Source organism: Camelina sativa, chromosome 13 (assembly GCF_030686135.1).
Source record: "Camelina sativa cultivar CO46 ecotype springtype chromosome 13, ASM3068613v1".
Taxonomy (NCBI): domain Eukaryota; kingdom Viridiplantae; phylum Streptophyta; class Magnoliopsida; order Brassicales; family Brassicaceae; genus Camelina; species Camelina sativa.
Genome location: NC_141892.1, coordinates 13,386,858 through 13,447,955, shown reverse-complemented (window position 1 = coordinate 13,447,955; position 61,098 = coordinate 13,386,858). Strand labels below are relative to the sequence as shown.

At 36.3% G+C, this 61,098-nt stretch overlaps 9 protein-coding genes, 1 long non-coding RNA gene and 3 other non-coding genes across 14 annotated transcripts; 9 read left to right on the top strand and 4 right to left on the bottom strand.

Annotated features, from left to right (window-relative positions):
• Positions 1-2,254: 2,254 nt before the first annotated feature.
• Positions 2,255-3,544, bottom strand: LOC104736744 (small ribosomal subunit protein eS21y). Its single transcript, XM_010456793.3, has 4 exons — positions 3,465-3,544; positions 2,979-3,071; positions 2,728-2,860; positions 2,255-2,446 (listed from the first exon to the last, which is right to left on the bottom strand). The coding sequence occupies exons 2-4, from the start codon at positions 3,026-3,028 to the stop codon at positions 2,381-2,383; spliced, it is 249 nt and encodes an 82-aa protein (XP_010455095.1). The 5' UTR covers positions 3,029-3,071; positions 3,465-3,544; the 3' UTR covers positions 2,255-2,380.
• Positions 3,545-4,789: 1,245 nt separating this feature from the next.
• LOC104736743 (uncharacterized) lies at positions 4,790-6,627 on the top strand. The gene is made up of 3 exons (XR_759625.2): positions 4,790-4,928; positions 5,046-5,262; positions 5,599-6,627. It is a non-coding gene; the product is annotated as an uncharacterized LOC104736743 (long non-coding RNA).
• An 11,279-nt stretch (positions 6,628-17,906) lies between these two features.
• Positions 17,907-18,013, top strand: LOC147929509 (small nucleolar RNA R71). Its single transcript, XR_015579062.1, has one exon. It is a non-coding gene; the product is annotated as a small nucleolar RNA R71 (small nucleolar RNA).
• Positions 18,014-25,310: 7,297 nt separating this feature from the next.
• On the top strand, positions 25,311-27,638 carry LOC104736742 (uncharacterized). The gene is made up of 7 exons (XM_010456791.3): positions 25,311-25,916; positions 25,997-26,074; positions 26,162-26,304; positions 26,601-26,671; positions 26,784-26,879; positions 27,082-27,174; positions 27,326-27,638. Exons 1-7 carry the CDS (start codon positions 25,473-25,475, stop codon positions 27,409-27,411), a joined length of 1,011 nt encoding a protein of 336 aa, XP_010455093.2. The 5' UTR covers positions 25,311-25,472; the 3' UTR covers positions 27,412-27,638.
• An 80-nt stretch (positions 27,639-27,718) lies between these two features.
• TRNAE-UUC (transfer RNA glutamic acid (anticodon UUC)) lies at positions 27,719-27,790 on the bottom strand. The gene has a single exon. It is a non-coding gene; the product is annotated as a tRNA-Glu (tRNA).
• A 94-nt stretch (positions 27,791-27,884) lies between these two features.
• LOC104736741 (sm-like protein LSM4) lies at positions 27,885-30,096 on the top strand. The gene is made up of 8 exons (XM_010456790.3): positions 27,885-28,094; positions 28,205-28,246; positions 28,355-28,396; positions 28,575-28,673; positions 28,801-28,878; positions 29,269-29,305; positions 29,571-29,678; positions 29,801-30,096. Exons 2-8 carry the CDS (start codon positions 28,244-28,246, stop codon positions 29,821-29,823), a joined length of 390 nt encoding a protein of 129 aa, XP_010455092.1. The 5' UTR covers positions 27,885-28,094; positions 28,205-28,243; the 3' UTR covers positions 29,824-30,096.
• On the top strand, positions 28,958-29,095 carry LOC147929508 (small nucleolar RNA snoR127). The gene has a single exon (XR_015579098.1). It is a non-coding gene; the product is annotated as a small nucleolar RNA snoR127 (small nucleolar RNA).
• Positions 30,097-30,666: 570 nt separating the features above from the next.
• LOC104736739 (large ribosomal subunit protein uL6z/uL6y) lies at positions 30,667-31,934 on the bottom strand. Its single transcript, XM_010456789.3, has 3 exons — positions 31,424-31,934; positions 31,202-31,324; positions 30,667-30,912 (listed from the first exon to the last, which is right to left on the bottom strand). Exons 1-3 carry the CDS (start codon positions 31,796-31,798, stop codon positions 30,826-30,828), a joined length of 585 nt encoding a protein of 194 aa, XP_010455091.1. The 5' UTR covers positions 31,799-31,934; the 3' UTR covers positions 30,667-30,825.
• Positions 31,935-31,993: 59 nt separating this feature from the next.
• LOC104736738 (uncharacterized) lies at positions 31,994-34,854 on the top strand. 2 transcript variants are annotated; one of them, XM_010456787.3, is made up of 13 exons: positions 31,994-32,219; positions 32,302-32,439; positions 32,537-32,618; positions 32,698-32,774; positions 32,859-32,980; positions 33,074-33,191; positions 33,286-33,402; positions 33,615-33,706; positions 33,795-33,861; positions 33,961-34,042; positions 34,130-34,221; positions 34,324-34,467; positions 34,563-34,854. In XM_010456787.3, exons 1-13 carry the CDS (start codon positions 32,073-32,075, stop codon positions 34,707-34,709), a joined length of 1,425 nt encoding a protein of 474 aa, XP_010455089.1. In that variant the 5' UTR covers positions 31,994-32,072; the 3' UTR covers positions 34,710-34,854. The 2 variants fall into 2 exon arrangements, with proteins under 2 accessions (XP_010455089.1, XP_010455090.1); XM_010456788.3 differs by having other exon boundaries at positions 32,033-32,219; positions 32,698-32,793; positions 32,887-32,980.
• Positions 34,855-34,908: 54 nt separating this feature from the next.
• On the top strand, positions 34,909-38,395 carry LOC104736737 (replication factor C subunit 3). Its single transcript, XM_010456786.3, has 11 exons — positions 34,909-35,189; positions 35,284-35,394; positions 35,629-35,661; positions 35,930-36,098; positions 36,591-36,772; positions 37,227-37,363; positions 37,468-37,566; positions 37,652-37,721; positions 37,807-37,881; positions 38,006-38,051; positions 38,164-38,395. The coding sequence occupies exons 1-11, from the start codon at positions 35,106-35,108 to the stop codon at positions 38,220-38,222; spliced, it is 1,065 nt and encodes a 354-aa protein (XP_010455088.2). The 5' UTR covers positions 34,909-35,105; the 3' UTR covers positions 38,223-38,395.
• A 2,338-nt stretch (positions 38,396-40,733) lies between these two features.
• LOC104736736 (defensin-like protein 24) lies at positions 40,734-41,262 on the bottom strand. Its single transcript, XM_019234491.2, has 2 exons — positions 41,123-41,262; positions 40,734-41,042 (listed from the first exon to the last, which is right to left on the bottom strand). The coding sequence occupies exons 1-2, from the start codon at positions 41,178-41,180 to the stop codon at positions 40,837-40,839; spliced, it is 264 nt and encodes an 87-aa protein (XP_019090036.1). The 5' UTR covers positions 41,181-41,262; the 3' UTR covers positions 40,734-40,836.
• A 6,624-nt stretch (positions 41,263-47,886) lies between these two features.
• On the top strand, positions 47,887-52,071 carry LOC109128357 (FBD-associated F-box protein At5g27750-like). The gene is made up of 3 exons (XM_087482859.1): positions 47,887-48,807; positions 48,918-49,058; positions 51,778-52,071. Exons 1-3 carry the CDS (start codon positions 47,887-47,889, stop codon positions 52,069-52,071), a joined length of 1,356 nt encoding a protein of 451 aa, XP_087338985.1.
• Positions 52,072-53,503: 1,432 nt separating this feature from the next.
• Positions 53,504-54,217, top strand: LOC147929507 (uncharacterized protein At4g02000-like). Its single transcript, XM_087480638.1, has one exon. The coding sequence runs from the start codon at positions 53,504-53,506 to the stop codon at positions 54,215-54,217; it is 714 nt and encodes a 237-aa protein (XP_087336764.1).
• Positions 54,218-61,098: the final 6,881 nt, after the last annotated feature.

The window sequence follows — 61,098 nt, the reverse complement described above, 5'->3', positions numbered from 1 at the left end:
ATCCATCGTGCTGGTATGATCGATTGCAAACCCATGGCCACACCGGTAGACCTACAATCCAAGCTCTCGATCGATGATGGCGAACTCATTGACAATCCAATGTACTATCGCAGTCTTGCAGGTGCTCTACAATATTTAACATTAACGCGTCCAGATATCTCATACGCTGTTCATCAAGTATGCCTCTATATGCACCGCCCTCGACTACCTCATCTTCATGCTCTCAAACGCATTATCCGATACTTGCAAGTCACCATCGACTACGGCATTCAAATGACCAGAGGGCAGATTGACACTCTCACAGCCTACTCCGATGCCGACTGGGCCGGTTGTCCTGATACTCGAAGGTCCACCTCGGGTTATTGTGTTTATCTTGGTCCCAACCTCATCTCCTGGTCCGCAAAACGTCAACCAACACCGTCGCGATCCAGCACAAAGGCTGAATACAAAGGTGTTGCTAACACCATCGCTGAGCTCACATGGATACGAAATTTTTTGCTTGAGATACATCGCCCCATCAAATCTGCGTCCATCGTTTATTGTGACAATGTCAGCTCCGTCTATCTCTCCACAAATCCAGTTCAACATCAAAGAACTAAACACATAGAGCTGGACATTCATTTCGTACGAGATAAAGTGGCCATTGGCGAGGTCCATGTTCTACATGTACCAACATCACTTCAGTATGCTGATATCTTCACAAAGGGACTCCCCACTTCTATTCATCAAGAGTTTCGATCCAGTCTCACCGTTCGCAAATCCAACGATGTGACTGCGGGGGGCTGTTAGGAATGATATATTCACTTCCATATGTAGATTGTCTTGTCAATATTCGATTGTATATAATCTCGTTAATTTAGGAGACTTCCCTAATGTGTGGAACCTCCATTGTTATATGTATCGATGTAATTCATTCTGAATAATCAAGGAATCATAAACACTTTCATTTCGTATATTCGGTAGAATGAAATTTTACATATTAAAAACACATATATATTTCGTATTTAACTAAATATATTCTTGTAAAATAAATAAGAAAATGTACATTAATGGAAAATAAAACTTTTCATGGACATAAAATCTGGATGATTTAATATTCCAGAACCAAAGTCATCACTAATGCAAAAAAAAAAAAAAAATCAATTATTAAAAATGACATATTTTGTAAGAAAATTAATGTATAGAGACGTCTAGTAACAGTAAATTAAGATTCTACAAAACTTGTAGTCTTTTTTTTTTTTTTGGGAAAGACAAATTTGTAGAAAACATACGGTATTTTTCTGTATAAATTTTTGTCACATGGTGAAGTGAGGTACTAGTTTGGAATATCATATTTTGGGTGCAAAATTTAGAATAAAATTGAGGAGAATAATTGGACTTGGGAGAGGAATAAATCTTTAAATGAAAAAGAGAGATTTTTAAGCTGAAAAGGAATAAGAATAAACGATAAAGCAAGACAAAAATTTGTGGGTTATGAGATGCTTTCAAGCAGAATTCAGAAAGCATATTTGATGACAAAGAATATGTAAATATAGTGTCCCTTAGGAGTCGAATTGTTATATTGGTCTTACATGTTTTAGTTTAACACACAACTGTTGTACGTGCTTTTGTCCTAATAATAAACAATTAAACAACTGACATTTGAAATTAAAATCGTTACTTATATATAACACAGACGTAATTAAAACATTTTCAGTGATTCCTTAGTTCTTTAATAATGATTCTAGAACCGACCGAAGAGAATCTGATTCTAGTTATTAAAACCAAATTCACGATAAGTCGATAACGCATTTAGAAGAGCAGAAAAAGCTATGACAATAAGTCATCTCTTATTTTGTTTTATGCCCAAGACTGCATATAAGGATGGAAACAAATGGTGACTACGAGCGACGGCATAAATACAAACTAGATTTAACTAAGAGAGCAATCCTTAGTGTGTGTATAATAATAGAAATGGTAAAGATGAAAAGGAAGTCGGATATATTTTTAAAATGAGACAGAAGCCTTCTACGAAGAGTATAAGAGCAGATCAATGGCTACTTGTGAATTTCGAATTTGGGTCCAATCAAATCTAATCCAAGTACCAAATTAATTAATTCTATGACAAGGATCTAATGATATGGCCTACGACGTTTATAGTGTATTCAATCTATTTACTGTTCGAATGATAAGGAGGCCACGAAATCCAAAGCTTTGGAATGATCTTAAGGGTCGAGAAACAGGAGATGCTCTATCGTACGTACTGGAGGAAAAATAGAAGAACACAATGGTGCACAAAAAGCAATAAGTTCCAAGACTCAAGTCAAAACCATTACTTCAGTATGAGAGATAATCTTTCAGAAAACAAAAATGACAAGAAAGAAAAGACAGCTTAAAGCTCTTAGTTTTGTTTGGCTTCGACCTTCTTCTTCTGCCACAGCCTGTCAACACCACTGTCTGCATCTCCCTGCAATCAAAATACACCGTTAATTAAATTAACAGTCTCGAGAGAAAGAAAGATTAGCTATAATTACAGTGTTTGTTTAGGAGGAGGGGTATGTTCTATCTCAATCTCCTAAAGGTAATCCTAAAGCTAGCAAACCGAAAAGATACAATTTAACAAGGGTTGTTCAAATCTTCTAATGTATAAACAAAGTATTCATGAACAGGAAGCAGGAGGCCAAGCATTGACGAATTAAGAACACAAGAATACATAGTCTATATAGGTAAAAGTGTGTTGTCACAAACCTGGGCACGGACGAAACCGCAGAGAGCAAAGGTGGTGAATTGTCCAGTGTACACGCCATCAGCATCTAAATGACCAATGTTGAGCTGCACAGAGGCATGATCCTTGGATGTGATCAACCGGTTAGTAGCAGAGCTGTATAAGTCAATCAAACACACAGAAACCAAACGTTCTTAGTTTTTTGAGCTCGATGAGAGAGTCTACGAATCAACCAATAACATAGACGAAAACAGAAGAAGAAATGCTCAATTACCATTTCCTAGGAACGTAAAGCTCTGTGGCTTGACCCTCTTCGTTTTGCATCTTGAAGATTAGCTTGAAGATTAGACGAATCTAAATCCAAAGACTACAAAACACAACATCTTATGTTAGGCTACTAGTCTATCTAAGGGATTCAAAACCACAACGATCCATCATTTCAAAGAAGTTACACTTAGAGATACAGAATAAGAGCAACCAAACCCAAAAACAATGAACATATTTATAGCACTCTAGATCTCTAGGGTTTACCAAAACCACAGATTCACTATCATGACCCTTCATGGTTCTACCCCTAATCATCAGCGAAACTATACATCGGCTAAATACATGTAAAATGTATAAATATTGGGTACGAAAACTAGGAATCGAACAGTTTTCACAACGATGGTTTCTTTACACATAATCAGATGGTAAAAACGATAATACAATGGCAAAGACACAGTGGAAGGAGATGATGGAGCGAGAGAGAGTAGTTTACCTCAGAGGAGGAGAAGCGAAAAGCAAGTACGGCAACGGGAGAGAAACGATGGAGGAGACATAGCGTTTATACTTAGGGTTAAAAAAAAAACACCCTAAGTTTTTCTTATGGGCTTAAGAGGCCCATCTTGCTAGCTTCCTTACAATGGCCCATTATGATTTAATTAGCTTCTTCTAGTTTTGTTTCGACTTCCGAGGTTGTGTACATGTAATTTGTAGCTTTTCTAAGTATCTTCTTCTAATTATTGTCAAAAAAAAATAAAAATAAAATTAGCTTCTTAGTTTTCCATTTCATCTCCGCATTTGTATCGTCAAATAACAATTCACTAGGATCGGACCTGCGCTACAGCGCGAAGGAATATTCACGGATACATGTAATCCATACATCCATAACAGGTTAGAATATGTTAAATTCTCATTTCAATATAGTGGAGTACGGTGAATTATAGATTTTAAGTTTTTTTTACAATGCATTTGCATAGAACGATAGAAGGAACAAAGTAAATGGTAATAGAATGAGTTTTAATATAATAAAATAAAATAAAAAATACAGGAAAAGTTTATTAGAAAGTATGATATTGTTGAGCTAAATTTTCTACATGCTCTGACCGGTTGGAAAATTGCATGCATATTCTGACATGTTGCAAAATTATTTATTTTAAAACAATTACCCTTTCCACAATATTTACAATAAGAGGTTGGGTAAAAGTTTTAGACGGGATATATGTATTGCTTGTTTGAATATTTAATTTTTATAAAAATATAGGAAATAATCCGCATGAAAAAATCTCTAAATTATGGTTAGATTTTTAATTAAAAATTGGAAATATTTTATAATAATTTATGTTACTGGTCCAACTAAATCAAATATACTCAAAATTTGTAAGAGTAATTTCACATTTTTTTGTATGATTCCAAAACACCTATTTAAATAGCATTCCATGTAATATTTCCCAATTAATATTATAAGGTTTCCTTTGAATGGAATTTGTTTTTTTTTTTCTTTTTTTTCTCTGAAATCTGAATATCATTTGATTATACTAAATCAAATGAAGTAAAAAGGAATGGTGGCTCAAAAGTATATACTAAATCCAATCAAAAGTATATTTATTGGCATTACAATTATATAAATATATATACAATCAAACAAATTAAAGAGGAATGTGTTATGAAAATAAATGATGGTCGTGGGTTCAATAATCAAACACGAATGAGAGAACCCAATAATTATGAATAAAAACTCTCGCAATTTTACAGGTCCACAAAGCCCAAAAATATTTTTATTTCAATTTCTCCAATAAAATAAAATAGAAAGGGAAAGTGACCGACAATAAGCAACCAATTTAAAAAATAATAATTTTACCCTTCTTGATGTGCAAATTTCTCAATCATCAGAGAGATCATGAAATCAAAGCGAACCCAATACAACAAAAATTCGTTGATTGAACTGTTTTTCTTTACAAAGGTAAGCTATTCCTATTCATTATCTTTTTCTACACAAGTTTCCAAAATCAACAAAATCTGAGAAAATTTACATTCGAAAAATCTCTCACTCTTCAATGGATCAATGACTTCTCTTTAGGTTAGTTTCGAGCTGCTCCAGATTTCGTTTAGGAGCCACCATTTCCATCAGATCCAGATTCCGTTTATGAAAGACAGCTGAGGAGAATATGGATTCAGCGCTCGTCGGTTCACATCCATATTTACTTATCATTGTCGGCTGAGAAGAATATTAGATCATTCTACAAGTGAATCAATACTTTTGGAAATCTCGAGTTATCCACTGATGAGAAAGAAAGGTAATGCATGTCCAAATATTAAAAGTAAAAAGGTGTATGAGACAAAATAAAACAATTTGAATAGGTCATATACTGATTGAAATTTTGTAAATTCATGATTAGAACATATGGATTAGTTTACATGTCCTGAAAAACAAATGTTAATAACATCATATTTGATAGAAAAAATTATTGTAAACAAATATCGTGTCTATTAATTTTCTATTCATAACAAAATAAGAACCGAACATCATTTTCTATTTGTACCTTGTCATGTGAAGCGTATCAGTGGATTTGCATAATTGTTTTACACTATTGGTTCTTTTTTGTTAAAAAAGAAACAAAGTTTTGTCGCAGGTCAGTGGATTTTTACATGGTACAATTGAGGAAATGTTGAGCAAAGACATACAATAAGCGTGCATTGTAACCGTGAGTTTTCCCATTGCCTTTGTCAATGCAAAATTCTCAACGACCAGGTACGTTCATTCTCTATAACTTAGGTAGTTGTTATTTCTTAACTGTCACATGAATAAGAGTTCCCTAAACACATATTGATAATCAGTTTTAAACTTCATTGTAATATATAAACTGAAATCCTATAAAATGAATATTTCAATGATCTCACCAGAGTAATTGGTGTACTGTTTCCAAGAATGAACGATTTTGACTTGAAGGAAACAATGAACGATTTTGACTTGAATCATCAAGATCGATGCTAAGTCTGTGATTGGAAAAATGGCCGCCATTTGTAAAGAATAATGAGAAAAATGAAGCAAATAAATTGTAGAAGTTATGATGAATTCAGCCTAGATGACTGACATATTTATTGGTAGACGTAGATTTGTCACTCGATTAGGTTAGTTTTAGGGTATATTCTCTTTTAATTATGAAATATATGGGATTTGTTAGTTTTGGATAGTATAATTAATGAGTATTTTGATTGGAAATCAATTATGTGACTCAAATTACGTTGCTTAAATTTAGGATCATTTTGGTAATCAACATATTTGTTAGCGATTGATATCTTTGTGATTGTTCGATTTTCCTAAATATTTTAATTGATTCACGGAGAAGTTTGGTTTGATATGATAAAGGGAATATTTGTGATCGAGAATCACGATGAAGTCGAGATTGGAAATAACGTGGAAGGATGTTTTATTTTTGGGGGAAGTTATAGACCTTTACATTTATTTACATTTATTTATGGAGTTATTTCTTTTTTTGTTTTGGGTTTAATACTCGATGACCCATTTACTTTACTTCGGGTTATTCTCACCCATATCCGATTGTTTTAATTTCAGGTAATTTTTTTAAATGACCCAACCCAAAAATAATTTTGTACTTCTTTTTTACTAATATAGAGATTTTTCTTTGTATACAGAAAAAGTAAAATTAACATGTCTAAGACTATCTATAATGGTTACCCATTTATAACATCCACTTATTTCCTTTCAACATTCCACATGATAATTTATCTTTTCCACATCATTGTTCAATATTTATATAATTTTTACCATCGACAATAGTTTTATTTAATAAAATTACAATACCTTATCTCATCATTTTTTCTATATCCAAATCAAATGAAAGTAGTATTTATTTATAAAAAATGAAAAACTATAAATTTTGATATATTTATTTGTAAATAATATAAAATAATTGAAGTATATCATTGAGATTAAAAAAAATATAGAAATCAAAGTCACCAATCAAAATACAACATTTGTCACATTTATTTTCTCCTTTCTACTTTCACCGAAGTTGATATTTATCAACACAAAATTTGCCACCTAATTTACTTTTCGATTACAAGAAACCATTGTAGTGTAAATATTTTTTTCAACAGTTGTAAAATAGTTTACAACAAACAAATTGTTGTAACTAGTCTAAGTAAATATAATTCAACTTTTACATTCTAGAAATCTATCTTCCACATTGAACAAAATAAAAAATTGCTGAAACTGGATATATAGATGCTTATTAACCTCAAAGCCCGTACGTGCAGTTGGGTTTCGACGTTCCAAATTGTTTGAGGAGACAGACAAAGTCAAAGTTCTGGCTAGAGGACCATATTGTTCTTCTAGTTACAGTAAATTGAAATTGAGATGTTCTTTTGACAAAGCTGATACAGTTTAATGCTTTATGCCACTGTCTTAAAAGGTGGAAAAATACAATTCTCCATATCTTTGGTAATCTTATTTGTTTTGCCTTAGTCAAAATTTGTGTCGGTAAAAGTTTGTATCTATGGCAGTTTTAACAAGACCAATAAAAGAAAAAGATATTTGCATTTTCTGGTTAAATTTTTTGAACTATCATTTATATATTACACTCATTTAATATTTATGATGTACACCAAATCAAATGCATAGAAACCACCAACCTATGACCTTAATTATATTAGAAAGTATATATGGTACATTTTAATTAAAATTGTTTATAACGGTTTAATTGCAATGAATGGAACTTGAACTGATCAGAAAACTAGTAACTATAATTGTTGTTCTTACGTAATTGCTGAATGTGAATAACTATCAAAATCGTGGTTAAACTCTTTTTAATTTCCAATTATAAACTAATTTCTCCTATTTATATTTTGTTTCTTCTCAACATATCATAACGTCACATTTCAATCATTTCTCAATAATCATATACAATATTTTTCATTATAAGTTCGTTAACATTCTATACATTGATATTAATAGATTGCATTAGGAAAGTTTTTTATGAAGAGCACTAGAATACGTAATCAAAGACAAAAAATAGTACTATAATATTAGTAAAGTAGACAGTTGGCATTTGGGCAAATGGCTAACGCGCAAACATCGTCCTAAGTCTTGACAGTGATCTGTGTGAACGTGATTGGTCCCAATTTGTTTGTAACGACGGTTGCATCACGTGTTATGCGCCACTTCTCTTCTGTAATGACGCCAATTATTAACGTTAATCTTTCCAATCTTAAAGATTAGAGTTATACGAAGATTATACAAAGAAAAAGACAAGCTATTCTCTACTCTCTGATTGATGTAGATTCCATTAAATAGAAAAGTTGATGTGTATGGATGGACTTTTCAACTAGAGTCAAAATCTCAACTTTGGCCGAGCACAAATACAACCAACACGCCCCAACCATCCGGTGGACTTTGATTAACAAATTATATATACACACACATAACATATATGATACAATAATGCATGTTTACACACATACATATAGACATTCCAATGGACAAGTATTTATAAATGTAGATATTTACATAGAATTCCGTTTACTTGGCCCTATTTTTTTAAAGTAAATGTCAAGACTAGTGAGTAGTGACGATCGTGAAGTTACGTAGGTGGTCTTCAACTTTGTTTTAAAAGAAATATGAGCGGAAGGCCGGCGACCAATAGTTCTAATTTAAACGTTGATTCATCAAATGTCGGTCGGTGTAGGGTGGATGCTGCCGTCTCCCTTTCTCACGCTTCATAGACCCTCTAGCTAGTTTATACAATTTCGTCATATGTCCGACCGATGGAGATATATAAAGGTTTTGTGCCTTTTGACTACTAACCAACCAGAACGATGTCCGTATAATAGTTCTGCCATTGTCTACATTGTCCGCTGTTTTACCAAAATTGAAACACTTTCCGTTTTTTGCATTTTAACACTAGTGATTACACGTTTTTGTAGCATTTTATAGGATACTTCTAATTTGATAAGAAATTATGAAACTGCTAATTATTATGTTTTGGAACATGTCTATATAGAGGTAACGAAAACTATATATATATGTATATCTCACCACTCGTCCATTAACTAGGGTAATTGTCAAGATTCTATGATGCTCAATAATTTACTTTGTATTCATCATAAAATTTAAACTAGTTTATTCAAAACCACTAATAGGAAATATATAAAAAATAAACCCCTTTGATCCATTACATTAAAAATATATATATTTACCTTTTAAATTAAAGTTTAACTTATGAAATATTACAGGTTTAACCTATGAAATATTACATATCGAATGCTACAATTCAACTTATGAATTGTTTAAATTAAAGTATAACTTAAATATCAAAGTCATACACGTATCAAAACCAAACGTGATGGTGTTTCCGTAAATCAAACCAAAATGAAGTTCATTCTAAATAATTTCTTGATTTATAATAAGAGCTTATTAAACACCACATCTAGATAGAGGCTTGTTGTCTTCAGCTCCAGTAAAACTCAAAGACGACAAAGAGTTTGACAACCTCTGATTCAGTCATGGTTTTGTAAGAAAAAATGGTGAACTCTAGTATAATCTACGTCGTCGTTGTAACATTCCGACCGCCCACCTTTTAGTGGGTTCTATGTCCACTCTCAGTTCATGAGCCTACTTTTTTATGGGCCTTGAAACACATTATTTTGTGGTTGTGGTGAATGATGTATGGAATGATGACTTATGAATGAATGGATGTCAGGGTGTTTCAATTCCACTTATGCAATTGTAGTATAAGAGGTGTCAATCCAATCTGAGTGTTTGTGATCAATCAAGATTTGCATATGAGTCTAAGTCAAGCCATATGTAAATGTTGTTTGTCACTAACAATCCTATGATGAAATGGAAAGTGCAGAAAGTAAAACTACAAGAACTAGGAGCTAAATGCAAATGGAGCAGAATGATTATGACAAACAGAAATAGAAACTATGGAAATGCAAGTATTGAACTAATGCAAGGTAAGTAATGAACATGATACTAAATGAATGCAACAGAAATGCAACTAGAATGAAACAGGACAAACATAAATCATAAACACAAGTTTTGGGTTGGAACTCGAGCAAGCACTCGATCGAGTGCTGATCGAGTACAGGGTCGAGCTGGACAAATACGCAAAACAGAGCAACACAAGAAAAACAGAGCAATACCAAAAGCAAATCAAACAACGATCAAACAACAGGATTTAAGCTAAGAAATCAATAAACAAGAAAGGTCTTGAGGAGGGATTCATGGGCTGGACTATGATTGAGGTCATCTAACTTGGTCAACAAATCTCAAACAACTTGAGCTAATCTCTAGACATATATTTCTAATACATGTTTAATCCACTCTCATGGCAAGAAACAATCAAACTCATGCATCTCTAGACTTGTTCTCACAAAGTAAAGAATCTACACAAGCAGGCATTAAGCAATATGTCAAAAATCAAACAAGACTTCTAATCTCTTAACAAGCCTAATGATAGTCTCTAAATCTAGCCTTATCTATGCTCCTTAGACATTGGTGTGATGCTAAGAGGCTTGAAATCAGATCCTACCCTCTCAGATATAGGATCAGCATGAAGAACATCTAGCCTAGAAGAGATCTACAACAATCAAGCTTGACCAAATCAGACAAACCTCAAACACAACCCAGCCTAACCCATCCTCAAGATCCTAAACAACTACTCACAAGCATACATGATGAACATCAAAATCATAAACCCAGAAAATGATAAAACTTGCATGATTAGATAGATAAAGCAAAGATCTACAACATTGAAGAAAGAATCAAACTCAAATTCTCAATATTAAGAAAGTTATGAAACCAACAATATTAAAGAATTTAGTCTTTTTCTCCTTTAAAAGAAGTACAAGATCTAAGAGAATAAAAGTGCAAAAGGAATAATCCCCAAAAAGGTAAAGACTAGATTTTGACTCTCTAAAAAGCTGGACTCTTTTGGTGGCTGCAGGTACAAGCCCTTATATAGAAAAAGTAGTGGAAGCCCTAAAAACGCTAAAAGACAAAATAGCCAGGCGGCTCGACCAACTCGACCTGGTGCTCGGTCGAGTGACTGGTCGAGTTGGCTCCTCTTGTGCTCCTCCCACTCGGTCGAGTCCCTCTCAGCACACGGTCGAGTGTCTGGTCGAGTGGGCAGTCGAGTTGGACTCCGGACCTTGGTTCTTCAGCCTTAGCTCTCTTGCTTTCTCCTCATGATTGCTTCACTTCTCCTCAGCATTGCTTCCATGCTCCTTAAGCTCCAAAATCACCTGTTTATGCATGAAAAGATGCAAATGCAATGCAACTAAACTCTAATGCAAGAACAGTCCTAAAGCTATGCAATAATGGTCAAAATGGATAGCAAAAGATGCAAAAGATGTGAATATATTAAGGGAAAACAGGGTAAAATATATGAACATCAACATCCCCAAACTTAGTCTTTGTTTGCCCTCAAGCAAATGAACAAGACATAAGAAGGTATGTGAGGTTTGAAAGTGGGATCTCAGCTCCTAAAGCTTGCAAATAGATCATCTAGAATCAATGTCCAAGTTACTAGTACTATGATGCAAGTTGAATGAGCTGTACTTAAAGATTTTAGACAAGCATATCACAACCTTTACTGATTTGAGCCTTAGATGTCCACATGCATTAAAATCAACCATTTCCTTTAACATTCATTAATCAAGAACATGAATCAATTTTATGCAATGCTTAAACTCATTTGACTTGGTAGTAAAAGGTTTAGAGACAATGATGGTCTCTCTTTAGAGTGGGGCTTATCAATACCAAGGTTCTCTCATAAAAATGGATTGAGCTTTAGAAGAATGCTAAAGGTAAGAACACTTAGACACATACAAGAACAAAACCTTGTCTACCCAAAGGCACCCAAAGTGTTTATCCTATCAATCTAAACCAATTGATCCTAGTGCTACCCTTTAACTTCTTCTCTTCCCTTTCACCCTTTTCTCTTTTGATTTTAAAGTCTTAGGAGAAGTTTCTTATTTGATATTTCTAGTGGAATGAGAGATTCTTACTTATTTGCTATGGTTTTCTTTTCTTCTTATTCTTAAGACATAAAAGCATTTTGCTAAACTCTTCTTTTTCTTTCTTTATTTTCTTTGACTGAAACCATCTTTAAACAATATCATACTTCCCATTCTTTCACTAGACTTTGATTTTACTTAAAACATTCCCCTCCTAAAGACTCTAACCTTTTCTTTCTCTTTTCCTCTTTTATTTTCTTTCTTTTTCAAACAACCAAATCCCAAACCCAACAATGAAATCACCTAGTCCTATCTAGTTTGGAAAATGCAAACTAGAACTACACAAGGCATTATTCTTGTCAGTTCAAACCTAACACTTTCTACCAAGCTCAATCCCAAAAAGGCCTCTCACACTCAAGAATAAACATGGCTTGAAAGAAGGGTTGGTTAAGGGTGTTGGAAACTGATTTTAATGATTCAATCAGCTACTTGGATCAACAAGAGTGGTAAAAAGGAAAAAGATGATCCAAATATGTATATGGTATCCATGAGTTTAAAGCAATGCACACATTGATATTTAACAGTCAATATTAAGTTCTTATAAGTAGGAAATGGTGTCAAATCCCAACATGCTTCAATTTAGACCAAATGCAATGCAGGAATTCAAGGCTTGGTTCAATCTTATGCTTCTAACCACTCAACTAGCATCAAAATACTATTAACTTGGGCATTGATCCTAGTCTAGTGAATCAAGCAAACTAACAAGGCAAAGCTCATCATAGATCCCTAATGCAAATAATATACAATCATACATGAAACATGCTAAACAAGATCCTAATATGCAATGCAAACTACATGAACACTTTTTTTTTATAAAGATTTTTGCAAAAATTTTCAAATTTTTAGGGTTTTTCTATGCTTTAGATGCTATGCAAATACTAACATGATGTTGCTAAAAATTTGAAATAAGAAAACAAAACACAACATCAAATGCTATCTCAAACCCTCCCCCAAACTTAAATCACACAGTCCTCTGTGTGAAAGAAATTTGTAAGAGGATTCAAGATCAAAAACAAAACACAACATCAAATGCAATGATATTTACAAGGGAATGTGATAGTGGTACCTCAAGGATTGGAGAAGAAACTGTCCACATCCTCTTGCATGCTGTCAAAAGTGTAGTTGGGGTCTTGTTGATGACTTGGAAGTGGAGATTGGGGGCAGCTCGACGATGGGAATCGACTGGGACTCGGTCGAGTACGTGCTCGAGTGGAGGGAGGGGTCGAGCTGGACCACGAATGTCAAAATTCTGACCTTGCGGCTGGTAGAACTGCTGGATCCATGAAGTACTGGGGTGGGATGGGAGGGTAACCTGGATATCCTGGATAAGCAGCTGGAGGTGGGAAGCCATAAGGTGATCTGGACTGGAACTTGGCCGAGTGCATCTGGGGTGCTCGGTCGAGTGGGTGCTCGAGTGACCCGGTCGAGTGCCTCGAAAATTGTTGTTCTCGGCTACTTGAACTCCTCTTCCTCTGATTTGGCTCTTACATTGAAGCTCTAGCTGGTTCCACAGGGTTTGCAACTCTTGAGAGTGCTCTAGTTGAGCTACTCCTCCTCAAAGGGCTTGAATGGCTTGGAGATGAGTTTGCACTCTTCAGCTCAGCAATCTCCTTCTTTAGGCCCTTGATGGACTTAGCCATATTGGTCACCTTCTTCTTAAGCTTATCAAACCTCTTCCCATGCCACTTGCTCCACTTTTGTAGGAGAGTCAACCTCTTGCTAGTCTCTCTCACTCCTCTACTATCCCTTGGGTTGGACTCATAATCTTCAAAGTAAAATTGCTCCTCCCCATCAGCCATTTGCACATCTCCAGCTTCATCAACTCTAGGTTGAACTATCCCATCAAACAAGAACTCATCAGCTGGCATAAAATCAATGTTTGCTCCTTCTTGAATGGTGGTGAGCTCTTGGTTAGGTAAGATCAACTGTTTTTTCCCAACTGTTGGAAGCTCAAAGTTGAAGATGTGATTTCTTTGATGCATTTCCTTGGCCATTATGAGAGTGGAGGTGAGGTAGCTTGAGTCAATCCATCTTGGCAAAAACTTCTCTCCTCTAAGTGGGACCTTGGCAGCTTGTAGTATTGGAGTGATGATGCCTCCAATGGCTAAGGCTCCTCTTGACCCTTTGTTTTGTATCTTGCCTATCCAACTTCTCAAATATATCATGTGGTCAATGAGCACCATTGCAAGGTCAGTCTCCACAGTGGTCCCAAGAATGATGGTTCCATTTCTTGCCTCAAGGATGATTCCATTGAGAGCCATGTCAATTACCTTGAGTTCACCCTCATTGAGATTTCCAGTCTCCTTCCTAGCAAAGAATGTATTTACTAAGACCTTGTGGAAGTACCTTAGGACTGGGCTTCTTATCTTTGAACTCTTGGTCTTGGAGGATGAATAGGTGATGTTGTCTCCAATGGTTTCCCAAATGGCATAGAGCTCCTCTCTTTGTATCCTCAAGCTCCTATTACTACCAACTTCAAAACCAAACACATTTGCTATCTTCTTCAAAGAAAGCTCATAGTTTTTCCTCTTGATTGTGAAAGCAATATGACCAGCTCCAAACTCATCATCCTTCCTTGCATATGTGTGCAGCTTGACTGTGGCTAGAAACTCACAACTTTCTTCTTTATACCCCTCCATGCAAAGCCCCATAAACTTGGTTAGGTTGCTCTTCTCAAAAAAGTACTCCACATCTTTATCAATGGCTAGCTTCTCCATGGTTTCCTTGTGTGGATACCTAGTTCCCAGGAACTCCATTCTCATGAAGGCTTCATAAAGTTGCCTCTTTGTCAATCCACAAGATTCTGCTTCTCCATCATCCTCTCCCTCTTCTTCTTCACTCTCACTCTCAACCTCCTCTTGTTCAATCTCAACTGCTGGCCTCTTCCTTTTGGCCTTGTTTCTCCTCATGAAATCACTAAGAGTTGGCTCCCTTTCTTCTTCACTTTTAGTTCTCTCAGGATCTTCCTCAACTGACTGATTTCTTGAACACGGCATCTGACTCGATCGACCACTTGGACCACCACTCGATCGAGTGCATGCTCGAGTGGGGCGTCGAGTGGTTCTTCCAGCTTCTCCTCTTGATTGTAGGCGATCATCAAAACGTTCCATGGAGCTTGCAGCCGATTGTTGAGACTTCCTTGGAATCCTTGAAGACATTTTCGAATAGAACTGAAGGGAATAGACTCAAAGCTTAAGTTTAATAGGTTAGTGACCCAAAAACTTAAAAGAGCTAAGCTTGAGCAAAAGATGAACTTTGAGAGAGATTTTAAAACTTTATTTTAGTTGTTTTGAGCAAATGAGAGAGTGTGAGAGACATAGGATCGTGTAAGGCTTTATTTAAAGAAGCTAAGGGGGCAAGGAGACAAGGGTGGAGCGTCCATACCATTCAAATTTGAAATGAGAATCTTTGACCTGCTTTTTGCTGCCACTCGACCCCACACTCGACCAGCACGTGGTCGAGCTCCTTGACCAAAGTTTGAAATTTCAAAATTTTTCTTCTTGTTCTTCCCTCCACTCGATCATTCTAGAGAGATGAGAATCGAGTGGGCCTTAGTTCTTTGCCAACTCGGTCGAGTACCTCTCGTGGGCTGGTCGAGTGGGCTTGCGAATCTCCTTCCCCAAGTCCAAATCCCTCCATACCCATCTACACTTTCATTGAAAGGCCTGACCAACACAAACATAAAACAAAACACATCAAAACTACTAAGAAAATAAAGCATATTTACAAAGGATACCTTAGGGACTTCCTCCCTAGTGAGCTTGTTTAGAGTCACTACGCTTGACTTTGGCTGCCTTCTTAGGCTTTGTTTAGATACCAAGAAGGTGATGAAATCCTCCCTGGCACTTCTTGATCACTGTGAGTCTGATCCTTGATCACCTCACCCTTAACACACAAACCATATTTCTTCTTGATTTTGAGCCTTGGTCTTGCTTTCCTCAAAGACCTCTTGTTTAGCTTGACTTGGAGATCCTTAACCATACCAGTCAACTCTTGAACTGACCTCTTAAGCTTTTCCACACAATCTTCTTGAAGAGAGAGATTGTCCTTTGGAGTTGCCACTTCACTTAAACCTTCATGACCACCTTTGTCCTTGATAGTAAAAGGTTGATCATCAATGGTAGGAAGGTTGGTTGGGTTATAGATGTTAAACTTCATAGCTATACCCTCAGAAATGTTCAAGGTCACAAGACCTTCCTTAACATCAATAACAGCTCCAACTGTGGCTAAGAATGGCCTCCCAAGGATGATAGGATCTTCAGGTTCCTTGTCCATCTCCAATACCACAAAATCTGTATGAACCCTTGCTCTTCCTATCTTGACTGGAATATTCTCCAACTTGCCAACCACATCTCTGTTTGAATCATCAGCTAGGCATATATGAAGGTTGGTGGACTTGAAGTCAGTGTGCCCAAGCTTTTGTGCTATAGAATAGGGCATCACACTGATAGATGCTCCCAAGTCACATAAGCACTGATTGTAGTGAAGATAGCTAAGTGTGCAAGGCAGATAGAATGGACCTGGATCCTTAAGCTTAATTGGGATGATTACTCCTCCAAGGTCTTCAAGATCCTTCTCATCTTGAGATTGAGCCTTCTTCTTTGATAAATCAAGCAAAAAATCCTTATAGAGAGGATATGGATCATACTGTTCCAAGGCAGGTCCTCTCTCTTCTTCTTGGTAAGCAATGATGATCTCTTGTATGGCCATCACTTCTTCTTGTTTCTCAATCACAACCTCTTCCTTCAAAGCCTTCTCTTCCTTTTGTTGCAAAGCCAACATTTGTTTTTTCTCAATGATTTCCCTTTATTCCTTAAGCTTCTGTGCCTTGAAACGTCCTGGGAATGGTAGAGGCGGTTTGTAAGCAGGAGATATGTACTTAGCAGGCTTGACAGCTTCTGACTCTTCAGCTCGATCGGCCACACGAACACTCACTCGGTCGAGTGCTTGCTCGAGCACCTGGTCGAGTGCAATACCGAAGTCAGTCTGCTTTGCACAAAATTCACTCTCAGCTTCAAGAAATGACCAATCCTCCCCAACTTGAACTTCACTGTCCTCAGTGACTTCCTCTTCAAAGATATGAATGGCTTTGGCAGTAAACTCCCTTGGGTTTTGAACTGCTTTTCCAGGGAGTTGGGTGGGTTTTGGAGCTGAAGTAGATGCTATATTGCTCTCCATATACTTCACTCTTGAATTAAGACCTTCAAACTTCATATTGAGATCATTATATTGTGATGTTAACCTTTGATTCAGCTCAGCAAACTGTTTGGCTTCCTCAATCTTCCCATTGGTTTGCCCAATTAACAGTTGTTGTATCATTGCTCTTAGGTCTTGTTCCTGGCCTTGGTTAGTCTGAAACCCTGGTGGGGGACACAATTGGGGCTGGAACACTTGTTGCTGCTGCTTGGGTGCATAGTTGTGCTGTTGTTGAGGCTGAGGAGGTGGATAGACTTGGTCTTGAGGGTTGGCTACATTGGTGCTCCTATAAGAGAGGTTGTTCTGCTTGAATCCTCCACCTTGGTTGTAGCCTTTGTATCCTCCTCCTTGGTTCTGCATATAACACAACTCAGCAAACTCCCTATCTCCTTCTTGGACTGGAGCGTCTTCTTCACCAATGAAGTGAATGGTTTTGGCCTGGCTTAGGAGAATCTTGTCAAGCTTCTCATTGACCATCTTTAAATCCTGCTTGTATTTGTCCTCTTGATCAGTGGAGGGGATCCTCATGGTTCTATCATAATCTTCATTATAATTACCATCTGACTGAGCAAGGTTCTCAACCAATTCCCATCCTTCTTCCACATTCTTGTTGAGGAAGTTGCCATTTGAAGCTGTATCAAGAAGCATTCTTATCTTGGGAAGCACTCCTCTATACAAAGTGCTTAGAAGGAACTCATTGCTGAAGCCATTGTGAGGACACTGAGTTTGGAATCCTTTAAACCTCTCCCAAGCTTCACAAAAGCTCTCATTATTCCTTTGAGCAAACCCAAAAATTTCATTCCTCAACCTAGCAGTCCTTGCATTGGAGAAGAACTTGGCCAGAAAAGCTTTCTTGCATGCATCCCATGTGGTTATAGCTCCAATAGGAAGAGTCTTCTCCCATAGATGAGCTTTGTCTCCAAGGGAAAATGGGAATAGCCTTAACTTGAAGCCATCTTCACTTACTCCATTGATTTTTGTGAGTCCACATATTCTGTCAAACTCATCAAGGTGATCTAGAGGATCCTCCATTGGCAACCCATGAAATTTGTTGGCTTGTATCATGGAGATCAATCCACTCTTTATTTCATAATTATTATTTGCCACAGCAGGAGGCACAATACCAGCTCTTTGGTTGTATGTGTTAGGTGCATCCCCAGCACCAATGTGTCTAGGTCTATGATCATGGTGATCTTGCTGCTCTATGACTACTTGTTCTTCTTGTTCTTGAACTACCCTTCGTTGCTTATGTCTCAAACCCTTTTGTAGCCTGTGGATGTTGTCAATAGGCCTTTGAAGACTGTGTTTGCCTTTTGACCTTGTGTGCATCAACAAACTCGACTACAGACTCGAACAGGTACACGGTCGAGCGCAGGCTCGAGTGGGTGGTCGAGTCGACTGGGAAGTGATGGCTATATGGATCCGGCTTCTGACTCGATCACTGCTCGGTCGAGTGGTGGTCGAGTGGGTGGTCGAGTGGGTACCTGAAACTCAAGACAGCCAAGCAAAGGAAGATTCGAATTCAGTAACGTCACAAGTGTATAAACGAACTTAATCTTAGACTAATAATGATCCTAAATGTCACAAAACAAACTCAAATGGGCAACGACGCCAAATTGAAACACATTATTTTGTGGTTGTGGTGAATGATGTATGGAATGATGACTTATGAATGAATGGATGTCAGGGTGTTTCAATTCCCCTTATGCAATTGTAGTATAAGAGGTGTCAATCCAATCTGAGTGTTTGTGATCAATCAAGATGTGCATATGAGTCTAAGTCAAGCCAGATGTAAAGGTTGTTGGTCCCTAACAATCCTATGATGAAATGGAAAGTGCAGAAAGTAAAACTACAAGAACTAGGCGCTAAATGTAAATGGAGCAGAATGATTATGACAAACAGAAATAGAAACTATAGAAATGCAAGTATTGAACTAATGCAAGGTAAGTAATGAACAAGATACTAAATGAATGCAACAGAAATGCAACTAGAATGAAACAGGACAAACATAAATCATAAACACAAGTTCTGGGTTGGAACTCGAGCAAGCACTCGATCGAGTGCTGATCGAGTACAGGGTCGAGCTGGACAAATACGCAAAACAGAGCAACACAAGAAAAACAGAGCAATATCAAAAGCAAATCAAACAACGATCAAACAACAGGATTTAAGCTAAGAAATCAATAAACAAGGAAGGTCCTGAGGAGGGATTCATGGGTTGGACTATGATTGAGGTCATCTAACTTGGTCAACAAATCTCAAACAACTTGAGCTAATCTCTAGACATATATTTCTAAGACATGTTTAATCCACTCTCATGGCAAGAAACAATCAAACTCATGCATCTCTGGACTTGTTCTCACAAAGTAAAGAATCTACACAAGCAGACATTAAGCAATATGTCAAAAATCAAACAAGACTTCTAATCTCTTAGCAAGCCTAATGATAGTCTCTAGATCTAGCCTTATCTATGTTCCTTAGACATTGGTGTGATGCTAAGAGGCTTGAAATCAGATCCTACCCTCTCAGATATAGGATCAGCATTAAGAACATCTAGCCTAGAAGAGATCTACAACAATCAAGCTTGACCAAATCAGACAAACCTCAAACACAACCCAGCCTAACCCATCCTCAAGATCCTAAGCAACTACTCACAAGCATACATGATGAACATCAAAATCATAAACCCAGAAAATGATGAAACTTGCATGATTAGATAGATAAAGCAAAGATCTACAACATTGAAGAAAGAATCAAACTCAAATTCTCAATATTAAGAAAGTTATAAAACCAACAATATTGAAGAATTTAGTCTTTTTCTCCTTTAAAAGAAGTACAAGATCTAAGAGAATAAAAGTGCAAAAGGAATAATCCCCAAAAAGGTAAAGACTAGGTTTTTGACTCTCTAAAAAGCTGGACTCTTTTGGTGGCTGCAGGTACAAGCCCTTATATAGAAAAAGTAGTGGAAGCCTTAAAAACGCTAAAAGACAAAATAGTCAGGCGGCTCGACCAACTCGACCTGGTGCTCGGTCGAGTGACTGGTCGAGTTGGCTCCTCTTGTGCTCCTCCCACTCGGTCGAGTCCCTCTCAGCACACGGTCGAGTGTCTGGTCGAGTAGGCAGTCGAGTTGGACTCCGGACCTTGGTTTTTCAGCCTTAGCTCTCTTGCTTTCTCCTCATGATTGCTTCACTTCTCCTCAGCATTGCTTCCATGCTCCTTAAGCTCCAAAATCACCTGTTTATGCATGAAAAGGTGCAAATGCAATGCAACTAAACTCTAATGCAAGAACAGTCCTAAAGCTATGCAATAATGGTCAAAATGGATAGCAAAAGATGTGAATATATTAAGGGAAAACAGGGTAAAATATATGAACATCAGGCCTCACGTCTTTTCATTACACCCATGAGCCTATCTATATCCGACGGTCGGTTTGCTATGACTGGGAGGTTTTAAAGACTTGTTACCGTTTCTACAAATCACTACATGATCTTTACTCACTCGCACAATTCCAACAATCACTTCCCGGAAGGTCACTCATCCTGACACTACTCCAGCTCAAGCACGCTTAACTCTGGAGTTCTCTCAGGACTCTTGACCAAAAAGATAAGTGGACTTTGGTGACATAGGTGGCCAAATCAATTATTTTAAACCTCTCCGCAAGTCTCTGAAACCGGGATGTCATAATTCAGCCCCGCTCTCAGGATTCTTGACCGAAAAGATAAGTGCATTTTGGTGACATAGGTGGCCAAATCAATTCTTTTAAACCTCTCTGCAAGTTTCTGAAACCGGGGTGTCACAATTCACCCCCCTTAACAGATCGCAACGTCCTTGTTGCGCACCAAGACCGTCACCCCCGATGGTGTGAGTCCACTCAACTTCACACCCATTTGGGTTCGGCTCTGAAACGACTTGTAACGCCCCAACCGCCACCTCTTAGTGGGCCCCATGTCCACTTCCAGTCCATGGGCATACTTTCCTTAATGGGCCTCACGTCCTCTCACTAGGCCCATGAGCCTATATATATCCGACAGTCGATTTGCTACGTCCGAGAGGCTTTAAAGACTTGTTACCCTCCCTTAAAATCACCACATGATTTTTCCCTGTGTTTTGTCCTCACTCACACAGTTCCGACAATCACTTCTCGGTAATGATTCTCCACTGACCAGGTACAATCATTCTCTGGAACTTAGTTAGTTGTCATTTATTAATCGTCGCATGAATCATAGTACACGAAACACATGACCACATATTCATAGTAAGTTATAAACTTTATTGTAATATATAAACTTAAAGTTCTGAATAATGAATATTACGATGATATGCTTACCGAGCTGTATAAGGTAAGATGAATTCAAATTTCTTTGAATAAGCTATATTTTTAGGTAGAAGTAGATCAATCATTCGATTATGTTAGTTTTAGGGTATATTCTCTTTAAATTCAAAATAGATGTGGTTTGTTAATTTAGGAAAATAATTAATGAGATTTTTTTATTTGGAAATCAATTACGTGACATAAATATAAGATCAGTTTGGTAATCAAGATATTTGTTGAATATTGATATCTTTGTTCATATATTAATTTTCCCAAAATATTTTCAGTGAATTATGATTGAGTTTGGTTTGATATGATAAAGAGAATATATATGATCGCTGCGAGTTATTTTCACCCGAATTTGATTTACTTAATTTTTGTTTTTTTTTCTGAAATCGATCCGACATGGAAGCTTTTTTGTACGTTTTTTTATTTATATAGAGATTTCTAAAGATACATCGTTTCTTGTAAGAGTCGGAGATAGACAAAAACTAATAAGATCTCTGGCCAAACCTTGTAAGAGTCGTAGACAACACGCTTAAAGGTCCTCAAATCTTCATCACATGTTGATCTTTTTAGAAAACGGAAAATCAGTTTTAAAGACAAAAGACCATAAAACTTACTTGAAATATAAGATGTTCTTCTATTCATGATTGTTCTCCTTCGTTTTTGGAAGCATTTGTCTTTCGGATTCCAACTAAAGTATTATATTATATCCTCAAATGTTAGTTCACATGCTTTAGATGAATATTTGTTTAGAACAAATCAAGCCAAAAGCAGTGGATCTTGGATGTCTTTCATTTTTTGGCTACTCACTATAAGGGAGAAGTGAAATTTTTTGAAAATGGTAGAACAACAGAAGTGATATGTTAGTAATGCTTAGTAACTTTGACAAAGCAAAATATGTTAGACGTGCTTTATAACCCTGATTTTCCCCATTGCATTCGTCAATGCAAAATTCTCAATGATTCTCCACTGACCATGTACGATCATTCTCTGGAGCTTAGTTAGTTGTCATTTCTTAACCGTCGCATGAATCATAGTACCTGAAACACATGACCACATATTCATAGTCAGTTATAAAATTTATTGTAATATATAAACTGAAATACCTGAATAATGAATATTACGATGATATGCTTACCAAGCTGTATAAGGTAAGATGGATTCAAATTTCTTTAAATAAGCTGTATTTTTAGGTAGAAGTAGATCAATCAGTCGATTATGTTAGTTTTAGGGTATATTCTCTTTAACTTCAAAATATATGTGGTTTGTTAGTTTAGGAAAATAATTAATGAGATTTTTATTTGGAAATCAATTACGTGACATAAATTTAGGATCAGTTTGGTAATCAAGATATTTGTTGAATATTGATATCTTTAATCATATATTAATTTTCCCAAAATGTTTTCGAGTTATTTTCACCAGAATATATGTGGTTTGCGAGTTATTTTCACCAGAATTCGATTCACTTAATTTCAGGTTTTTTTTACTGAAATCGATCCGACCCGAAAGCGTTTTTGTACGTTTTTTTAATTTATATAGAGATTTCTAAAGATAAATTGTTTCTTGTAAGAGTCAGAGATCTTATTAGACAAAAATTAATAAGACCTCGGGCCAAACCTTGTAATAGTCATAGACAACACACTTAAAAGTCTTCAAATCTTCATCACATGTTGATCTTTTTAGAAACAAGGAAAATCAGTTTTGAATACACATTTATTTGATTAAGCTGTATTTTTAGGTAGAAGTAGATCAATCACTCGATTATGTTAGTTTTAGGGTATATTCTCTTTAAATTCAAAATATATGAGGTTTGTGAGTTTAAAAAAATAATTAATGAGATTTTTGATTTAGAAATCAATTACGTGACTCAAATTCAGGATTAGTTTGCTAATCAAGATATTTTCTGAAGATTGATATCTTTGTTAATAATTGATTTTTCCAAAAGTTTTTTCATTGAACCACTGAAACAACCCTACCCGTTTTTTTTTAATATCCTAATATCTTGTGATCCCATACTCAATAGACACCTACCCCCAATCAACAACGACCGCAGATAACAAATAATTCAACTCCAATAATCAATAAAAATTAAAGACATAACATAAAACCATCAACCCTAGCATCCGTTCTAGACCACTAAGTTCCACTCTAGCATCCTAGCAAAGACACAGAGAAAACAATCGAGTCTCTAGAACATCCTCCTCTTTATAACCATTATTCGATGATCACACTTTGCCTTTACCTGCGCCACAACACAAAAGAGAGGCTTAAATATTACCGGAAATACTTAGTCAGACAATCCTTCCATCTACTGGGCTATACACACAAGCAATAAGATCTCTCATGCCACAATCAACAAACAATAAAAACAAAACAGGCAATGCACAAAGCAACATGACATAAACGGTCGCTGTACAAAGGCGTCGACCGAGACTAGAAGGTGTCGACCGACACTAGTCAATTGGTGTCGACCGACACCACAATTGGTGTCGACCGACACCTGCTTGACATTCCTGAATCTCTAACAGTGTCGGTCGGCACTTCCACATGGCTTCGACCGACACTCTCCAAGTCCTCGAGTCGTCCTCGCGTTGGTGTCAACCAAAATATTCTTAAGCGTGATTAAAAAAAAAATTCTTGAAAAGAGATATTCCAAAAATAAAAGAAAATCTCCAAAGAGTATATTTACATAAAGCAAAAAAATCTCATAAATTAATCACTCTTAAGCGTGATTTCCGATTATGCAACCAAAATAAAATCTTACCTAACACCTATCCAAAGTTTTAGTATAAATCATTGACATCTTCATTCACCGGAATACACCATATTCATACAAAAAAAATTAACATTATTTGTATAGTCTGGATTTACGGGTAAAATGAAAGTATATTAATAAAATTAATATATTAATAATTTAAATATATTATTTGTATAGTCTGGATTTACAGGTTCACATGATTATTGATAATTGAGATTTACCGGTTCCCTTGATTATTTTAGATGTATTATTAATAATAACAAAGAATCTTGAACACAAACCATAATATCTACAGAAATTTTACCTTAATCATTCACACTATTATTAATCAATTAATTAGGAAGAATAATACCACTTTAAGGAATAAAATATATAAACAAATTTAACAATATAAATAAACCTTTTACAAAATCTTCTGAATTAACAAGTGTAAGCGGTATATGAGTTGAAGTGTAACGGATTATATAATAAATTGAATTATTATTTTTATAACGGACGATGGGTTAAATGTAAAATGTTAAAATTATATGATAAGATTGTTTAAAAATTAATAAAAATATGAAAAATTATTTTAATATACAAAATATATACATAATTTTTGTATAAAAGAAAGTTTAACCGGTGCAATCTAGTAATAGTATATATTATTAGATACTTTTTACTCTTTCAGAAATCTATTTTTGTTTTGTTTTGTTTTGGTGTCATAATAAAAATAATAAGGGTTTTTTCGGTATTTTTCACATCATTAATTAGTTCTAAAATGAAAGAACGTAAATTTAAAATCTTTCAATCTTGTTGCAGATTATTAAACTACTATAACCAGAGTTGTGTTTGATCATAAAACTGATTGAAAAATGATAATGAAAACGGTGATGTAAATATTTGACTTTGTTTTATCTTGTGGGATGATGTTAAAAATTTAAAATTAACAAGATGATTAGATCGCACTTTAGTGGGTCGGGCCTTAGTACCTCTTAACGGGTTTCTTAATGGGCCGAAATGGAATAAAGAAAGAAAACACGAATTTGATTGCTTGTCCCTAATTAATGGCTTCTTTCTTTGATTAACGAAAAATCAAATTTGCTCACGTCTCTACCTAAACTGTACTTTTCTCTCTATTCTCCAACCTCTCTCTCCCATAAGTTCAAAGAGATAATGTGGATTCACCAAAGAATCAGAGGAAGGACGCGACGATGGTGAATTCATACATACCTCTTCGTTTCACCATCTTCATCTCCTTCTCCATCGCAGCATCTTCTTCCTTCAAATTCCACTCCGTTTCCCATGCTCCGTCGTCGTTGCCCAAAGCCACCGCCGACGATCTTATCTCTGTTCTCGGACCATCCTACGCCGCGTCGTCTCTCAACCCAATCGTATCTCGAGATATCAAATCGTGTCTCAAATTCCTCGTCCCTTTCAAACCGGATAAATCTAAACCCGAATGTGGACGATGTTCGCTTCGCACTGGACTCTGTTCAGGTAAAATCGAAGCCGTTGAGAAGCGGAGCAAGGTTGAAGATGAGAATTCTCTTGTCTGGTGGCCACCGGAGCCGATTCTGGAACTTGCTCGTCTCGCTGTTGATTCCGGTGGTGATCCCGGTTCAATCCAGCGAACTCTCGATCCCAAAGTGATCCCGGTTTGTTCTTTGTTCGTTTGATTGTGGATATTGTCGTTGAATTGAATTGGTTTAATTAAACTCGGTTTACGTGTGTGTAGGTTCCTAATGTTGAACAATCAAGAAAAAATAAATGCCAGCTCACAAGAACTCCATATGGTCGTCATTTTATAGCAGAGGTAAAAAGCTATTTTTTTTGAATCAGTATTGGTGTTTTTTTTATAATCTCATGGTGTTATGATCTGATTGATGATGCTAATGAACAGGAAGTGAACTCATATTTCGAGTTCTTGTTTCAACTAATTGAATCTAGGGGACCTAGTGTTGGACTGGATGTGTCATTGAGTAGATATGATTTGTTCCATGGTCACCTATTTCTTGCCTCAGATACTGGACGCCTTGGGATACTGTAAGTCTTCTTAATATGCATTACACACTTGAAATAGTAACAAGGAAGGATCATTAAGGAGGTCTTTACCATTTAAGTTAATTGTGGGAGCCTTTAGGCTTTGGTTCGTTCTCGTTTGTTCTTGAATGTAACCAACAGTTCATGATCAATAAATAAAGAATGGTTTCTGATTCTTATCACCCTTGTTGCAATATTTCTAGAAGTTGAACATAAGTAATGATTTGTGGAAGAAGTTTCTAGAAATAGTTACAAGATTTTAACTAGTGTTGTTGATCAGTATCTTCTGCTGATGGTAGGTTTCATGCTAAAGAGTATCCAGCTTATGACAAGAAAGTGTTTCCTTACAACATGGGATATTGCCAGAGAGGTAATTTGTGTTCTTGTCCATGTGACTGTGATTTTTCTTGCATTGAAATACAGAAATGGTCACATAAATCCCTTGAATCTTCAGTTTATAATTGTAACTTCTTTTGTGTTAGGATCTGATGTGACGTACGATGATTCAATGAACTTGAGAAATATCCTATGGCTGGCACCATTACCCAGCAACTCTAGTCCAGGTTGGGTTGCTCCAGGTATCATTACTTCTCCTCCGAGAGTAACAAAAAAGAACTTTCCTAAAAATCTGAACACTTTTCCTTTCCTGACCTTCGGTCTGACATTCCTTTTGATTCGTACAAACGTATCTATGACTACTCTTGTTCATTCCAGAAATTTCTCTTGTGTTACGTTCTTTTGAATCGAGTGAAGCAACTGTAATGTTTAATTGATCCATAGGTGTACTTGTGGTGCTTGATGCGCACCCAGATGGAATCATATACCGGGATCTTATCCCTAAGTATGTTCAGTTTGTAAGAACAATATACGAAGGTCTGAACAACTCTAAGCCTTCTCTCATCTCACTTATCCTCTATTTGCTTCATTGTATATGAGTATATCACATTTGATTAGACATGAACTCAAAAATCTCTTACAGAATTATGATCTATTGTAAATTTTCTGTCTTATCCTTCTCCATCAGATGATTTGGGAACAACGGCAGTTGATGTCAATTACTTGAATGTCGGAACTACTCAGGAACCTGACTATCAGCTTTTCATGTGCTGAAACCAGTTAGATGTTGACGATTACGCAGTTGTCTGATCGAGAATTTGATTAAGATAAGTTACTGGCGATGGTATAAACTCAAGAACGTTCCAGTTGGTTGCTAATTTAGACAGGTGTGAAGTATTGTGGGTTGCAAATAGCTTTAACAATGTGTTAGGTGATTGTATTCAAAGTGACATTGGTGATGTAAATTAATTTCATCAATAACATACTACAGATTTATTATTTTCCTCCAGACTCCTCCGGATTAACCATTTCAAACTGCTGGCTGCTGGTGATAATATTAGTAAAAAATAAAAGCAAAAAGCTCCGATGCCGGGAATCGAACCCGGGTCTCCTGGGTGAAAGCCAGATATCCTAACCGCTGGACGACATCGGATTTGTTGTTGAATTGGTTATATATCTTTATCTAGACTTGATTTACAAGGAAAATACGAAGTTATTATAAAGTTAAGGGGGCTCGAGTGCAAATCGCTAAAAGTTTCACAATTGACCTAAAACTAAAAAGAACAGCGCGATTCATTATTCATTAGAATTCCCTCTCACTGTCAAAGAGAAGTCGAAGAAAGCAAACAGATTTCGAAGTTTCGTCGCCTCCCCCTAATCTTCGATCTCTCTTTCTTCTCCCAATCGCTTTCATCTTCTTGTGAAAGAGGAAGCCGATCTACTGAGTATATAGCAAGGTTCTTCCTTTTGTTTTGAAAATTTTCAAGTAGCCAAACTAGGGTTTTGTTCTGTTTTACTTTATTTGGTTCTTCCGCATCTTATGGATAGTTTTATGTTATATTATCAGGTCTATTTTACGGATCCGTGAAGCTTCTAATCTGAGAAGATGGTAAGTTGCTTGATGGACTTAGGGTTTGTTTTTTCGTTCCGTCTTGTTTTCTTCATTATTATTTCAAATTCTGACTCTTAGCTTTTTTTTTTGTTTTGGTTTGTTTAGCTTCCTCTTTCGCTCCTCAAAACTGCTCAAGGGCATCCGATGGTTAGTGAAATTTCCATCCTTTATTATTTATTTTGTCTATTGTATGGAGCTGAGTTTGAGCTAGCACTATTTAAATTTGAGATGTTGCGTTAAAGGGTTTATATGTTTTTTGCATTATGATAGTTGTGTGCAATTGCTTAAAGTTTGCATCTTTTTGATGATTGAATTGTTTTGGTAGCTTGTGGAGCTTAAGAATGGAGAGACCTACAATGGGCATTTGGTGAATTGTGATACTTGGATGAACATCCATCTACGTGAAGTCATCTGTACATCAAAGGTTATCTTTTTCTTTTTTTTTTTTTTACTTTTGTATGGTGATTCAGTTTTTTTTCATTTTGTCTGTTCCGTTATGAGATTTTGTGTAGTTTGGGACTCTGATATGTTGCTGCTTGATTACATTGTAGGACGGAGACAGGTTTTGGAGAATGCCCGAATGTTATATCCGTGGTAACACAATCAAGTATCTCCGAGTTCCTGATGAGGTAATATGTTTTCTTGTTTATATGCCTCTTGCTTGATCGAGTTTTTTTCTTTCTTTCTTTCGTTTCGGTTCTTCTTTCTCTGGAATGATGATGCTTAGCCAAATCAGATATGTGCTCCAAGAGGCATTTTTCTGTGGAACTCTGTTCAGCAGATAGGGTGCCTCTTGTTGTAGTGCGTCTTAGACGATATCACAGGGAATGGTTTTACCTGACCAGAATGTTTTCTCACTTTTATGGATTTTGCTGTGTTTTGTTTCTGAAGCCAGTTGACATTCACTATATCTTTATTTGGAAGTGACAGTTATAAGCTGTTTCTGTTCTCTATTTGTGTGTTTACTGCTTCAACCTAGATTGAGTTGACTGACTTGTATTGGTTTCTTCTCTCTTCAGGTGATTGATAAAGTACAGGAGGAGAAAACCCGCACAGGTATAGTATCTCTCACTGTCTATGTTGTGCTTTTACTGAAATATTCTTAAGAGTTTTCTTAAGTGTTAATATCTCTGGCCAGAGTAGACATCGAGAATACTTAACTGTAAAAATTTAATCGAGAATACAATACGCTCAAGCGTTACAAATTAGCCAATTTTTTTTTTGCTTTGATCCAATGGCAAGAGTTACGGATTTATTGGGAGGTTTTCAAGCAGATGCAAGCTGTTCCTGATAATTATCAGTAATGGTTGTATATGTGCAGATAGGAAACCACCAGGGGTTGGACGCGGAAGAGGACGTGGTATGGAAGATGGAGGGGCCAGAGGCCGAGGCCGAGGAACTTCAATGGGGAAGATGGGTGGTAACAGAGGTAAAAAAAATACACAGCCAAAGCTGTCACAAAACTCTGATTTTACTAGAATACTCTTAACTCTGTGTCTGCCTCTAATATATTTTAAGCTAAACTCAAATTGTCTTGTGTTGTGAAAACAGGAGCAGGTCGTGGGCGTGGTTAATACAACAACTTTTAAGAGTTTCTCTGTTTTTAGCTGGCACCAAGCGCTGCTAACTTCACTTGTTGCTGCTACTGGGTTAGTTTGATTGTAGAGAAAGCCAGAGTTACATAAGAAGTTGGTCTTTCATTGGTTTTCTATTTACATATGTAAGGGATAGGGAGGGAGTGTGTTTTTGGATCCTCCTTTTGATCTTTTGGAAACAGAAGTTGTCTTTTGCCTTGTGAAATTTGACGGTATATGAAATTTGAGAATGCTGTTTCATTTACGCTTCAATTGAGTCTTCGGTCAATGGTAGTAATTTCTGCTGAAGTTAAAATAACTGTTAAGTGATCAAATTTCATAATCTTAGAATATTATGTCTATGCCAGAGCAAGATGACCAGATGTCAACATTAGAACAATTAAATCACATATTCGAGTGACGTTTCAAGTGAATGGGGTATGATCGAAGGAAACAGAAACAAAGTATGACTTGTATCAATCGTAGAGAGTAAGTATTATAAATCATTGTGTAGAACAGGAGAAAGTGATTATAACGTCAAAACAAAGTCGAGGCTGAGATAAAAGCTTCACCAAATTCTAGAGAAACGAAAACTTAGGGCAGAGATCAGAATCGCAATGATCACTTTTAATTTGGGATTGAGTAGTCTGTAGATGAAGGAAACTGAAAGGAAGAGAAGAAGTGTGTAGTGTCTAACAGCTTCAGTGCTTTTTGGTTAATCAAATCGGAAAGTTTCAATTGATTCAGCGCAGCATATGTTGAAATACTGTGAGATGATGAACTCTGGTTTACTTTAGTGTAGTTGTAGCATTGTTGTAGGTTGATAAGATCTGTGTGCGACTCTTTTAAATATAAATCCGATACGATTTGACTAGGTAAATGAGATTGTCTCCAAAACTTGTAAATAAAATCCCAAACAAAAAAGCCAAAAACGGATAATGAGTTTTGCAAACACAGGTGGATTTGGTCCATGAAAACGAAAACTAACATTCAAATATCAAACTATTCCTCTTCAACAATCTTGCTTTTCTCGCTGACATAGATACCGTCAAGAAACTTCCTGATATCCTTCTTCTTCACGTGACATTTCTACACATAACAACAAACCCATGTAAATCAAACCATTCATTTGGTTTCACTATTCAAAATGTGATCCCCAAAACTCAAACATCAACCAAACAAAACACTTCCAAACACAAATTGTCATGCTTATTATACAAACTATGCAAAATTTACTAATTATTCTGTTGTAAGAGACATATATAGATAACATCAATCTTAAGTTTATACAAGAAATCAAATTCAATCATCAACACAAAAAAAGACTGAACCTTGTCCCAAGAAAATGAAAACTTTGCTAGTTAGAGAGTGTTGTTACCTGGTTGATCAAAGCACATGACCTTGAGACGAGCTCGATATCGTTACCATCAAGAACAATCTCATCCTTAACCTTCTCAGATCGAACAATGGTTACACCATCCAACATATCAACCTTCCTCACCTATTATATAAAGCACATTTCTATCTACCTTCAGTCTTCCATCATTTTGGATTAAACCAAAACAGTGATGAAGAAAGAGAGAAAAAAAAAAAAAAAAACCTTTTTCTCGCCAAGGAAGTTACGGATCTCAATAGACTTGCCATCACCACCAATAGAAGCATTGATGGGGAAATGAGCGTACACAAACCTCATCTTGTACCGGAACCCTCTGGTAACACCGGAGATGAGATTATCAACATGGCTAAGAGCGGTTCTAATGGATGCGCTGGTTTTGCGTGATCCAAACCACGAATCGATCTTGAGCTTCTTCTTCCCAGTCTCGGGATCCTTGATCAGCTGGAAATCGAGGTTGAGATGCTTGAAATCACGAACAAGTTTGCCTCTAGGTCCTTCGACTTCGATGACCTTAGCGTGAACCTTAATGGTTACGCTGTCGGGGATGTCCATCGTCTCGGAAGATAGAATCGTCTTCATTTCCACCAACCTCTTTGACGACGACGGCGACTCTCTCTTATGCTCTCTCTCTCTCTCGTTTTGAGCTGCTCAGGCAGAAGATGAAACCCTAATATATCGTTTTTGTCGGCGGCTTTTTAAAAACCACAGAAACCCTAGAAAAAAAAAATGTTAATGGGCTATCAAACCAGCCCACTAATTAGCTAACGGCCTGTTAAGCAATTTGTGATCTTTTTTTTGGAAAGTGTAGAGTAAGTAGTAGAGCCAATAATGGTGTGAGCTTGTCGAGGTAAAAATGGCGAAAACCAAAGTGGAGAAGAAGAGTCAAGATCAACAACTCCTCGTACCTGAAGATGATACTGCTTCATCAACTCGGAGGAGCCTCGCCGGAAACAGACAAAGACTTGCTTCACTCGACATTTTCCGTGGCCTCACCGTAGCCGTACGTTTCTTCCTTTCTCTCTTACTTCTGCGAAATTTCGAACCTTTAAGTTTTTTTAAAAAAAATTTCTTACTTGAATCAGTTGATGATTCTCGTTGATGACGTCGGAGGAGAGTGGCCAGTGATTGCTCACGCTCCATGGGAAGGTTGCAATTTGGCTGATTTCGTAATGCCTTTCTTTTTGTTCATCGTCGGCGTCTCCATTGCTCTGTCCTTAAAGGTCAGTTTTTTTTTGGAATTCGTAAGCTCTCAGAGTTCTGATGTTTGTTGCTTAGGAATTGAATTACAAAACCTGTGTCTGTTCTCAATATTTTCAGAGGATTTCGCACAAATTTGAAGCTTGTAAGAAGGTTGGTTTTAGGACTTGCAAGCTTCTCTTCTGGGGTCTTCTATTGCAAGGTAATTTAACTTACCTTGTAGCCTCTTTAATTTAACATTTATGTATTTGGATACTAGTTTATTTTCTTTTGCTGTTTAGGTGGTTTCTCTCATGCTCCTGATGGATTAAGCTATGGTGTTGATGTGACTATGATGAGGTTTTGTGGGATTCTTCAGGTGTTATCTCATGCTCATGGTTCATTTTATGTACTTATGTATTGTAACTTAGAAGGTTCATGTTTTTCTTCTGTTTTCATGTAGAGAATAGCTTTATCTTACTTGGTAATAGCATTGGTTGAAATCTTCACAAAGGACTTACATGAGGAGAATATGTCATCTGGGACTGGGAGGTTCTCAATATTCAAGTCATATTATTGGCATTGGTAAAACCTGACATTTGAGTTAGTTTAGAATTAAAATTTCATGAAAGTCAGATCTAGAGTTTCGAATTAATCTTGTTTCTAGTACATTCACAGGATTGTTGGTGCATCAGTTCTCGTGATTTATCTGGCTACAATCTATGGAACTTACGTTCCTGACTGGGAGTTTGTTGTCAATGATAAAAATAGCGTTCTCTATGGGAAAATCCAATCTGTAAGTCTTTCCATGTTTGTATGTTATGTGATCATTACTCAGGGTTGTGTGAAAATGGTCAGATAATATAAGAAATTTTGGGAATCCTTCCTAGGTATCATGTGGTGTGAGAGGAAAGCTAAACCCTCCCTGCAATGCTGTTGGATATGTTGACAGACAAGTTTTAGGGATTAATCATATGTATCAACGTCCTGCGTGGAAACGATCCAAGGTACATTACGTAGTTGTGCTTGCTTATAGACTGAGCACGCTCTCTCCGAAGATTCTACACATGCTAGAAATTTTTTAAAAATGCATAATGATTTGTGTCAATCCTAATGTGCTTTTGAGTTTTATGTTACAGAAAATAAAGAAGGGTTGATTAATTACATATGGTTCATGTCAATCGACTCAATCCTAATATGTTTTCTTTTGAGTTTTTAGGCTTGCACCAATGATTCTCCTTATGGTGGATCTTTACGCCAAGATGCACCGTCATGGTGCCGTGCTCCGTTTGAGCCTGAAGGAATCTTAAGGTCTGTCTAATTTTGTCACCCTAGTCACTAACTGAGAACTATCATCATCTTCAGAAGTTTATAACACTCAGAAACTTGTCTGATGCAGCTCCATATCTGCTATTCTTTCTACAATCATCGGAGTCCATTTTGGACATATCATCTTACACTTGAAGGTCAACTTACTAAAATGAAACAAAAGCCTCAAGCTCTGACGAACTTTCACCGTTTTGGCTTTTCAACATCATTATCTCAAACATTACCAATTTTTTCAGGGGCATTCAGCTCGGTTGAAACATTGGATCTCCACCGGTCTTGTTCTCCTCACTCTCGGGCTTACTCTGCATTTCACCCACTGTGAGAAAGACCTTGCTTTTTTTATCCATCCAACTCAAAACAGTCTCTTCTCTTAACATATATAACAAACTCAAAAATGTATTGCAGTGATGCCTTTGAACAAACAACTCTACAGTTTCAGCTACATATGCGTGACCTCTGGTGCCGCGGCTCTCGTCTTCTCTTCCTTGTATTCACTGGTAATTCTTGCTCCACTACATCGACGACAACTAAAGACGTTTGATGACAAACTTTTGGACAAAACAGATTCATTGGTTTTTGTTATTTTGGGGGTATTGCAGGTCGATATATTAGAGTGGGGACTCATGTTTCTGCCTCTAAAATGGATAGGCATGAACGCAATGCTTGTCTACGTGATGGGAGCTGAAGGCATGTTGGCTGCTTTCTTCAATGGTTGGTACTATCGCCACCCGCACAGTACACTGGTAAATATTTGAAAATGGGCCTGAATGTGCTCTTTATTTGTCTTCTAATACTACTACTACTCCAATTGATGTATACTAACAACCTGTTGGTTTAGATAAATTGGATACGGGAGCACGTGTTTATCCGAGTTTGGCATTCAAGAAGAGTTGGTGTGCTTATGTATGTCCTTATCGCGGAGATTCTCTTCTGGGGTTTGGTCACTGGTGTTTTCCACAGATTCAAGATCTATTGGAAACTCTAAATCAGACACGGTGAAAAATACCCATTCTACAGTATACTGAAGTTGTAAGAGCTAGGATATACAGTATATAGCTCAAATTTCATGATAAGTGATGTAATCAAATTCATGATACGTTTTGTTTGAATAAAAATTATACATATCCGAATGATCCGCATCCTTATTATTGTCCGCTTTGTTGAACCGGGTATGGTACGAATAGACTCTAAGAGAAAGAGAAGGTTCGGTTCTTCAAACCTGACGTGGGAGTAAGCGTAGAAAGAGCTAAAGACAGACATCTCACAAAAAAAAAAAAAAAAAAAAAAAAACTGCTGAGGAGAGGAAGAAGAAGAAGACGATTCACTTGTTTCCCGCCACTTTCATTGTCTTCTCTGAAAACCCTCCGGTGGTGAAGCAAAGATGTTGTGGGTCGACAAGTACAGACCGAAATTACTGGACAAGGTCATTGTTCATGAAGATATCGCCCAAAATCTCAAGAAACTGGTACGCCCTTTTTTTAGGTTCAAACCCTAGGAGATTTGGGGATTTTTTTCTCGATGATTTGGAATCTGATTTTTTTTCGATTTTTTCCTCTTAGGTTACCGAGCAAGATTGTCCGCATTTGCTCTTTTATGGGCCGTCAGGTTCGGGTAAGAAAACCCTAATCATGGCGCTTCTCAAGCAGATATATGGTGCTAGTGCAGAGAAGGTATCCTTTTTAATTGAACCCCTTTCTCAGTACTAAAAGATGAAGACTTTGAACCCTTAATGCTGTTTAGCAAAGCAAATTGTTTTTTTTTTGTATGTTGAGATGTGTTTTTTTGAACTCTCTCACTAACTCTGACTCGTTATATCCTCTTTAGATTGATGTTTATCTTATGATTGCTACTTTTTTTTTCATATGGAAACTGACAAGTTGATTAATTTTACTACTTGACTGTAGGTGAAAGTGGAGAACAGGGCGTGGAAAGTTGATGTGAGTTGCACATGATTTTTTTTCTTCTGTTTCTTTGCTTCTAGTTCTAAAGGTCCTCGCTGCTTAGTGTCCATCTTGTGTTCTTTGTTGGATCAGTAACTCGTGTTTCGGGTGGTATCATCTAACTTGTTAATGCAGAGAAGTGAATTGTGTTTGCTATCAATTCTTTTGGTGGCCCTTCTTGGCGGATTTAAACTTGATAACATTGTGATAATTGTCAATTTTGTTGTCTTTAATCTTTTGTTATGTTAACTTTTGAACAATGCAGGCTGGGAGTAGAACTATTGATCTCGAGCTGACTACATTATCAAGCACCAATCATGTGGAGCTTACTCCAAGTGATGCAGGCTTTCAGGACCGATACATCGTTCAGGAGATAATTAAAGAAATGGCCAAGAACAGACCAATTGACACAAAAGGAAAGAAGGGATATAAGGGTAATATTCTGCCTGACTATTTTTCTATATCACAGTATCATGATTCATGAGTGGAGACATTTTGCATGTCAGGGCTCATAGTAGTTCTTTGAAGCATCTACAAAAAGTGATAATTTTTTTAGGGCATTGGATGTCATCTTCAATCTGTATACTTCTGCGGTTGACTTGGTCTACATTTTATGGTTTATAATATAGTTTTTTTTTTTTTCTAAACATGATCAATTCGATGGTATCCTCGTATATCTAGATTTAAGGCTGCTTTCCCAGCTGAATGTCTTTATTTTTATATACATTTATATGGTTCTATGTTCTTAATTATCAACTTATCTCTCGTCGCTTACATCGTTTCTTGGTGAAGTTTTGCCTCTATGACCTGCCAAATTTTTTCAACTTCTTTTCACATAACGATGTTGGATGATCTCTTATATTTGTCTAAAGTATTTGGGCGTACTCAAATGCATGATTTTGTGTGTTTATTTTTGGTTGTGACAGTGTTGGTATTAAATGAGGTTGACAAGCTCTCACGAGAAGCTCAACATTCTCTGCGGAGAACAATGGAGAAATATAGCTCATCTTGCCGTCTCATCTTATGCTGTAACAGCTCTTCAAAGGTTACAGAAGCCATTAAGTCTCGTTGTCTTAATGTGCGCATAAATGCACCTTCGCAGGAAGAGGTACACAAGCTGTTCCCGCTGTATTTGTAGAATATTTTCGGTATAAATAATCAGCCAAGAAAATTTGTGGAATGTTGATAATGCATGAGGCTTTGTGTTCAGCTCAGTGTTGAGACACCAAATCTTGTTTTGTCGCTTTTAGTGGGTAAACTCATATCAAATCCTCTCTTAGAATAGCCCATCTTCATATTGCATTTTTTGTTTAAGATCTACACAATATAGATATAGCTTCTTACATCTTCTTGCCATTTTTCCCTGTACTTTCTCATTGGATTGGCAAGAAAACTAGTTTATCTGCTTTTATCCTTATTACGAAGTCTCTTAAAGACTACCGGTGTTAAAATATTACACCGGTAAGATTTAGATTGCTTCATTTGGCCTGTGTAAACTTTCTTCCACAGAAAAAAAAGAATGCAAGATTATTGTTAACAAAAATGTATCTCCCTGGTACCAGATAGTAAAAGTGTTGGAGTTCGTTGCAAAGAAAGAAAGTTTGCAACTGCCCCAGGGTTTTGCTGCTCGTATTGCTGAAAAATCAAATCGCAGTCTTAGAAGAGCTATTTTGTCACTTGAGACTTGTCGTGTCCAAAAGTAAGCATATTATTTACTGTATCTATGCAGACAATCAATGAGTTTGTTTCATGTTTTAGAAATTTAACTTTTCATTACTTTAATCTTGATCTTTTTCTTTGTAGCTATCCGTTCACAAGTAATCAAGTGATATCTCCCATGGATTGGGAAGAGTATGTTACTGAAATAGCAACTGACATGATGAAGGAACAAAGCCCTAAAAAGTCAGACTCTAGTGAATCATTTAGTTTTACAATATATTACTTAAAAGATTCTTTGAATTATATCATCTCTTGTATGCTTCTTCAGGTTATTTCAGGTGCGTGGAAAGGTGTATGAATTGCTAGTTAATTGCATTCCACCAGAAGTCATTCTAAAGGTCTTAAACATAACCTAATTCAGCTATATATTAAGTATTTGGGTCCTTTTTGTCCTTTTTACCTATAGTTTTATGCAATTCTCAGAGACTTCTTCATGAATTGCTGAGGAAACTGGACTCAGAGCTAAAGCTTGAAGTCTGCCACTGGGCTGCATATTATGTAAGAATATTTGTTACACCGCTCTCAGTCTTACCTTGTGAATTCTATCTCAACATCTGTGTTCCCAATCCCATCCTTTGTTTTGATGGCTTACTCGATGATATGTCTTTGGCCCTTCTTACAGGAACATCGGATGCGATTAGGTCAGAAAGCCATATTTCACATTGAAGGTATATAAAACTCTCTAAAACTCTCTAGTTACTGCATTTGGCAGGCTACAGCATATAATATCATCTTTCTTACATTGATATGGGTGCTTATTGTGTTGGTGTTACCGTGCAGCATTTGTGGCCAAGTTTATGAGCATATACAAAAATTTCCTCATTTCAACATTTGGGTAGGAGAAGGGAGGGTACCAGATCGAGGAAAAGAAGACAGACTTGCACTTGTACTGTTTTTTATGTGTGGTCTGATGTTTCGATGTAGTGGGTCATTTTAACTTACGATGTTTCTATTTATTTCCCTCAGACTTTACTGTTAATTTCAATAACTATGGAAGCGGTTTAGGCACAAATTTCTCTCCCAATCCTTGAATCTCCGTTCGATCATTTCTTACATTTCTTACAGCCTAATCAACATTGCTCCAATTTTTGTCCACCTATACGATGCATCAATGCTGCATTTTAAGTTTATATGTTGGTGATGGGATCCATTCATGTTAGAAGGGATGCATGCTTCATCTGTTTCATGTTGGTGGTTCAAGATTCTGGAGCACTATACGGCTCTGGATCTCACTTGGTCATCTGCTTCAAGTTGGTGTTTGACGGAGTACGTAAATCAGACTCTTTGTTTTTGGGTAAGGATTCTATCTCTTCACATGTGTCCTAGTCTCATCGATCATCCCTTAGCGAGGTTATTGGTTTGAGATTTGAATAGAGTTTAAAAGATTTTTAAAATTATGTTGAATATGTTGTTATTAGATCAAGATTTTGTTAAACCTATTTTAAAGTTTAATGTTATTAGTTTGTGATTTGTAAAAAGTCATTTAAAATCTTAACAAATTTGGGTTTTTGGATTCAGACTTTTATAAAGTAATTAAAAGTTTTGTGTTATTCAATTAAAACAAAAAGATATAGGATTGATAATTCAATTATTATGTTATTGGTTCATGATTTTAGACACTTTCTTTACAAAATATAGTCATGAAAATATGATAAAAATACATGAATTGTTTGGAGGACTTTACCAGATTTTAGAAAACTAATCAACAAAACTCTCTAGCAATCTTTAACAATTTTTCAATTATTCACTTTTAATGATTTTGTTAAACTCTTCAAAAAAATTCATAAATTAGAATCCAATACCACCCCCTAAGGTAAATTTGCATTGATGGAAATGAGATTCACTAGCAATTTTATAGAAGACAAAAAGAATCCAATCTAACAGGAAAGTTTAGTTTTTTTTTTTTTTTCCTTCTTTAACTTGGATGTATTAATTAAATATTTTGAGAATGAATTTTAGTTTTCATATTATTCTTAAATGATTTTAATGATTCTTGGTGCAGGATTTAGCACCCACGACATACCGACATAAACCGAAGGTAAATCAATTAATTCTGAAGAACAACTAAACCCGGAATCTCTCTTTTGGGCTAGCTAAACGACGAAGTCAACCGACCAACCTCCACGACCGCCTCCGATTCCGACCTAACTTAGGGAAATTTAACTTATATTTGATCCGAGATTGAAAGAAAATAAAGTAATCTTGTAATATAGACATTCATATAAATAGAGGGATTCCTCCCATATGTAAAACATCCAGAAATTAATACAAAAAAGCACTAGTTTATCAAGATCTCTTAAGAAAACCCTAACTTGTTTTTCAAGAAATCTAAATCCATTTTCTTCTTGAAGCTTTTGATCCATTTTAGAGAGAGATTTGTGAAGTGAATTTGTTTTCCTCTAAATAAATTCATTGTATGAATCCTAGATTCAACACAATTGGCCCCCACAGACAGGTTCTAAACAAACTTCAATGTTTGATCATTTCTCTTTCTAACTCCTTTTTGACTTTGGTGATTTGAGACTCTCTGGATTTTTCTTTTTCTTGCAGTTGACAATCTACTATTCATCGTGCGGGATGTGAAGCTTCAACCAAACTCATATGAAGTGGCTGAGATCAAGTATGTGAGCAGGGAAGAGCTTAAGGAGCTGGTGAAGAAAGCAGATGTAGGATGAAGCTGTGAAACTGTCCCCATGGTTTGGATTGGTGGTGGACAATTTCTTGATGAAATGTTGAGAAAGGAACTCTCGTATGTTGGTGCGGGATTTAGCACCCACAACATACTGACTTAAACCGAAGGTAAACTGAGTAATCTTGTACATCAACTAAACCGAGGGACCCCTCTTTTTGGGCCAGCTAAACGGGCTTATAAGCAGAAACCCGGCGAAGTCACTCGAGATCACCTCCTAAACCCGATATGATCATCAGAAGAGGAAATTTACCATATCTTCCATCCGAGATTTAAGGAAAATAGACTTATTTTGTAATCAATGCATTCATATAAATAGAGGGGTATCTCCTCCTTGTAAAGTATCCAATAACCAATATGAAAAACCCTAGTTCTTCTTTGTTCTTGAGAGAAACCCTAATTTCTCCTTCAAGAGATCATAACCCCTCTTTATTTTATATTTTTAATCCAATTTTTGAGGAAGAGATCTGAAGTGAATTTGTTCCCACTGAAACAAATTCACTGTGTGAATTCTAGATTCAACATCGTAGTAGCTGCAGATATGAAAACCATTCACAAGCTCTGAACTTTTTAATAAGTTTTGTGTTCTTATATTATTACTTGAGAGATGGTTTAAGAATTAAAGGTATGATTGAAAAAGGTATTACGTTCGGAATCTATATATATAAGAATTTTCATTATTATTTCCTTTGAAGATAGATACATAAAGAAATATAGTTTTCCTTTATCAATCAATAAAGCCAACTAGCCAAGGAGAAGAAGAATTAACAGTAACATGAACAAACAGAACCAGGGGCAGCAGAGATAGGTTGACAGCCACCACCTTTGTTAGTGGAACAACCATCGAGACACATCTGGGTGCATCTCTCATCATCTTCTTTTGTATCACAAGTTCCAAATTCTGGCTGATTTTTGCAACACATTTTGAATAATTCGCTGCCAGGCAACACAGCCTTTCTTGTTTCAGCACCTGCAAGTAACACACACATGTAATTCACAATTTCTTGTGAAATGTTTTGTTCCAAATATTTACGAGTCAATACTACTAACCGGAAAGTAGAAGAGGCAGAGCTAGGATGGCAAAAATAACGATTTTTGAGTATGCCATCTTTTTTTTTTTTAATCTTTTCAACTCTATAAGATTGATTGCTTAGATAAGTTGTAGGTTGAAAATGTGATATATATATATATATATATATATATATACACACACACAAAAGTATTCATTCACTTGTTCGCTAGAAAGGAAAGAGATCACAAAGGTCTTCAACATTCAATACAATTTGTTTTACCAAAACAAATATATATATATATATATATATATATATATATATATTATACAAATTTTGATACCTGAATGATATGTTACTCAAAAATGTGTAAAAGAATTTAAGTTTGATTACTATGATATCTTATTTTCTTGCGGAAAGAAATAAGTGAAGGTTATTGGTTTGAGATTTGAATAGAGTTTTAAAGATTTTAAAGAAATCGTAGAATCTGTTGTTATTATATCAAGATTTTGTTAAACCTATGTTAAAGTTTAGTGTTATTAGTTTGTGATTTGTAAAAAAACATTTAAAATTTTAACAAATTTGGGTTTTTGGATTCAGACTTTTATAAAGTCATTAAAAGTTTTGTGTTATTCAATTAAAACAAAAAAATCTAGGATTGTTAATGAATTCAATTATTATGTTATTGGTTCATGATTTTAGACACTTTCTTTATAAAAATAAAGTCATGAAAAGTATCACTAAAATACATGGATTGTTTGGACCACTTTACAAGATTTTAGAAAACTAATCAACAAAACTCTCTAGCAATCTTTAACAATTTTTCAATTATTCACTTTTAATTATTTTGTTGACCTCTTCAAAAATCTTCATAAATTAGAATCCAATACCACCCCTTAGCCTCTTTACTATTTAAAGTTTTCAGTTTTCAGGAAAAAAAAAAAAGACAGTGTAGTGGGCCTATGCATTGTTAACTATGGGGCCATGACAAATATTATATGGTTTAACTTAGGGCATTTCCAACCATAATACCATTTTAGTGCTGAAATAACACTAAATTTTTTTATCTCCAACCACAACACCAAATATTACACTAAAAATACTATTCTATATTATTATATTACTAAAATAAAGATTTTCTTAATTATTTAATAATTTTAATTTATTAATCTATATATAATAGCAATTTGAATAAATTCCACCAAAAGTTGTATTTTTTCAAACATGCCTTTAGGATAATTTTCCAATAAAATCTACAGAAAAATTTAATAGCGTGTTTTACGAAAAGTTGTGATTTTTCATTGTAACGGGTTTCTTTTCTTAATTATTTTTTAAAGTTGCAACTGTTTGTGTATTCATATCTTTTGATATATATATATATATATATATATTTGTTTGTTTGAACTGTTTTCATTTTTTTTTACCATGACACAATATAATATAAAATTTCAATCTCAATGGCTTTTACAGCTTTCTAAATCATTCTCTAACATTAATTCTTTTAAAAGAAAGAAATTTCTCCAATTCTTGATTTAACAAAGGATTTTTGGAATGATAAATCTAAATTTCAAATTTTAGAAGAAAATAAATAATTATGATTTGTCACTTCAATATAAAAGGACATTTTTGTTAAATATTCTTTTCTATTTATATTTGAAAAATCATACAATTGCGTCTGTTCATTGTAGAGTTGTATCTTTTACCATAAAATATCTATGTAATATATTTATTTTGAAAAAAAAATCATACGGTTGCGTCTGTTTATTGCAAAGTTGTGTCTTTTTCATTGTAGAGTTGTGTTTTTACGATAAAAGTAATCAAATCGTTGCTTCTATTCATTGTAGATTCATGTCTTAGATAACTAAAAAATCAATGAATCATTGTTTGCTGACACAAATTTTTCGTTTCATGCTGAATCTAAATAAGATGAATTTTAATGATTAATATCCAACATTATTCAATAACCTAAGTAAAGATTTTGGAAATGATTATAGTAATAAAGAAATTTAATCAACTATTATGTAAATTACAGTTGCATTTATTTATCGTAATTTTTTGTAAAATATGTATTTTTTAAGATTTAATCTATTTCATCATTTATTTATGGAAGTTGTGTATTTTTATTATAATTATTGGTTGATAAATTTTCACTCAAGATGAACTTTATTATATTTTTAAAAATATTTTATCCGAAAATTGTATTTACTTATTATAATCGTTCGTTTGATATTCTCACTTCGTCATAATATCTTTTTATGAGTAATATAAATATCCATAACTGTTATGATGCTTATTACTCTTTATAATAATTTTTTCGTATAATATCTTACACTAATAATACATACAAATTAAGCAAAAAAATACATACAAATTATAAGTAAAGGTTTCTCGATTCATTATGACTTTTTATTTAATATTTTTAACTAAAGTTTAGTATTTTTACCATATTATTTTTTATTATAGGTTTTTGTTTTGATGGTTGTGTTTTTTAAAATCACAGTTATATATGTTTAATATTTATAAAGTTTTAGCCCTATTTTTTATTTCTTTTTATAAGATTTAATTCTATTATTTAGTATATATATTCAAATAATTTTATAATATATAATTACAATTTGAAATTTTATTTTGAAATACTTCCTCCGCGACGTAGTGAGGGTTTTGAATCCTAGTTAATATTAAATTACAAAGGATAAATTAAAAATAATAAAAACAAATTACATCATACTAATTTCAGAATTAATATATTCCGACCACAGATGATCTATTAACGCGTTTTGAAGTTCAGTATGAGCTTCTCGATCTTTAATTTGTCTATGTAGAACTTAAAATTCTTGAAATCGAGCATCATCATCACTCATCATCTCAACTTCTGCACTTGGAACTTCAACCCGTTCTTCAATTGTTGCATCAATATCACGTTCATCTTCTATAATCATATTATGCATTATAATACATGTTGTCATTATATCATGTAATACTTTCTTACTCCATAAGCGTGATGGTCCAGCCACGATTGCAAACCTTGACTGCGATACTCCGAATGCACGTTCCACATCTTTTCTACAAACTTCTTAATTCATTGCGAACAATTTCTTTTTAGGAAAAAACATTCTGAAGAACAATTTAAACAAATTTTAGAGCAATACTATAAACTTATCAAAGCTGTTACGAAAGGCTCTTCTGAAAGAAATGAAATTCAAAGGCAGAAGATCAAAGTTGCAAGAATGAAAAAAGAGAATAAAATATTATTTGCTGATTTGAATTCTATAAGTGATCAAGCCTCTCATGCTTATATTGAAAATGAAAGAAGAAAAATGAAAAGATCACAAACAAACAAACTTGAAAATGTCAACTAACACCGTTTATCAAAATGTTGAATTGGCTTAATTTATAAAGTTTAAGTAGGAAACTTGAATTATTAATTAGTTCAGGTTGATAAATGCATGATATCATAGGCTAGGTATGAAAAAACGTTCGGGATAGTCTAGATTGATTTTGGCCATTTTTCCGAGAGAAAAGCCATACAAAGAATATTATAACATAATAACTTGTAATCACATAATTTTAATATAAATTATTAAGGTAGTTTAAAGGGCATCTTGCACATATAATTAACATACCATATTAGTCAACAATATAAAATAATTTATCATTTTTAAAAATATTTGAGAATATGCTAATGACAAATTATCATTGATGAAAACAATTTAAATTGATGATTAAATAAGAGAAATAGATAATTATTTAGCTAGAAGGATAGAAAATATGTAATTCTTGATCTTAAACTTCGGAAGATAAAATATTGTTAGACCATCTGCAATGTATATCTCTATTTGTTTTCTCTAAAATAGAGCATTATTTTCAACTCTAAAGTAGAGTTAGTGTAAAAAAAATAGAAATGAGAAGATATAGAGCAATCATTTTCTCTATTTTAGAAAAAAATATAAATTAAGATTGGAGCAAATGTTGCTTAAGAATAGAGTTTTGACTCTAAAATAGAGTAGTGTTAGAGATACCTTTAAATTCACACATTAGAAAACATGAATATAAAACGACAAAAATATAATATATTTATAATATAACATATACTTAATTGTATACCATACCAGTGAAATATTTTTCCATAAAAATCTTTCATAAAAATTGGTGATAATTTGTTGGCAAATTCGATTCATTTAATTTACATTTTTATCATAAATGAGAAGATACATTTTTTCACAATTCTGACTATTTTTTTGAATAAAATAAATTGATATAAAATTTAACCATTTTTTTTGTGATTATGTAACCATTCTCTAAAACAACATTTGAGAAGTAAGATTAATAATATTTAATGATGTGTCTTCACCAAATTCAGTTTTTGCATGTGACTTTTTTGTATAGCACATTTTAAAATATGGGTGAATAAGTGTAGTACCCAAAATTGAAAATATATCTAAGAATATAGCACGTTAATTCAAAAAATTAAGTAAATGACTTAAGGTGTAGGAAAAAAATACCGAGGGTGTTGATGATTTGGAGGAGGTGGTGGTTGAGGGTGGCTGGCAGTGGTGGCCAGAGGTGGTTTCCGGCGGTGGTGGTCAGAGGTGATTTCCGACGGTGGTGGCCGTAGGTTGTTTCCGGTGGTGGTGGCCGGAAGTTGTTTCCGGTAATGGTGGCCGGCGATGGGAGCGGAGGTGGTAGTAGGGAGTAGTGGTAGAAGGTGATAATAGAAGGTTAATCTTGTAATTATTATAGACAATAAAATACACACTATATTACTTTTCTATGGTTAGTATAGCTTCTGAATGAATTATAATATTTTTTTGAGTTTTTCTTTTAACATCTGACTTTATTTATGTTGAAAAAAGTATTACAAACTGTTAGTTAACCAATTTGGTATTACATCAAAGACTTGGTACATATGATTCATCAAAGAAGCATGATGAGATAGTTTATCTGCTGCAGTATTCTCTTCACGACAAACATGTCCTAAAGAAGAGTGTGGTAATTTGGACATCCAGTGTCGTATGTCATAGAGTAGAGGCCCTATCTTGTGGTGATCTTTCCCTAAATTAGTAAGTTCCAAGTTGTCACCTTCAAACCAAACATAATGTAAGCCTCGATACCACGTCACTTGAAGGACATGAAGAAATCCGAGAGCCTCTGCTTGAAGTGCAGAATGTAATTGTTGTAGTTTTGCGCATCCCGAAAGAGTCACTTGACCATTGCTGTCACGTATGATCCATCCTGAGCTGGTGTATTCTCTGTCTTGGATGTACCTACTATCAAAGTTACATTTCAGCCAACCTTCTGGAGGAGCATGCCATTGTTGCAATATTCTTCTAGTCGGCAAGTTGGAGGACTGATTATTTGTTGGAGTGATTGCGGATGTTCTTGTGGCTTCATACCATTCATCTGCTTCTTGTATTCCTTTTCTTGCTTCTGATAGTGGTGAGCGGTTGATTTTTCGGAATAAGAAGTCATTACGTGATCTCCAGAGTCTCCACATTATCCAAATGGGAAGATTTTTTGTTTGAATAGGAGCATTCATGTGATGTTGAAAGTGAAGTAGCAGACTCAGGTTTGCTTCAAAGTCATCAATGAAAATTAGTTGTCTGCCAAGGTTAGTCGAGATGCATCTCCATACTGCTTCTGCAAATTTGACATGTAAAAAGCAAGTGAATTTTTTTTTTTGAGTTATACAATGCAATTTCCCTTAAACTATTTCAATTATTTTATTTAGAGATATTTGGCAAATTAGACAGTTTTCAAAACATAATTGTAAAAGTAGTACAATCACTATTTACAATTAGCAAATTCCACAATTTTTACTGTTTTCTAATGTTCACAAGACTTTCTAACCCTCATCAACATTTAATATTTACAACACATGCCATTGAGTTTTTTATTTTTATTTTATTTTTAATTTTTTTCTTCTTTATTATATGCTCCATATAATCTAAAATTAAAAATGCTGACTAGTTAAAAAAAAAATTTAAAATTTTTATAGAAAGAAAAAATTATATGTTTTTTTCTTTATAATTGGATATGCATTTTGTTTGGTGATTTTATTTGATAATATTAAATATTTTTTACAAATTTTAGATCCGTACACCTAATTAAGTGTACATATGTCTGTACACACTATTAAGTGTATAGATGAAATTTGTTTAGTTAGACATCTGTACACATACTAAGGTGTACGGATACAAAAGATTTATATAATATATTTAAAAATTATTAAATAAAATTCATATCATATTGTGAAGAAAAAAATATATTTTTTTGTATCTAAGAAGTTTTCTAAAAATAGATTATATTAACAATTATTTGAATAATTATGATTGGAGGAAAAAAGAAAACTTTATTCTTACCCGGACACATACCTATTTTTGTATTTTTCTCACCAAACCTATATCCCACCATTTTTCTATATCTCACAAACTCTCTATTACACAACACCCTATTTTTCCAATTTAATAGTGAATATATTAGTTTTCCAATTAAGTTTCAAAATGTACTAATTTGCTAACAAATCCTTTTATTTACTTAATGGAAGGGCCAAAACAAATAATACAGATTCGCGTTTTTAGAATCGTGTTTACGAATTAATATTTGGCAGGTTTTTTTTTTTGTTTTTTTTTTCTCGAAAGGCAAACTAGAATTAGAACCGCTCAGGATGGTATACTACAATGAGGGTTTTGACTTTTGAGTCCAGTTTAGCCTTTGAAGCTAGACACATACCCATTTTTGTAATTGTAAGTTAATTACGCTAACTGTTGTTGTTATCTTCATATTCTTTAGGGTTTATGTCTCGTGATGCCTGGGTTTGATAGATTCAGCGAATTACCAGAATCTTTGATCACTCAAATACTCTTATGCCTTCCGACCAAAGAGTCGGCGAAGACGAGTGTTTTATCGACTAGATGGAGGAATCTATGGCTTAATGTTCCTGGTCTTGACTTAAACCGCCAAGACTTCCGTAATGTAGACAAACAAGTGTTCATCAACATCATCGACAGGTTCCTCGAGTTTAACCCTGAGTCTCGCCTCGAAAAATTCAAGGTGAATTACAGTAGCCCTGAGATAATCGGGTTCAAGGACCGGATCAGTACTGCGATTAACCGCGGAATCGGACTTCTTGATGCCGTGAGCAGTACGCAACATCGGAAGGATGATGGCTCTTTGGATCCTTATATCGAGTTCATGCCTCTGAATCTATTTACCAGCAAGACTTTGGTTTCTTTAAAGCTCTTGTTTTCGGTTCTTGAGGATCCAGGTTTTGTTTCTCTGCCTTGTCTTAAGTTCATGATTCTCCATAAAGTTAGATGGTCTGGTACTATGAATCTTGAGAAGCTCGTTTCTGGATGTTCTGTTCTTGAAGAACTGAACTTGATGAGGGATAAACTGGTGGTTACGTGTGTGAGATATCGGAGCCTGAAGAGGTTTTATGTTCCCTTAGCGCAAGAACCTTCTCGTAGATCAAGAGTCCCAAACACACTGCTTGAGATTGATGCTCCAGGACTAGAGTATATGACTCTCAAACAAGACAATTTCGACAGAGTCGTAGTAAAGAAGAACCTGACTTCTTTAGTCATGGTTGACCTTGATATCAAGTTTGTTGTCACGTATGGTATGAGTTTCAATACAGAGGACTTGTCAAAGAGAAATGAAATCCGTGATTTTCTCACTGGGATATCTAGAGCAAGACATATGATCATCTCTGAGAAAACAGTGACGGTATGTACATATATATTAATTAATACAACTAACTAAACTATTCATGGTATTTATTTGTCTAATGGAAAAACTCTCGCATGTATCCTTTTTTCCTCTCTTCTTGTTTGCAGGCCCTTGATCGTTACTCAAAAGTTGGAACGATTCCCATATTCAGTAACATATCCCGCTTACAGGCTGTGCTCCCAAGCTCCTTGTTATCGGTTTTGCCAGCTTTTCTTGAGAGTTTCCCGAATCTGAAAAACTTAAGCTTGGTAAAACCTTTTGTGATTTTGGCGTATATAATAACATTGTTAACAACGAAAGGCCTCAACTGATGACAGAATTTAGACCGATCAGTCTTTGTAATGTGAGTTATAAGATTATCTTTAAAGTCCTCTGTTTTCGGTTGAAACGGCTCCTTCCGTCTCTTGTCTCAGACACCCAATCGGCATTTGTTTCTGGTCGTTTAATTACAGATAATATACTGGTTGCTCAGGAAATGTTTCATGGCTTAAATACATATCCTCGTTGTAAGACGGGCTTTCTTGCCTTTAAGACGGATATGAGTAAAGCTTATGATCGCGTTGAATGGGACTTTTTAGAAGCTTTAATGGGTAAATTGGGGTTTGATAGGAAATGGATCTCCTGGATTATGTGGTGTGTATCCTCGGTTACATATCAGGTACTTATCAATGAACAACCACGGGGTTCTATTAGGCCACAGAGGGGTTTATGTCAAGGAGATCCCTTATCTTCTTACTTGTTCATACTTTGCACAGAGATTTTAATTACTAATATTAAGAAGGCTGAAAGAGAGGATAGGATCACCGGTATTAAGTTGGCTCGGGATTGTCCGCCTGTCTCACATCTGTTGTTTGCAGATGACAGTTTGTTTTTCTGTAAAGCAGAGGCGGCCGAATGCTCTAAGGTTATGGAAATTATAGGAGATTATGGGAAAGCGTTGGGGCAAGAGGTAAATTTAGAAAAATCCTCTATTATGTTTGGGAAGAAAGTTCCGTCTGATCGAAGGATTCAATTGAAATCTGTTATGGGTATCTCCAAAGAAGGTGGTATGGGTTCGTATCTAGGTATTCCCGAGAACCTCCAGAGTTCGAGAACTAAGGTTTTTAGTTATGTGAACGACCGTTTGGATGATCGAGTGAATGGTTGGTCGGCTAAGTATTTATCCAAAGGGGGGAAGGAAGTTATGATAAAATCGGTAGCGTTGGCTCTCCCAACTCATGTCATGTCTTGTTATAAATTAACGCAGGAACTGACGTCTAAATTAACGAGTGCTATCTCAAACTTTTGGTGGAAGTCGAATGATAAGGCACGAGGCATGCATTGGTTAGCATGGGATAAGTTGTGCACGGATAAATGTGATGGTGGTTTGGGTTTCCGGTCTTTGGAACAATTCAACGATGCAATGTTGGCAAAGCATTTTTGGCGGTTAATTCATTATCCAAGTTCGCTGATGGCTCGGGTAATGCGAGGACGTTATTTTCGAAAACAACATCCTTTACAAGCCAAAAAGCCATACTCCCCCTCTTTTGCTTGGAGGAGTATTTTTTCAACTAAAGGTTTGGTGGTACACGGATCACGTTGGGCGATAGGTTCAGGTTGTCAGGATTCGGTCTGGCGGGATCCCTGGATTCCGGATAATCCACCACCACCAGCGAATGGTCGAGGAAGATTGTTACTTCCCAGCTTAATGGTTAATCATTTGATTAATCCAACTACTAAGGAGTGGCACATGCCAATTCTTGAGGAGTTTTTGGACCCCTTGGATGTCCAAATTATTCACTCTATGGAAATTAGTAAAGTTTATAAACCCGATAAATTGATTTGGCACTATACTAAATCAGGGAAATATACGGTTAAATCGGGTTATCGGTTAGCCCGGGAATTAATCAAGGAGGTAGAATATGGACCGTCGTGCACGACGCTTAGGGCACACGCTTGGAAACTTGAGGTTCCTCCGAAGGTTCAACATTTCTTCTGGCAGATTGCTTCCGGCTCCCTCCCTGTAATGGAGCGGCTGGCACATCGGGGTGTCCGGTGCGATACTCTATGTAAACGATGTGACTCGGAGGTGGAGACTATAAATCACGCTCTTTTTGAGTGTTCCCATTCACGTCAGATCTGGGATTTGTCCCCGATTGCCTCGAACCCTGGGGGGTTTCCCTATGGTTCAATATATTCGAATCTGGATTTTCTCTTTTGGCAGGCATTATCCTAGACGGATGTCCTGGATATATGTCTACGTTTACTGTGGCTCTTATGGTCAATTTGGAAGGATAGAAATAAAAAAGTTTTTCAAGGAATTGAAGCGGAACCAATTGAGGTTATTAATCAGGCGACCAATGACAAAGTGTTATGGTAAGAGGCTTAGTTCTTCTACTCAGCTGCACTAGATCCTTTGCCTGTGGAGGTTCGGGACCCTTCTCCCCGGTGTCAGGTTGATGGTTCTTGGAAGGTCTCGGACCCTTTTGTAGGATTGGGTTGGTTGTTTTGTGACAGGGAGGATATCGCGGTGTTAATGGGAGCACATAGTCAACGATGGAGCCCTTCTCCCGTACATTCAGAGCTTCAGGCCTTGATTTGGGCGATGGAATCCCTGCTGGCGAGGGATGTCGATTGTCAACGTTTTGAGACGCATTGTACAAAATTAGTGGCGATGGTACAGTCTCCTGATGAGTGGCCCGCTTTCTCCAACCTGTTGGATGATTTTTGCTTGCTCCGCTCTTCCTTTCCTTCTTTCACGCTTTCGAAGATTCCAAGGACATCTAATGTTCGGGCAGATCGTCTTGCTCGTTCCTCGAGATCTTTACCTTCTGAAATTTCTTTTGTAAACTCTTATCCTCCGGTTTGGGCAACCAACCTTGGAGTTATTTTCTAGATTAATGTTTGGTTGACAAAAAAAAAATATAACATTGTTGTTCAGTGTATATGATTGAATACCCCGCCTTTTGTTTTTGTTGGTGCTTGCAGACAATTTATTTTGCAAAGGAGGAGATGGTGAAGATAAAACTCGTAGACGTGCCTCAGTGTTTGGTATCGACTCTCGAGTGTGTTGAGATCGAAAGATTGTTCGAATGGGAGGAAGAGGAGATGAAAATAGCCAGTTACTTTCCTGAAAACTCAGCAGTACTCAAGAAACTCATTGTTAGTTTCGTCCTGGACTATCCTCGATATGCTTCGAATTCGGAAGTCTACGAGGAGCTTCATAAACTCACAAAACTTTCTCGAAGATGTCGAATTACTGTTGAAGAAGAACTGGAATGACTCATCTGTGGAGTTTATAATTGCATTTGAGCTTTAGCAATTTTTTTAAGATCATTTTGTTGTTCTTCTTAGTTCTGGTTGGATTTTTTTTAGCCATAGACACTCTTTGGTTTGTCCAAAAAAAAAAAAAGAATTCATTTTGAATAGTTTCAACTTACAAAGAATTTTGGTTAATGGAAATGGAAAACAAATGCTTGAGAACCCATGAATTTAGTTTTCTTATATTTTCTTCATTTTGCATAGCTATCTTTCAATGTTTACTATGAACTTTGTTTCCCATCTGTTCTTTGTTGCTAGACAAACATCTGTTATAGCACCTACGCACTCGTCTCTAATATTCGAGCATAGCATGCTCGCTCGTATTCTTGTTTTGTACTTGAAAACTTGTACTTAGCTGTTGGATATATATATCAATTTATGACCATTACAGTTTTAATAATTTTTTAGGGGTGTTTTATTCAATTCATGGTTTGCATAGAATTTAGTTTTTTTTTCCTTTTTTTTTTTTTTTTTTCCTTTTTTTTTTTTTTTTTTCTTCATTTTGCATAGGATATTCATAGAAATTTCATGTGTTAATTTATGATTTATAAATCTCTATCTATATTAAAATTTTGTTTCTACTATTTGTTTTATAAGATATTACATAATTAACCCTTTGACAATTTGAATAAATAACAAAAACTTTGAGGTAATGTGTAACACCAAAATCAGGAATAATATATGTTTTCCTAAAATATCTCAACAAAAGCCAACAATAAAGTTAAATGTAAAACGAAAAAATTGGATGGCGATTGTGGCTGCTTCTACGATCTGAGATGGATTTTTTTCATGATTCGGAGAAAGGGAGAAATGGATTCTCACTTTCTTGTTTTGGTTTTTGGTTCCGAAGTTGGAGTGGATCTCCTTCTTTGTGGCGATTTCGAATCCGAATTTCGCTGTTACGAATTGGATTCAAAAAAGGGATTTTGGTTTTTGTGGGCTTTGATTCTGCGATTCCTTTGGATCTGGAATTGTATGTGGTTATGGAGAAGGATTCGGTGGAGATTGAGATTGGACGGATTTGGTCTATCCTCGGGGCTATGGATTTAAACGGGATTGCGTATTTATTATTATTGGGTTGTGGTTTCATCCGTGTAGTAGATATGGGAGCTTATGTGATATGTTGTTGGAGGTTAAGGCAATTGAGATTTCCAGATCATCGTCGATAGGATCGGATTTCGTACAGCTAGTGATCTGCATTTACTTGTTGTGATTCGATTGTGATTATGGGGTCTGGGATGGCAAGAGTTTATTTATGCGAATATTGGAGTTATTCCTTGGATTCACTTATCTCTCTCTCTCGTATTGGTTTGCCTTAGTCCAACTTTCTTCTCTTAACTCTTCGTGTTTGGCTAGTTCGGGTGGTGATTACGGTTGTTTAGTGTCCAGAAAAATGGCTCAGCTAGCATTCAGCAAAGGCAAGGCTTCCCTGGTTCGTACTGATACGGTGACTATCTCAAATTCGGTTCTGGCCCAGCGTATTCAACAGTTTTCCATGACTCTCATTGGGAGGTTGATGAATCCAGCTTGTCAGAGAATGGAGTCTGTGATAGCTAACTTTCCAAAGATTTGGAAATTGGAGGACAAGGTGGTTGGAGCGGATCTAGGTCAGGGAGTCTTTCAGTTCAATTTCGAGGAGGAAGAGGATATCCTCTCTGTTCTTCAGAACGGCCCGTATCACTTTGATATATGGATGGTATCATTGGTGAGATGGGAGCCGATCATCTCTCCCTCTTATCCTTCAGCGATTAGCTTCTGGGTGAAGGTGACAGGGATTCCAATGCATCTGTGGGAGGTGGCTACTCTTGAAGCTATTGGGAAGAAAATTGGGAAGACTCAAGAGATTGATGAAGAGTCTGGCAGTATTTGTGTGTCTGTCAATGGGTTTAATCCTCTGATTACAAAGTTAGTGGTGCCGTTTGCTACTGGGGATGAGATTGTGGTTTCTTTGGAATATGAGAAGCTAGTTGGTGTTTGTGATCATTGCTCTAGGATGACTCATGATTCGAAATTGTGTCCAGAGTTTCAGAAGGTTGGTTCTGGTAATGGTACTGAAGCGCTCTCTGATAGTAGGGGGGGGGGGGACCACGACATCTTCCTTTGGTGAAGAAGGAGATGAATCATAATGTTGGAGGTTGGGAGAAGCCTCGAAAGCATGCTAAGAGAGCCTTAGACTTTCAATCTGCGGAGGGTGGTGATTCTGGTTATTTCCCACAACTGCGTCAGGGTGAGAATGGGCTTCACGGTTCTCGCCAACAGGACAGGGTTCACGGTCAGGCTTGGGGGCAGCAGAGGAACTTTGGGGACTCGTCTATGAGGGACGAAGGGTATAGGCGCGGGTCTCACTTGGGTAGTGGAGAAACATCGAGTAAGGCTTCTGGTTTTCATCTCAAAAGGAAGGGTGCGGGTATGGTTTGGCCAAAACCTTTATACAAGGTGAAGCAAGCTTCTCTGGAACATCAAACTCAGGTGCGTCTTGAAGATTACACCGGGGTCTCCAGAGTTGGTCTTGTGCCAGAGAAGGAGCATGAGGGAACTTCGCAAAAGGTTGATGGAGTGGCGTCTATGGCTATAGATTTTTTGGTTGACACAGATGACCTGCTTGAAGATGGTGAGTGCAATGATTCGACAAAGGGTGATCTCAAGGTGGTTCAGGAACAGGATGTTCCGCAGGTTCAGGGGTTAGAATTGCCAACGGGTCAAGGGTCCGAGTCTCACACTGGTCAGGAGTCTGTTATTCCGGATGAACCTAGTGGTGATCAGCAAGGTATTTCTTATCTTTCTAACCCGGTTGAATACGACGTGGGTGTGGTTAATAGTGCTTTGGCTACCTTTACTTTAGGAGATAAGAGTGGTGATAAGAAGAGGATAGTCAGTCCTTATGTTAGAAAAGGTGTTAATGGCTCTAGGTTAGCTACTTTGGTCTTGGCTTCTCCCGGGAAACGTTTACTTGCTAAGGCTTTGTCTAAACCTGCAGGTGATGCTAACAAACAGAAGATTTTGGGGAGACAGGGGACTTCTACAGTAGGCGTTAAACCATCGGATGGAGGCCGCTTAGGTAAGAAAGAGAAAGGGATGGGGGCTCTCCCGAAACTGCCGGCTAGAACGTGAAGATTTTGAGCTGGAACTGTCAGGGCATTGGGGTTGATCTAACATAAAATTATTTGGGTGATTTGTGGAAAAAGCATCGAGCAAACATTTTATGTTTATCGGAATCAAAAAAGTGTTTTTCTTATTTACAAAAGTTGCAGAATAAGTTTGGTTATACTAATTTCTATACTGTTGAACCCCGCGGGTCTAACGGTGGTCTTGCTTTGTTTTTTATGGATGAAATAAAAATCTCAATTATTTATGATAGTAATCGTATTTTTGATACACAAGCATATGTTGGTCAACAATTGGTTTTTATGTCCTTCGTTTATGGTGATCCTGTTCCCCAGAAAAGACAGGAAGTTTGGGATACTTTGATTGATATTGGTTCTTTCCGAGTTGATCCTTGGTTTTTGGTAGGTGATTTCAACGAATTAGTTGGCAATCATGAGAAAACAGGGGGCGCTCTGCGCTCAGCTTCTTCCTTTATACCTTTTAGTTCAATGCTTCGGCATTGTGGGATGCTTGAGTTTCCTTGTTTTGGGGATCAATTATCCTGGAGGGGAAACCGATGTAATAATCAGGTGGTCCGTTGTCGGTTAGATTGCGTTGTGGGTAATGTGGATTGGCATGGGTTATATCCGAACTCGAGGGTTGATTATTTGGAGATGATTGGTTCAGACCATTGCCCGATCTTGGCAAATTGTCAGAAGTGGGATAGACGACGGCTTAGACAGTTTCGTTTTGACAAAAGGTGGCTGGGTAAGGAAGGTATAGCGGGTGCGGTTGAGTCTAGGTGGAATCGTACCAGGAATTTCTGCATCCCTAGCTTTGTGGATAAGGTAAGGAATTGCAGGAATTCTATCTCTTGGTGGCGAAAGAATAATATAAGTTCTGGTCCCTCGCTTATTTCTTCCTTAAAGGCGACTCTCCATGAGGCTAAAATGGATGATTCGATTTCTCAAAGGGAAATTCGGGACATTGAAAGGAAGTTAAAGGAGGCGTATCATGATGAAGAAATATATTGGCAACAAAAAAGCAGGAAATTCTGGCTCAGGGTTGGGGATAAAAACACTAAATATTTTCATGCTTCCACGAAGCAGAGGCGGGTGAGGAATAGGATTGTTGGTCTTTTCGACATAGATAATATCTGGAACGATTCGCCGTCAAGTATGGAACATATTGCTACTAAGTACTTTGAGGATCTTTTTAAGAAGTCGGCTGGTAATGGCATTCCAGAAATGGTTAGAGAAATTAATCCTCTAATCACGGAGAGTATGAATAGAGATCTTACTCGGGATATTTCTGAGGCAGAAGTCCGTAAGGCTCTGTTTGCGATGCACCCAGAGAAAACTCCAGGCCCTGACGGCATGACTGCTTTATTCTTTCAACGGTTTTGGTCCTCTTTGAAAGGGGATTTGGTGTCTTTGGTTCAGGGATTTTTTAGGACGGATCGTTTCGATCCTCGTTTAAATGAGACAAATATTTGTCTTATTCCCAAGGTTGATAGACCGCAGCGGATGACAGAGTTTCGACCGATCAGTCTTTGTAATGTCAGTTATAAGATTATATCTAAAATCTTGTGTTTCCGGTTAAAACGGTTTCTACCTCTTTTGGTCTCTGAAACTCAGTTGGCCTTTGTTTTTCGTCGTTTAATAACTGATAATGTTCTGGTCGCTCAGGAGATGTTTCATGGACTAAACACCAATCAGAGGTGTCAGACGGAGTTTCTCGCTCTCAAAACGGATATGAGCAAGGCATATGATCGAGTAGAATGGGATTTCTTGGAGGCGGTTTTGGTCAAATTCGGTTTTACCAGAAAATGGATCTCGTGGATTATGTGGTGTGTCTCTTCTGTGTCATACCAAGTTCTATTGAATGGTCAACCCAGGGGTTCCATCCTCCCTCATAGGGGTCTTCGTTAGGGGGATCCCCTGTCGCCGTATATGTTCATTCTTTGCACTGAGGTTTTGATAGCTAATATCTAGAAGGCAGAACGGGAAGAGAAAATAACGGGTATCAAAATTGCATGTGATAGTCCTACTATTTCGCACTTGCTGTTTGCTGATGACAGTCTTTTCTTCTGCAAAGTAGAGGCAACCGAGTGTAGTAAAGTAATGGAAATAATAGGGGATTATGGGAAAGCCTCAGGACAAGAGGTCAATCTGGATAAATCTTCTATTATGTTTGGAAAAAAAGTCCCTTCCGATTTACTACCTCAATTAAAAACCATTATGGGTATTTCTAAAGAAGGCGGCATGAGCTCGTATTTGGGTATCCCTGAGAGCCTTCAAGGTTCGAAAACCAAGGTGTTTAGTTATGTTAAGGATCGATTAGATGACCGAGTAAACGGTTGGTTTGCAAAGCTTCTTTCGAAAGGGGGCAAGGAGATTATGATTAAATCGGTGGCAACAGCACTTCCTACCCATGTTATGTCATGTTATAAGCTCCCGCAGGAGCTGACTTCCCGATTGACGAGTGCTATATCTACCTTCTGGTGGAAGTCGAATGATAAGGCTCGTGGCATGCACTGGGTAGCTTGGGATAAAATGTGTAAAGATAAATGTGAAGGGGGTATAGGTTTCCGAGCTCTTGAACAATTTAATGATGCAATGCTGGCAAAACAGTACTGGCGTCTTATCCATTATCCGAATTCCCTAATGGCTCGAGTAATGCGTGGTAGGTACTTCAGGAACAAACACCCTCTTTCGGCTAAAAAACCATATAACCCTTCCTTTGCTTGGCAGAGTATCTACTCAACTAAGGTAGTAGTGGAGCAGGGTGCGAGATGGGCGGTAGGCTCTGGCTGCTCCATCTCAGTGTGGCGGGATCCGTGGTTATCGGATACTCGTCCAAGACCAGCTAATGGTCGAGGTCGACTATTGCTTCCAAGTTTGATGGTTAATCATTTAATTAATCCATCTACGAAGGATTGACATTTACCTATTCTGGAGGAGTTTTTTGATCCGGAGGATATTCTGATTATTCGGAGTATTGCGGTCAGCAAAGTTTTTAAACCAGACTCTTTAGTTTGGCATTTTACTAAATCAGGAAAGTACTCCGTGAAGTTTGGTTATCGGTTAGCACGGGAACTAATCTTGGAAGTGGAAATTGGACCTACCTGCATGGCTCTTCGCGCCCATGCGTGGAAACTTGAGGTTCCCTCCAAGGTTCAACATTTTTTCTGGCAGGTCGCTTCTGGAACTCTTCCTGTATTGGAACGGCTTGCACACCGTGGCGTCCGATGTGATATTCAGTGTAAGCAGTGTGGTCTGGAATCGGAAACCATTAACCATGCTCTTTTTAAATGTCCGCGATCAATGAGTATTTGGGAGTTGTCTCCTTTATCACTAGAAGCCGAAGGTTTTCCATATGCATCAATCTATGCGAATCTGGATTTTATTTATTGGCGGGCGGCAAGGCAGTCCGGGATTGCTGATATTTCTATTTATCTCCCTTGGATACTTTGGTCGATATGGAAAGATAGGAATAAAAAGGTTTTTCAGGGTTTAGAGGCAGAACCGACAGAGATTTTAAATCAGGCAACAAATGACAGATTATTGTGGGTTGAGGCCAAATCTCTCTCTGATAGTTTTTTAAATCCCCAGGCTTCTTTGGAAATTAGGGAGCCGTATATCCGTTGTCAATTTGATGGTTCATGGAAAACTTCGGATGTTTGACAGGGTTTGGGGTGGTGGTTTTGTGATGGGGATGATTCAACGATTCTTCTGGGAGCTCGGAATCAGCGACGTGGCCTTACTCCCTTACATGCGGAACTACAAGCCTTGTTCTGGGCCATGGAGTCTATTTTGGAGGCAAGAGTGGATTGTCAAGCTTTTGAGACGGATTGTGCAGAGCTTATCGCGATGGTGCAGAAGCCCGACGATTGGCCAGCCTTTACGAATTTACTGGAGGACTTCTCTATTCTCAGATCTTCTTTCCCTTTCTTCACTCTGGACAGGATCCCTCGTGAGTCTAACGCAAGAGCAGATTGTTTAGCCCGGTCTTCAAGGATCTTAGTTTCTGAAATTTCTTTTGTAAACTCTTTCCCTCCGGTTTGGGCGACCAATCTCGGAGTTCTCTTTTAATTTTAAATGTGTGGTTGGAAAACAAAAATATCTCAACAAAATAATTTTAAGGTTTCTTTTTTAATTAAAAATCTTAAATGTTTTAGTGAAAAAAGAAACTTTTATATATTATGTCGACTTTCCATAATTGTTTTGGCAAATCTATTTCTAAAAATTTAGCAAAATACTAAGGGGTATACTGAAACCATGATTTTGGAAGATTTTATGGGGTTTAGAAAATTTGGAATGTTTATAGATTTTAGGCGATTTTATATGATTTATGTTAAAATTCTTTCAAATTGTAACGCCTGTGTCCCAAAGAAAAATGGAAGAACCAATCAATTTATGCGAAATCATGAAATTGCCCGGTTTGGTTTAAGTTCACCTAGTTTAGAACTGGTTTTGGGAAGCCCTAAGTGATGTATTTATAATGACATGGACGCTTCTTCTCTCTTTGGTCGTGGCTGCTATTCACTCCTAGTGTTGAGAGGAAGAAAGAGAGAGAGAGGAGTGAATTCTGTTGTGGTGTGAAGGAGATTGAAGAAGGAAGCAGAGCTGTCAGGGGTTGGGAAAAGGAGGATCCAACTGCTCAAATCATTTCAAAAGGTATTGATTTTTGGTAGGATTGTAGATAAGATATTTTTGTACACTCTCCTTTTTATATAAGTGAATTTGAGTTAATATTTGATGAGATATCGGCAGTCTCGTGGTGCGTTTCTTCTCAGTTGTGGATTGAGACCAACGGGTGTTTCGGGATCGATTTCGGTTTCACCTGGGAACTGATCGTGCTGAAAGTTTTTGGGAAGCTTAGTGACGTTTAGGGCTAGCTTTTTACTGGAGGGATTTGATAGTTAACGGTTAGTTTTTATGTTAGGATTTCGTCTTTGAGACTGTTCCTTTTTGATGTTTATGTCAAATTTGCTTTAAGGTTGCTTTTGGTTGTGTAACTTGTTGTAGGACACTGATAGGCTGTTTCATACGCAAGGAGAGCCTCTTTTCTGGCTGTATTTACTTTTGTGAATCACTTTTATAACGTGAGTGCGTAACCATGAGCTTATCTGAGCGATTGGGTTGTATGAATTGTTTTGTGTGATGATGTATAGGTGTGATGAATGTATTATTGGATGTTCAATGTAATGACTGGTTTATTCTGTTTTATTTGTGGTTGTACTCTTGATTTGCTTGTGTGTATAACTCGTAGATGGGAGGATGATTTAGGGCCTCGGTTTTTGCGTTGTGTTTATGTTATTTTGTTGTTGGAACCTTGTTAGAAGTATGCTAGGTTGCTGGTTTATATTGGTTATGATTGATATTGCATTTATTTTAAGTTGGAGTTGGTCTGGTTTGTCTTCTGTTGTGCATGTTGATTTGTTGTTGTTTTATTGTTTGAGTTGTAGTTAAATATTATGAGGTATTTAATTGTATTATTATTATAAGAAAAAAATGGCTCGGGTTGTTTCACAAATCTCGCCTAAAACCATGAGATTTTGATTTCTGTATTTTTAAATAAACAAATCATCTCAAATCCTCCAGAATCCCTAAAACTTATTAATATCAAAAAGTAGATTTTTAAATCATCAGTTCAATAACAATGGATGTTAAATTCCATGAACTTTTTTATACCATGATTGAATAACATAGGATTTGTAAATTTTATACAAATCAATTAAAATATCAAAGTTGAATACACTTCCCTAACTATTTGTCAATTTTAATTTTGACACAAAAGGAAAATATTACAAAAAAGTTAATTTGATATCAATAAAAAATCATCATTAATATGAAAAAATATTTTTTAAACGTTCTAGGAAAAAAAATGTTACTTGCAATT

What these genes read in the sequence shown, in the direction of transcription:
- LOC104736744 (XM_010456793.3), bottom strand. Translation starts at nt 3,028, where the DNA reads ATGCAAAACGAAGAGGGTCAAGCCACAGAGCTTTACGTTCCTAGGAAA. An exon ending in CTTTACGTTCCTAGGAAATG is followed by an intron (nt 2,861 to 2,978) that starts GTAATTGAGCAT and finishes TGACTTATACAG; the next exon opens with CTCTGCTACTAACCGGTTGA. An exon ending in GCGGTTTCGTCCGTGCCCAG is followed by an intron (nt 2,447 to 2,727) that starts GTTTGTGACAAC and finishes TTTTGATTGCAG; the next exon opens with GGAGATGCAGACAGTGGTGT.
- LOC104736742 (XM_010456791.3), top strand. Translation starts at nt 25,473, where the DNA reads ATGGTGAATTCATACATACCTCTTCGTTTCACCATCTTCATCTCCTTC. An exon ending in CATGGGATATTGCCAGAGAG is followed by an intron (nt 26,672 to 26,783) that starts GTAATTTGTGTT and finishes CTTTTGTGTTAG; the next exon opens with GATCTGATGTGACGTACGAT. An exon ending in TCCAGGTTGGGTTGCTCCAG is followed by an intron (nt 26,880 to 27,081) that starts GTATCATTACTT and finishes ATTGATCCATAG; the next exon opens with GTGTACTTGTGGTGCTTGAT.
- LOC104736741 (XM_010456790.3), top strand. An exon ending in CTGCTCAAGGGCATCCGATG is followed by an intron (nt 28,397 to 28,574) that starts GTTAGTGAAATT and finishes TTGTTTTGGTAG; the next exon opens with CTTGTGGAGCTTAAGAATGG. An exon ending in GAAGATGGGTGGTAACAGAG is followed by an intron (nt 29,679 to 29,800) that starts GTAAAAAAAATA and finishes TTGTGAAAACAG; the next exon opens with GAGCAGGTCGTGGGCGTGGT.
- LOC104736739 (XM_010456789.3), bottom strand. Translation starts at nt 31,798, where the DNA reads ATGAAGACGATTCTATCTTCCGAGACGATGGACATCCCCGACAGCGTA. An exon ending in ACTTCCTTGGCGAGAAAAAG is followed by an intron (nt 31,325 to 31,423) that starts GTTTTTTTTTTT and finishes TTTATATAATAG; the next exon opens with GTGAGGAAGGTTGATATGTT. An exon ending in CATGTGCTTTGATCAACCAG is followed by an intron (nt 30,913 to 31,201) that starts GTAACAACACTC and finishes TGTTATGTGTAG; the next exon opens with AAATGTCACGTGAAGAAGAA.
- LOC104736738 (XM_010456787.3), top strand. Translation starts at nt 32,073, where the DNA reads ATGGCGAAAACCAAAGTGGAGAAGAAGAGTCAAGATCAACAACTCCTC. An exon ending in CCATTGCTCTGTCCTTAAAG is followed by an intron (nt 32,440 to 32,536) that starts GTCAGTTTTTTT and finishes CAATATTTTCAG; the next exon opens with AGGATTTCGCACAAATTTGA. An exon ending in TCTATGGGAAAATCCAATCT is followed by an intron (nt 33,192 to 33,285) that starts GTAAGTCTTTCC and finishes AATCCTTCCTAG; the next exon opens with GTATCATGTGGTGTGAGAGG.
- LOC104736737 (XM_010456786.3), top strand. Translation starts at nt 35,106, where the DNA reads ATGTTGTGGGTCGACAAGTACAGACCGAAATTACTGGACAAGGTCATT. An exon ending in ATGGTGCTAGTGCAGAGAAG is followed by an intron (nt 35,395 to 35,628) that starts GTATCCTTTTTA and finishes ACTTGACTGTAG; the next exon opens with GTGAAAGTGGAGAACAGGGC. An exon ending in ATGCACCTTCGCAGGAAGAG is followed by an intron (nt 36,773 to 37,226) that starts GTACACAAGCTG and finishes CCCTGGTACCAG; the next exon opens with ATAGTAAAAGTGTTGGAGTT.
- LOC104736736 (XM_019234491.2), bottom strand. Translation starts at nt 41,180, where the DNA reads ATGGCATACTCAAAAATCGTTATTTTTGCCATCCTAGCTCTGCCTCTT. An exon ending in TCTGCCTCTTCTACTTTCCG is followed by an intron (nt 41,043 to 41,122) that starts GTTAGTAGTATT and finishes TGTTACTTGCAG; the next exon opens with GTGCTGAAACAAGAAAGGCT.
- LOC109128357 (XM_087482859.1), top strand. Translation starts at nt 47,887, where the DNA reads ATGCCTGGGTTTGATAGATTCAGCGAATTACCAGAATCTTTGATCACT. An exon ending in TCTCTGAGAAAACAGTGACG is followed by an intron (nt 48,808 to 48,917) that starts GTATGTACATAT and finishes TCTTGTTTGCAG; the next exon opens with GCCCTTGATCGTTACTCAAA. An exon ending in ATCTGAAAAACTTAAGCTTG is followed by an intron (nt 49,059 to 51,777) that starts GTAAAACCTTTT and finishes TGGTGCTTGCAG; the next exon opens with ACAATTTATTTTGCAAAGGA.
- LOC147929507 (XM_087480638.1), top strand. Translation starts at nt 53,504, where the DNA reads ATGGCTCAGCTAGCATTCAGCAAAGGCAAGGCTTCCCTGGTTCGTACT.